Source organism: Castanea sativa, chromosome 1 (genome assembly GCF_040712315.1).
Source record: "Castanea sativa cultivar Marrone di Chiusa Pesio chromosome 1, ASM4071231v1".
Taxonomy (NCBI): Eukaryota; Viridiplantae; Streptophyta; class Magnoliopsida; order Fagales; family Fagaceae; genus Castanea; species Castanea sativa.
In genome coordinates, this window is record NC_134013.1 from 29528756 (window position 1) to 29600844 (window position 72089).

The following is a 72089-nucleotide window of genomic DNA, read 5'->3' on the forward strand; positions in this document are numbered from 1 at the left end:
GAATAATCCAAAGACCATGGCTGGCATGCTATATCGAGCGACGAAGTACATGAACACCGAGGATGCCATGATTGCCAGAAGGGGTGGGCTGTAGAAGCGAGAAAAGCATGACGGCCCCTATTCGGACAGGGGGAGGAAGGCAGCCTGAACGAACGATAAGAAGGATGAACGAAGGTTAAGGCCCCCATTAGGACGAATCGCCAACTTCACTTTTCTTGATCAGGTCCTAATGCAGATTAGGGACGATCCCGCCTTGACGTGGCCTAATAAGTTAAAGGGCGACCCAAACTAAAGGCCGAGGAATAAGTACTATCACTTCCACCGCGACCATAGGCATAACACCTCCAATTGCTATGACTTAAAGCAACAAATAGAAGCCTTCATTAAACATGAAAAATTGCAATGGTTTATAGGGCAAGAAAGGGCAGGAGAAAACCCACCTAATGACCAAGAGCCAAATTGACGAGTCAAGGGACGACCCAGGGCCCCGCTTGGAGAAATAAGAGTGATCGTCGGGGGAAGCACAATGGCGCAAAATGTCCAGCTCATTAGTCGTCTGCCCAAATTTATTCAGATGAATGACCTAGTGATCAGCTTCACCAAGAAGGATTCTTGACGACTCCATCATCCCCATGAAGATGCTTTGGTGATCAATCTGACCATAGGAAACTTCAATACCCAATGGGTCCTAGTGAACAATGGATGCTCAGCCGACATCCTCTACTATCTAGCCTTTCAGAAGATGAGGATCTATAAAGAACGACTCATACCGTCAGACGTCCCTTGGTGGGCTTCTGTGGAATGAAGGTCATGCCTATTGGATCCATCACATTGTTGGTCACCATTAGCACCTATCCCTAACAAATCACCAAGGATGTCACTTTCTTCATAGTGGGTTGCTCATCGGCTTACAATGCCATCATCGGGCAACCGGCGCTCAACGCATGGAGGGCAGCCACATCCATATACCACCTACCACTAAAGCTCCCTACGGAGTGTGGAATATGAGAGGCCCGAAAAGATTAAATGGCAGCCCGAGAATGTTACGTAGCCATGTTGGAGATGGATGAATAGATGACTACCATGAACATTGAAGAATGGCGAGTGGATGTTGAATTGACGAAAGGATTAGAAATCGTCTCCCTGGACGAAGAGCACCCAGATAGGATCACTCGCATCGGATCTAGATAGGATCCTTTTCCTAAAGGACAACCTGGACATCTTTGCTTAGAGCCATAAGGATATGCCTGGGATCGATCCAAAGATCATGGTCCATCAGCTTAATGTCTCCCCATCCTTTCCACCCATTAGACAAAGATAGAGGGTCTTCGCACAAGAAAAGGGACAAGACCATAGCCAAAGACGTTCATAAACTGCTGGCTTCATTAGAAAGGTCTACTACCTCGAATGGTTGGCCAATGTGGTAATGGTTAAGAAAGCAAATGGGAAGTGAAGGATGTGTGTGGACTTCGCCGACCTAAACAAAACATGTCAAAAGAATAGCTACCCCCTCCCACGGATCGACCTCCTTGTTGACTCGACGACTGGACACCAAATGTTGAGCTTCATGGATGCTTTCTCTGGTTACAACTGGATTAAGCGTGAGAACTCCGACCAAGAAAAGATGTTGTTTGTCACAAGTCAAGGCCTTTTCTTGCTACAAAGTCATGCAATTCAGATTGAAGAATGCAGGGGTGATGTACCAAAGGCTCGTAAACAAGATGTTTGTCTGTTAGATCAGACGGAATGTCAAGGTATACATGGATGACATGTTAGTTAAAAGAAAGGAAAAGGAACACCACCTAAATGATCTTAGGGAGACGTTCGAAACTCTTTGCCTCTACGGTATAAAGCTCAATCCTAGCAAATGTGTGTTCGGGGTATCATTGGGAAAGTTCCTAGGCTTCATGGTATCCCAATGGGGTGTCGAAGCTAACCCTAATAAGATCCGAGCAACCCTAGAGATGAGCCCTCCAAAGAACGTCAAAGAGGTATAGAGCCTAAACGGAAGAGTCGGGGCACCCAACAGATTCGTCTCACGGGCAACGAAAAAATGCTTGCCATTCTTTAAAGTCTTGAAGAAAGCTTTTGAATGGACCGACGAATGTCAAAGGGCATTCGAAGAATTGACGGCCTACTTGGTGTCTCCACCGCTCTTAAGTCCATCCAAACCCGATGAAGAGCTTTTCCTGTACTTGGTCATATCCCCACAGCCGTAAGTTCAGCTCTGATCCGAGAAGAAGATCATGTGCAATGCCTGTATACTACACTAGCCGAGCACTAAGGGGGGGGGTAGAAGAGAGATATCTCCCCATAGAAAAGTTAGCCTTCGCTTTGGTCATTGTAGCCCGCAAGCATAGGCTATACTTCCAAGAACACACTATAGTGGTTTAGATAGACAAACCCCTTCGAAAAATAATGGATAATCTGGAGGCCGTCGGACCATTGGTTTTATGGGCAATAAAGCTGAGTAAGTTTGACATACAGTACTGCTCAAGGACCGCGATCAAGGCCCAAGCCTTAGTTGACTTCATCGCAAAATTTATGGCGGGCGAAATCAACAACTAGGGGGCAACCCCTTAGAACGTTTAAATAGACAGGTTGTCCAATAAACATGCTAGAGGGATCGGGGTGGTCCTTCAATCCTCCAAAGGGGACGTCATCGAAAGTGTCATCCGACTCCAATTCTCGACGACCAACAATGAAGCTGATTTCGAGGTCATTCTCACAGGGCTTGATTTGGCCAAAGCAGCTAGGGCCTCATCTATCGTCCTTCATAGCGATTCCCAGGTTGTCGTCAGGCACATCAACGGGGGTTACGAAGCCAAGAGGGATTGGATGAAAAAGTATCTCGACCTTATTAAGAAACAGATGAGTAAAGCCTTTGCGGTAGAATTCATACAAGTCCTCTGGGAAGAGAATGAGCATGCCGATCGATTAGCCAAAGCCGCATCTGCGAAACACATGATGGTTAGTCGACATGTCCTATCCTTCATTCAACAATCCCTTGCCATTGAGGAATTGGAGATATATATGATACCAAAGGGCGTTGACTGGACAACTCCAATCATCTCCTACCTCAGGAATGGAACACTTCCTGAAGACTGCGACGAATCTCAACGATTGAAGGTCCGAGCAGCACGCTTTATGCTAATAGTAGATGTGTTATACAAGAGAGGCTTTTCCCGACCATACCTAAGATGTTTGATCCCTGACGAAGCGGACTACGTCATGAGGGAAGTCCATGAAGGGGTGTGCCATAACCACTCAAGGATGCGATCATTGGTCCATAAGCTTATACGAGCAAGGTACTATTGGCCTACAATGTAGAAGGATGTCCAATCCTACGTGAAGGCATGTGATAAGTGTCAATACTTCATCAATGTCATAAGGAAATCGTTAGAACTACTCACCCTAATGAACAACCCCTAGCCTTTTGCTCAATAGGGACTGGACATCATGAGACCCTTTCCAATGGCAATGCGACAACTCAAATTCCTTGCTATGGGGATTGACTACTTCACCAAATGAGTAGAAGTAGAACCATTAGCAACTATCATGGAGAAAAATGTCTGTGGATTTGTCTGGAAGAACAGTATTTGTCGATTCGGGATTCCTAAGGTCCTCGTCTTTGATAATGGAAAACAATTCGACAACGATGCATTAAAAGACTTTTGCAAGCAATTGGGGATTAAGAACCATTACTCTTCACCCACCCACCCACAAGCCAGTTGAGGTTACAAACTGATCCTTGCTCATACTAATCAAAACTCATCTTTAGAGGGAAAAGGAGATATGGCCAGACGAGTTACCAAGCATCTTATGGGCGTATAGGACAACCGCTTGGACACCCACAAAAGAAACACCGTTTCGTCTAGAATTCGGGAGTAAGGCTATCATCCTTACGAAAGTGGGAGTAGCAAGCTAGAGGATAGCTCACCATGGCGAAGGGAAGAACGAAGAAGGGATCCGTTTGCACTTACATCTACTGGATGAAGTAAGAGCAGCTACTGAACTACAAATGACCTGGTACTAAGACCTCATGGTCAAGCACTATAACGCCAAGGTGAAGTCTCGATATTTCAGCATCGGAGACCTTGTCTTGAGGAAGGTAACCACAACCACCAAAAATCCACACAAGGGAAGATAGGACCCAACTAGAAAGGTCCATATAAAATTGTTGATTGCAACAATAAGGGTACCTACTACTTGGAAACGCTCAACGGGCAAAGATTGCGCCATCCTTGGAATATCGAGCATCTCAGAAGATAATATCAATAATGCATCAACAATAGCTTATGTTATCGCTTTTTCTTTAAGTTTTTGTTTAAGTAGTTGGCAAACAGGTTTTTCGGCTAATCAAACAACAAGTTATCAACATTTTTATCAGTTTATTTTCACATGGAATTATTATTATCATCTACAATGAAGAGAAGTTTATAAAAGAAAAGCCCTACTTAAAGGGCAAATCGATGATCAAGGATGCCCTCGAGTGCCTGATCTTTATCAAATCCTAAGTCCTACTTACGGGATGGACTAATGATTAAGGATGCCCCCGAGCACCGGATTTTCTTCAAGAGTTAAGTCCTACCTACGGGATGGACTAACGATCAAGGATGCCCTCGAGCACATAATCCTTATTAAATCCTAAGTCCTACCTACGGGATGGACCAACAATCAAGGATGCCCTCGAGCACTTGATTCTCATCAAGAGTTAAGTCCTACCTATAGGATGGACCAACGATCAAGGATGCCCTCAAGCACTTAATCCTTATCAAATCCTAAGCCCTACCTATGGGATGGACCAACGATCAAGGATGCCCTCGAGCACCTGATCCTCATCAAGAGTTAAGTCCTACCTACGGGATGGACCGACAATCAAGGATGCCCTCAAGTGCCTGATCTTTATCAAATCTTAAGTCCTACCTATATGATGGACTGACAATAAAGGATGCCCTTAAGCACCTGATCCTTATCAAGAGTTAAGTCCTACATACGAGATGGACCGACGATCAAGGATGTCCTCGAGCACCTGATCCTTATCAATCCTAAGTCCTACCTATAGGATGGACCAACGATCAAAGATGCCCTCGAGCACCTGATCCTCATCAAGAATTAAGTCCTACCTACTAGATGGACCGTTGATCAAGGATGCCCTCGAAGCACCTGATTTTACCAAATCCTAAGTCCTATCTAAGGGGTACAACTGACGATCCTAGAAAATTCCCATCCATGGAAAAGACCGACGATTCAAAAAGAAAAAAGAAGGGAGTTGGGATAAGGGAAACCGACGAATCATAACTCTTTAAAAGGGCCAATAAGTGCCTAAAGTTCTGAGACACTACCTCCAGAGCGACGACTAAATAAATATTGGTTTGATATAAGGAAAATCAATGAGCGTGAACACTTGCATACAAAACGCAAAAGGAAAATTACTACAAGGTAAATAGAAAGTGTTATAAAATTACTGAAAAGTTTAGGCATCAACCCAAATGAAGGGCAAAGAGTAACTTATGCCCAAAACCTGGCACTACCATTGTTCTTAAATTACAAACCAAAGAACTAGAGAAAAAGAAAGAACTACAAAAAATAATAACAATTTCTTTCAAGGATCAGCAGGGGTGTCAATTGGCTACTTGTTAGGATCTTTGGGGTCGTTGGGCACACCAGTAGGTCCATCAGTCACCAACACCTCATCGTCTGTCTCCCCATCGTTAGGAATAGGCTTAGAAGCAGGAGTCATCGGTGCACTAAGCTTGATCTGGATCTGGGAGAAGTCCAAGTCTGGGAACAAAAGGACAGCTTGCTTGCGGAAGTCCTCGAAGTCGTCCCTATAGTAATTCCCTATCTTATTGAAATATGGTTGGGACACTTGGAATTTCTCGATGGCCTCCTCCTTCACCTTATCCATGTGCTCGTGAAGCATAACTACCTTAGACTTCAAGTTGGCATTCTCCTTCATTAGCTCGTTGGCTTAGTGAGTCACCCTACTGAGTTTGGCTTTCAACTCGATTACCTCCTAACCAAGGGTGCGAGAAGATTCCTTGAATTTCTTCAAAGAATCTAGTTCAGACTCCAGAAGATCCTTCAAGTGCTTGATTGACGCCTCACGTGAAGCACAACGGATTTGTAAAGCCTGCATCCTCACCAAACACTAATAGAAAAGGGAAGAATCAAAGTCAAAAAGGGACAAAAGTACTTGAAAATGGGATGAATGGAATGGAGATACAACATACCTCATCATGTCATGGAGACCAGAGTCACCCAAAAGGGTCAGTCTCATGCTCCGAGCACTTGTCCAGATTAGCATCCTGAATGATAAACAGGCAGTGTTTACTGCATACTCATCCTTCACTAGCAAAGGAAGAGGAGGAGGGGCGACAGGTCCTTGGGAAGTCATAAGACCCTTCCCAACCCCATGGCGAGGAGCATCAGCAACAACCTCGCATGTTTCCGGACGAGTGGAGGAATTTCTAGCACCTTTTCCCAAAGATTGAAGGTCGGAAGAGTACTTCCTCTTTCTAGATGCATGATGGGGCAAGGCCAACAATCCCCTACCTTGAGCCCTCAACACAGCAACCTTTTTGATCTCCTCCTGCCTATTCTTTGTAGCTTGTTTGTTCTTCAAGGAATCCATCTTTGAAACCGAAGAATAGGTTAGAGAGTGGGAGGTTCAGACTAAAACAAAGTAAAAGTGACGAGAAAAAAGTACTTACGAATTCTCGAGACTTGATCAGGTCCACCACAAAATGCGTGAAGAGTGTCTAAGTTGACAAGCTTCTTCTAAGACCTCTCCTCAAAAGGTATCTTAAAAACCCTTTCCAAGAAGGCCTCTTGCTTAGGAAGGATTGTTGGACAAACTATAGCTGAAACAAACAAAAGAACTACATTAGTTAAATAAAAAGTACAAACCGACGACCCAAACTATACCAACGACTCAACTGACTTATTCAAAAACCTCCCAAGAATGGTCGTAAAAAGACCCTATGCTATCCCACTTGTCCGGATGACACACCCAGTTGACTTCTTGCCCGAAAAAGAATCTAGCCTGCACGAAGAAGAACCTACCTTCCACTGACGATTGGAGTTGGACATATCAGATATCAACCTTAAGGCAGCTCGACAACACACGAAATTATAGAAACCTTTAGACCGAAGGATCTCCTAGGCTTTGTAACAATGGAAGAACTCCTTTAAAGTTAGGGACCGGTGACCTCTACTAAGCTGTCCCCACAACACCTCAGCCTGAATGAATATCCTTCAAGCATTGGGGGCAATCTGACTAACAGACACACCTATGTAAGCCGTTAACCAACGATGCAGGGAGGACGAAGGCAGATGAAGCCCGGCTATGAAAGCAGTCTCGTAAAAGTCCACATCCAACAAATTCCCAGTATAACATTTCTCTCCTATATCGCCCTTCCTAATGGGGACATCGTTAAGAATTTGGAAGCAAGGCCTCAACTTGCTAAAAACTTTGTTCCTCATATCGACTGGGAAATCATGAATTAACTAGTCTTCAGGAAGGATAATCTCCATAGAACTTCACCCAGAGGGACTAGCTTCCTCAAAAGGAGGATCAAATGCTAACTCCCTATTAGAAACCGACGAGTCCTTTGACATAGAATCAAGCCTAGAATGACTGGACTAGTCATCATCTGAACCCATACAGATTGACGGTGTATAATCACTTTTCACTTCACTATCTCCAGAAATCTCTCACCTATAAGCGACGAATGCAAACTAAGATTCTACTCTACCTCCTAAGTATGTAACTAACAATGGAGAAAGATAATATATATTATGTAACTAACAATGGAGAAAGATAATATATATATATATATATATATATATATATATATATATATATATATATAGTACGGGGTATTATTCTCCCACAAGCCTATTGTTCATAAAAACCCATCGTAATGGTACCACGTGTAAGACCTTGCACTTGTTGGGCCCACGAACTCAGCCCAGGCAAGCTTTGACTCCCATCAAAAGCCTGAAACTACGAGATAAAGACATTTATAACATGAACAGCGAAGGTGAGATCCTACCTGGTCGGGGAATGCATTTTCCCGGGAAGATGAGTCTCAGGATGCTTGGCATCACCTAGGGAGACTCGCTGTCGAGCAGTCCCTCTAACGGTGGAACCAGTTCCAATGCCAATCTCACCACTTCCCACTTCCAACTAAACACCCACTTATGGGTAACAACATTGGACCTTTCTTCCCACTCACCACGAAAATAATCATAACTCTTCCACTAGCCTTGGGCTATAAATAAGAGATGAGAATTTGAGAGAGGGGGTTGGCAAATTAGGAGTAAATACTGAGAAAAGAAGGTGTCCGTTCTGAGAGAAAAAGGGAGAGCAATTCTGAATGTAGAGAAAATAAGGGTACTTGAGTTGCCGTGCATAGAATTACCCATAGTAGGAAATCCAAAGCCCACAATACAAATAGATTGTGAGCCCAAATAAAGGTTGGGCCCAACAACCATTTTTTGGGTACGCGCGCGCGCGCGCGCACACACACACACACATATATAAAAGATAAGATCAACGAGGCATACCTAGAATGGATGAATGTGAAGAAAATTGACGAAGGAGGAGAACTGGTGAATGAGCCTTGGGATCATAAATGGAAAATATTCAAATGGTGAGGACAATAACGGCATTGGAATATTTATAGGATGGTCTGGCGCGGAAAACAAAGTGTTGCTACGCTTGGCACCCCAAACCAGAAAGTGACACGTGTCCCTAGCCCTGTCAAAAGGACATAAATACCCCTATTTATGCCGCATGACACTTAGGCAAGGTATATGGCAACATACTCCATGACTCATTGGCTACCCCGACAACTCACGGAGTAGGAGGTAGCTGATGAGGATAATTTTTGATTGATTGACATAAGGTGCTGAACTTTCCTCATCTAATCATCAGCCTTACACCTAAACTGATCCTAAGGGGATGACCGATCCCATGGGCCGTCGGATCAAGGTGACGATCCCACCCTCAATCTTAATGACCCATGACCTTAGGGTTTCCATGGAACTTTCACGGGGTCCACTCATACATTTTTACATGGAAATGACTTATACATCACGACCAAAGATCCTATCGCACAATCAGATCTCTTATATATGGGAAGGTGATCCCTAATATCTTGGGATCCTTCTCTCTATAAGGAAATTCCCCCCATATCAAGGGATTTGGGTTAGCTCTCCACTACTATATAAACCACAAACCCTAACCTTCTTAAGGTATGTGAATTCTCCCTAGCTCTTATACTCTTGAGTTCTTGGAGATTCTTCTATCATTGACTTAACTTTTGAAGGGTCTTTGGCCGGCACCACACTGGTGCTCTCTGTTTGGTTCTTCTCTTTTGTTCTTCAGGCACATCCATTGACATGTGCGTGGACAATCAACCCACTAACAATTTTTGTGCATCATCAATTATCTTTAATTGATACTCTTTGGAAAGAAATTTCATTGAATAGTGATTTTGTTTATGTACTAAAAAGGACTCATTTTCATGTGTTGATTTGGAGGAATTAACCTCCATAGAAAAACATATCAACGCTAGAATTAAAAATGCTCAATATATAGTGCTTATCTTTACCCATGATAAACCAAATTTGAGTTATTTAGAATACGTTTGGATGCAGCGTTTTCCAGCTGCGTCCACGTTTTTTTTTTCCACGCGCATATGTTACTGTTCATTGGCCATGAACAGTGATTTTAGGCCAATGAACAGTACTTTTTGGGATGAACAGTAATTTTTACACATTAAAAAATTATTTTTGTACAGTGCTTTCAGTTTTCAGTTTTCAGTTTTCAGCAATAAGTTCTATCCAAACGGACTCTTAGTATCATAATTCGCAATCCAACTTACTATGATTTTTTTTTAATTTAAAAAAAAGGTGAATTCATATAAAAATTTGTATAATGGCTAACTCATAAAGTTTGGTAATAGGTAGTTTACTTGCAGGCGTTTAGCCCAGTTTATCTGTTTTTTGCTATTTGCTTTTTCTCTTATTTATTTTACAAATAATTTGACTTTTAACTAGTTGTCAATAAGTTAATTTTTAGCTTTTTTTTTTTTTTTTTTTTTTCATACAAAAGTTATCAAAAACTATATTTTTTAAAGGACGGCTACAACTCCCACTAAAAAGTTTAACATTGATATATATTTTGAAAATATAACAGTTGGATTATATGTTTTTTATGTTCTTAAGACAAGTAAAATTTTGTGCCAATCAAATGTTATTTACTATTCAATTTATAAATTTTTATTTTTTATGCATAATTTTAAACTACAAAATAGAATCTAAATATTTGATTAATGACATAGTTATTGATCTTTAATTTCTTTAAATTTTGTAAGTATGGAAGATATAGGAAAAAGAATAATCCGTTAATGGAAAATTCAAAATTCACATCCAATAAAAATATTGTAAGGTTCTAAATGATTTGTTTGTTGGCAAACCGTGTACATAAACTTGTCTAGAAATAGATCTTAGAGTCTGTGAGTCATATTAGACATTGCTCAAAGTGCTGCAAGTCAAAATTCAAGAACATACAAGTTGCAAGTTCAGGAATTCAAAATCAAACTGGCTCGCTTGATTGTGGATCAACAAAAACCAGTAAATGTAAAAAGCTCATAACTTGTCTATTTCAAGCCTAAATCGTAATATGTTTGTTTCAGTATTTAAAGGACATTATAAGCTAACTCTATAAAGGGTTTTAGAGAAAGAAGAGTGCTTCTTGTGCCTCCTATTTTAGATCTAGGGTTTCTATAACCAAAGCTCTTTAAAATCTTCTATTGGAAATATTCTTTGAAGAAACTCAAGATCCGGTATTGTAGAAATTGTTGTTCATTCTAGTCATCAAAGGTGTTAGAGATCTAAACCTTCAAGGGTGCTCTTGGAGTCATAGACTGGAGGTCTATGTGGTTTAAAGTTTTAGATATCAAGTGTACTAAAGATCAAAGGCATGAACTTGAGGTTTATGCTGAGCAGATACACATCAAAGAAGTCTGAGGGTTTTTTAAGCTAGGTTTGATAATCATAGTTAAGTTTACAACAAATTAAATATTCTTGACTATAAAATTCTATTTGACACAGTGGATTGTTCTCTTGGGATCATTCCCCCCATGTTTTTTACCTTGAAATTTGTTTGTTTCATTATTTTTCCTGAGTCATCATATCTTGTTTTATTTACTTTTCTGTTGCATGATATGTATGATGAATGTTTAGCCTAAGATTTGCTGCATAGTTGACTTAAGTGACAACTTGGAAATAAAATTAGGTTAAACATTGTGTGTTAAGGAGTCTAAAAACTAACTAAAATATTGAATAGAATTATAACCATTAATTATAATCAAGCTTGTAGCCGAACTTTATCTTTTTAAAAAACATTATACAAATAACCTACCACAAATAAATGATTCCAAATGCTATATACTAACTTATTTTATTTATTTAGTTAGATGTGTGTGTGTGTGTGTGTGTGTGTGTATAAAGTATGTTGTTTATTTAAAAACAAAAACAAAAAGTGCCTACGGTAAATAATGTAGTTCTCTATAGTCTGTGTAGAAATAGACCTAAAAGGTAGGCCAAAGATGTGGCATGCATGTTTTATATCAGATACTGTTGGAAATAAAGGAGAAATATTACCTGACTTTTCCTTAGAAATTACACAATATGATTTTACCAATAGAGGTGGCGGAGATAAAGTGTGGACCAAGTCACTGTCTTGAGACAAATCGTGCCGTCTACGGTATATCCAATGTAGTTAGACAAAATATTTCCACATGTTGTCCCTATGATACAATAGCCCAGTCACCTTTGCTGATTATCCTTGTGAGCCTACATTGCTCGTACGATATAAGCTCTTTATAGTACTTTCTTTTCCCGGAAAATTTAGTAAAAGATAAAATATTTTGTGAATAGTAAGAAGCAATAGATGGTAAGTGTTTAAAAAAATAATAAAAATTGTTTTTGAAAGTCTATAGCTTTGTAATTAAAAAATAATGTGATTTTGAAACTTTTATTTCTTCCCATATATATAGAGCCGGACATGTAACTTGTCCTTAGCTAAAGAATCAAAAGGATTTGATATCAATTAAATGGTCATAAAGTTATTGAAATCAATATAAATTATCAATAGCTTTTGTAGAGTTTGTTTAGACCCCTTAAACCACAATTGGATTAACCTAGTTAACAAGTCAAGTTATTACTTAGTCCAAATTTCAGATCTAGGTTATCACAATCATATCAATGTAAAGTGCGGAATATAAAAACACAAAGATATGATGACCCAGGAAAATCAAACGGTAAAAAACCTGGGGAGGATTTAACCTAGCTATCTTTAAGGTAAACCTGAATCCACTATGAAAGAATTGAAGTTGTACAATAGCGACTTAGACCACTAACACCTATTGCTACCCACTAGTAGAACTTACTGACACGACCACGGGCAAGCTCCGAGACCACGGACTACTTCTTTCATGGATTCTTCAGCAAGTATAAGCACTCCCGCTTGTGTATCTTTAAGCTCTTATGGCAGCAACTGAATAATCATCAAGTTCTTGAAGTAATCTCCTTCTTGATAATCCAAAGCTTGTGTGAAGGCAAGCACCTCTCCGATCTCACAAGAAATTCACACAAACAGCAATATGAGCAACCAAAGACTCTAGAGAGATTTTGGGTACAAACCCTAGATACAAAAAGAGGCACACTCTTTTCCCTCTTCGAAGTCTTTAAAAACGTTCTTAGGGTTTCCTTTATATAGTAGGAGAAGTAGATCTGAAACCCTAATCCTAAATGGGCTTGAACTGTGTTTAGGCTGACTTAAAATTCTGCAGAAAATTCATGATGCACGATTCTCGATCGGTCGAGTTTATTCTTTGATTGATCGAGCCGTGTAGAAATAGAACAGTAATTTCCTGCAACTACTCGATTCCAAACTTACGTTAAATCAAATTTTGAGCAAGTCTAACCCTAGACTAAATGTTTTGATCATGGTTTGCCAACATAATACATATTGAAGTTCTAATACATTAGTCCCTAAGGTCTTAGAACCTAACAGCTTTCTTTCTAATGTCAACAAAAACTAGAAACTAGATTCTTTCTAGAAACTAGAAACTAGATTCTTTCTAATGTCAGGAACATTAAAGACATCTTTGAGAGTGACTTCTCTCCCAAAAGTAAATTTGAGACGCACCTCTCCAATACCCACAACTTCAATGGTATGAGAATCAGCAAGCATAATTTTCTTATTCTCATCCAAGATGGTGTAGGTCTTGAACCAAGTTTTATCATAGCAAACATGTCTAGTTGCCCAAGAATCAATCCACCACCCTCCTAAGCCTTCAAGAACATTAATCTCGGTAACCATAGCCACAAGAGGCTCTTCAATAACATTGGCTTGAGTCATAGGCCCATGTTTTCAAGAATGACAATTTCTAGCCGCATGTCTAGGCTTTCCACATACAAAACATGCATAATTGCTATTATTAGTGTGGCTGCCATTATTTGGAGCATGCTTAGGATGGTGTGCTTGGTTCTTTCTTTAATTAGAGTCAGTCTTATGTTGAGGTTGATTTCCATTTGGCCTACATTTGAAATTTCTTTTCTTAAGCCTTACATAGTCATTATTTTTTGCATGGGCTTTTGGCATGTTTTCATTTGAAGAAATGAAATTTACCTTCGGACCACTTGCTCCATGGAGTTACACAACTTTGTCTTGGTTCCTTGCCTCTTCCTCCACTCTCAAACGGGTGATAAGGGACTCAATGGAGAGTTCCTTTTGCTTGTGTCTCAAGACTTTGGCAAACTCCTTCCTAGACTCAGGCAGCTTGTCAATGATGGCTGAAACTTGCATTTGTTCATCTACTGGAATGCCTTCAGATCGAACATCTTGTGAAATTATTTGGAATTCATAGGACTTTTCCACCATTGACTTGCCTTCAACCATCTAAAACCTAAAAAATCGGCTACATGCATATTTCTTGGATCCAGCTTCCTCTGTATCATATTTTTTATTCAGTGTTTTCCATATCTTTTTGACTGATTTGTAAACTTGATCATAATAATCATACAAATCATCAGAAAGACAATTAAGTAAATAATTTCTACAGTAAAGATGGTCCTTGTCCCATTTCTTAACATCTTTTTCATGTTGAGAAAGTTCTTCTTCAATCAATTGTTTAGATTTCTTTTTATTTGGTTTTTTTCTCAGTTAACACATAAGCCACATTCAAAAGAGTAAGATAAAATAAAGTCTTTTGTCTCCACCTCTTAAAGTTAACACCACGAAAGCGGAATGACTTATTAAGATCACCCGCTCTAGAGGAATTAGACATAACATTACCATTTTTCAAGGATGATTTTGTGTTCTCCATATCGATTTGTCTCAAATTGTTGGAAATAAAGGAGAGATATTACCTGACTTTTCCTTGAAAATTACATAATATGATTTTACCAATAGAGGTGGTGGAGATGAAGCGTGGACCAAGTCATTGTCTTGAAACAAATCATGCCGTCTACGATATATTCGATGTAGTTAGACAAAATATTTCTGCATGTTGTCCCCAGGATACAATAGTCCAGCCACCTTTGCTGATTATCCTTGCAAGCCTACACTGTTCGTAGGATATAAGCACTCTATAGTACTTTCTTTTCCCAGAAAATTTAGTAAAAGATAAAATATTTTTGTGAATAGTAAGAAGCAGTAGATGGTAAGTGTTTAGAACAATAATAAAAATTGTTTTTGAAAGTCTGTAGTTTTGTAATTAAAAAATAATGTGATTTTGAAACTTTTATATCTTTCCATATATATAGAGCCGGAGATGTAACTTGTCCTTAGCCAAAGAATCAAAAGGGTTTGATATCAATCAAATGATCATAAAGTTATTGAAATCAATATATATTATCAATAACTTTCTTTCTTTCTTTCTTTCTTTCTTTCTATATATATATATAAACCGGACATCAAATATTGTCTTTGCCAAAATCTCAATTTTTACGTTGGGAACAAAGAAAAGTGTCATAATGCTATGAAATTAATGGCCCATAAGGTGGCTAAAAATAGAATGCCAATCCGTTTAATACAATTTCAAAATATACATAAATATAGCCATCTGTTTTGACTTCCATTAAACCAAATGGTAAACACTTGTGTATATATGGTAACTTATTATAATATAAAATAATTCGGCAATAGTTGTATATTTAACCTCACACCCTTGGTGCAGTGATCACTTCATAAGTGCAAATGCTTGTGGGGTGTGTGAGAGACCGCGCTCCCGGCCCATTTTTAATGGAGTGTTGGGCCAAACCCACGTGAATGGGTGGAGTTGTGTTATTGCCTCTCAAAATGGAGGTTCGACTAGTTATATTTTCCCCTTTAGATTAAGGGCTTTACAATGGAGTTGCTACTTATTTAATTATTGGAAAAATAAGAAAACCAAAATTGAAAAATTCCTCATTTTATTAATTTTCAAATGAATTTACATTGATCATAGGAAAATTACATGGCTTTAGTCCTAGATACAATCTAAGATAAAGTACATGGCTTTGTTTCCTAGTTACAATCTAAAAATTGAAAATTACATGGATAAGAATTTGATCTACTAACCCTTGATCTAAGTTCGGAGGCTATGTTACAAGGTGGGAAGGTGTTAGACACCCACCTTGCCCGGTGAAACCGGTCTTCTAGATTATAGTGGCCAACATTCATATCACATCATCCAATATGTTATTAATCAATTTGCATGTTGAATTTAAAGTATGTGCATGTGATAAACCCTAATTCAATTTATTAAGCATTGCATTTTGATTTGAAAAATAAATTCTAGTGAATGTGTGTGGATAGTGATATCCTAGATTCAAGGATTTGAAAGAATTATTAAACAAACATGTTTTTCATATTTTTTTATGTGAATTTAAGATTAAAACTAGTGTTATGCATGAACATGTGATGAACAACCAATAACATGTGATGAACAACCAAGAACATGTGAAGAACAATTAAGAACATTCAAACATATTCAAGGGAATTTAAATGATTGCTATCACGATTTAATCTTAAACTCTCATCATGGCAACACACAAAAACAATAAGGCAAAAAGGATTTTACCTTCATGCAAGATCCATATGGTGGATGAGGAGACTCTTGAGAGAGGTTTTAAGAGTGGAGGAAAAGAAGAGTTAGGAGAGGAAGAGTGAGTCTCACTTAATACCTTGAGCCTCAAGAAGATCAAGATATGACAAGACTACTCAACTTCCTAGAACTCAAGAGAGGAGAAGAGAGGGGGGTTTTTGTTTTTGTCTTGGAATGAAGGAGAGGGGGGTTTATATAGTATTGGTGGAGGAAATATGAATGGAAGGCCATTAATGAGGGTTGATAAAAAATCATGAACCTAGACCTCATTTTAGCCTTTGGGGAAATCTGGTGCATTAAGGGTCCATTTGGATGCAGCTGAAACTGAAAACTGAAAAATACTGTAGCAAAATAATTTTTAATGTGTAAAAAACACTGTAGCAAAATAATTTTTTAATGTGTAAAAAAAACTGTTTACGTCTAAAATCACTGTTCATTGGCCTAAAATCACTGTTCATGGCCAATGAATAGTGAACAAAGCGCGTCCCAGAGAAGAAGAAAAAAAAAGGAAGGGGCTGAAACGCAAACGCTGGGCGTTTCAGCCCTTCCCAAACGCATTCTAAATGTAAAGATTGATGGGAGTGAGGAGCAAGCCAAAATTTGGTTTTCCCGTAGCTGCTGTAACAACCTGTAGAGCCAATTTCGAAAAATCATATTTGACTCAATTCTGATCGGAATTGTCTCGTTCTTATCTCAAATTGAAGCCCCAGATGTCTAGTTTCTGGAAAAATTAACCTCATTCAAAGATTCAAAATATTCTAAGAGATATAAATGAAATGGTGAGCTGAGGTCACTTGTTAGAAAATGGTTTCAGCACAATTAACATTAATAGGTCCCAGATTAGCTCCCAATTAACATTAAATAGCTCCAATCACTCTCATTTCAGACAAAATTGATTCCAAATTGATTCCAATTAAAAGATAATTGCACAAATTACGCATTGAATAATTAATGTTTAACTATCTAATTAATTAGGTGTGTGCAACCTTACCATAAAATGTAGTCCTAACCAATCAAATTATAACACATCATTAATCTCAAATTGATTATAATTATAACCAATTGGAATCAATTGTTGATAATCACATATAGTCGGACTCAATTTGTGATAGTGCACCTCGGCCATTAAAACTTGATTGGATGATAAGTTTCAATCTGATGGTCCGATTAAGGTTTATGGCCAGTCGATTTGATCGTAACAACATCAAAATCATTTTGGTAAAATGAGATTAAGGATCTTATGACCAGAATCAAGATGCATATTTCCAAGGAAAAATTACTCTTTTACCCTCCAGGTGAGGTTAAATGTGGGTTGCAAAATGAGGTGTCAACAGGGTGTAGGGGACAAAGGCCGGGGTTCAAGTCTCTAGGAGGGAGCTACACACACATATATACTTAGAATAGGCTAGAGTAGAAATTCTATCTTGTATATAAAAAAAAAAAAGTGTTGAAAACCTTCCATATATGACATTACCATATCATATTTAAATAAGAACGTTTGAATACAAACCGTTTAGAATGGAAAGTTTATATTTGTAATAAAACCAAATATGCTGGTAATGATGGTATTAATATCACGTTAATGATTAGAAAATTTCTAATTAAAAACCATTGATAATAGCTATTCAAATTTTGAATTATATTTGAATTTCAAAATTTAGCAATCAATGTATTTGACATTAAGGAATAATTGATTTCCTCAATGTTAAAAATCAAGCATCACCTCTCTCTCATTTTCTAGAAAATTCTCTTGCATTCCGAATTTCTCTATTAGATGCCTTTCTTTAATTCTCTAGAGACTTCTATGCAGAAGTGAAACTCAGCCATAAATTTTTGTAATAGTCTAGAAGGGGCTAGAAATTAAAATAAAAAATAAAACTAAGATGACAAAAAGTAGATGAAGCTAGAAGCTTCAATGTTGGTTACTTAACCGACCTCATGCTTGTATAAATAGGAACCTTTGGTTCCAATTTGTGACATGATGTGTGAAAGACGTGCAAGGTGAAGTGTGCGAGGTGAAGTGTGCGAGGTGAAGAGAAGCAGGTGAAGTGAAGAAAGCAAAGTCAACAAAGGAGGGCTATAGTGTCAGTAGGTGTGCATGTGTATTTGGTGAGTGAGTGTATGCTCTTTTCCAGCATCTTTCCAATGCCAAAGTGTTGTTGGGGCTATAAGAGGCTGAGATGGGAGGACATATCCATTTCTACAAGGAAATTGCAACAATAGTGCTTGTAAAGTGTTGTAATTTAAAGAGTCAAGTTTTAATTCAACAATCTAATGTCAGAATTTTCGCTAACTCAACAATCTGGTATCAGAGCTTGGCGGTTAGGGACCATGTTTGTGGTGTCTAGGACAATATTTTTGGAGGTGCTCATTTTGCTCGTGTACAGTTTGGGATTGTGAAGCTCGTGGTCTGAGACCAAGCTTATTTGGTAGAGCAAGAGAATTCACCAAGTTATGATGGTGGACCTCCAAGCTGTCGCAGCATTAGAAGGCTCAATAACCAGAATTACAACACATGGTCAACTTGTATGGATTCATACTTGCAAACGCAAGACTTGTGGACGATCGTGGCTGGTGGCGAAACCATACCTCCTGAGAATGCAGAAGCTTTGTGAAAGTGGAAGATTAAAACTGGGAAGGCTTTGTTTGCAATCAAGACAAGCATCGAGGAAGAGATGCTGGAGCACATCAAACATGTAAACACACCAAAGGAAGCGTGGGACACCTTTTCAACACTATTTTCAAAGAAGAATAATGTAAGGCTACAATTGCTTGAGAACGAGCTAATGTTGGTGGCACAATGAGATATGACGATCACGCAATACTTCACCAAGGTAAAGTCTTTCTATCGCGAAATCTCTGAATTAGATCTTGCATCAAATATTTCTGATTCAAGAATGAGAAGGATAATTATTCATAGGTTGAGACTTGAATATAGAAGTTTTGTAGCTGCCATTCAAGGTTGGCATGTCCAACCATCATTAGTAGAATTTGAAAATTTGCTAATTGACTATGAAGCATTGGTCAAGCAAATGGCTAGGGTCTCACTAAAGGAGGAGGCACTCTTTAGCAGTCACTATAAAGACCGACCCAAGAGAAGATTTAATGCAGGTTCTAAGAATAGAAATAATGAAGATAGAGAAGATAAAGAGAGCTCTTAAGATGGAGGAGCTCAAGGAAGTCGCGACAATAATGATCGACGATCCACTAGTCCCAAAAAGCCGTAATGTCAAGTGTTTCAAGTGTGGAAAAATAGGCCACTTTGCACGAGACTGTCGATTCAAGTGGAGAACAGCTCAAGGAAATACAACGACATTCAGCAACCTAGAAGATGATAGCGAAGAAGAATGAGCTGTTGAATTATGTCTGGCTGTGATAGAGCCAGTTGAAGATGTAGTAGAAAAGGAAGCAATGCTAACAATCTCAAAGGAAATTGAAGAGAAAATGCCTGAGATCATGGGGGAGCAATCTAGGAAAGATCAATTCACAGTAACTGATGAGTTACAATCTTTTGAGAATGAAGGTGAGCCAGAGCAGAAACTCAATCCCGAGTATGCAAATTCAGCAGTCACAGAAGATGGAAACATACAAGAGTCAACATATGAAGAAGCATCTCAAAGAGAAGAATGGAGAAAAGCAATGGAAGAAGAAATTCAAGCTTTAAAGCAGAATCAAACCTGGGATCTTGTGCCAAGGCCCAAGGATGTGAAACCCATTTCTTCTAAATGGGTGTATAAAGTCAAGACTCGCGCAGATGGATCGGTAGAAAGATACAAGGCTCACTTGGTAGCTCGAGGATTCTCCCAAGAATATGGGCTAGACTATGATGAAACATTTAGTCCAGTGACAAAGATCACCACCGTATGTGTCCTAATAGCACTTGCAGCAAGTAAATCTTGGAAATTATAGCAGATGGATGTAAAGAATGATTTCCTACATGGAGAATTGGATCTGGAAATTTACATGGAGCAGCTAAAGGGATTTGAGAGCAAAGCCCAACCAGATTATATATGTAAGTTACTAATAGCACTTTACGGGTTAAAACAAGCACCAAGGGCATGGTACGGAAAGATTGCAGAATTCTTAATTCAAAGTGGTTATTCAATAGCTCCAGCAGATTCAAGTTTGTTTGTTAAATTACAAGGAAGCAAATTAGCGGTTGTCCTTGTATATGTTGATAATTTGATCATCACTGGAGATGATGAAGATGAAATTCGTCGAACAAGAGAAAATTTAGTAGTCCGCTTCCAAATGAAGGAGGTTGGAGAGCTTAAGCACTTTCTTGGACTTGAAGTCGAGTTAAGGATGACTTATTCTTGTGTCAGCACAAGTATGCAAAAGACTTACTCCAAAAGTTCGAGATGCTCAATTGCAAACCAATCTCTACGCCTATGGAGGTCAATGCTAAGCTCTGTGCACAAGAAGGCAAAGAACTAGAAGACCCAACCATGTATCAACAATTAGTAGGTAGTTTAATCTACCTAACATTGACGCGGCCAGATATTTCATATGTAGTTGGAGTGGCGAGTTGATACATGCAAAATCGAAGGAAGCCTCACTTGGAAGCAGTTCACCGCATATTAAGGTATGTAAAAGGGACGAATAACTATGGTCTCCTATATAGGAAAGGTGAAGCTTGCAAGCTTGTTGGTTATCGTGATGCTGACTACGCTGGAGATCATGACACACGTCATTCAACTACTGGATATATGTTTAGCTTGGGCACAACTGTAGTATCTTGGAGTAGCAAGAGACAGTCGATAGTGTCCCTATCAACCACTAAAGCAAAGTATAGAGCAGCAGCTCAAGAAAGTACGTGGTTGATGCAACTTATAAGAAATTTACATTAAACAATTGATTATGCAGTGTCACTACACTGTGATAATCAATCAGCTGTACGCTTGGCTGAGAATCCAGAGTTCCATGCAAGGACCAAGCATGTGGAGGTACACTATCACTTTGTGAGAGAAAAGGTACTACAAGAAGAGATAGAAATGTGCCAGACTAAGACAAATGACCAAGTTGCAAACATATTCACTAAAGGACTTAATGCAACAAAGTTTGCAGACTTTAGAAAGCAACTTGGTATGACGACTGATGATGCCTAAAAGATCAACAGTAAGCTGCTAGTACTCTCCCGATTTGAAGCAACACCTGCGAAGGAAAAAGGTAGGTGATCGACAGAGAGCACCGGTGTGGTGCCGGCCAAAGACCCTCCGACGATCAAGTTAGAATCTTTTAAACAACCCTAGAGTGCCAGAGTTGAGGTAATTGTGCGTACCTTTGGGTCATGAGGGTCTTGGGGTATATATAGTGGTGTGTGGCCGAAATTTGCGCCCAGGTGAAGATGTACTTTCCTTTTTAAAAGAGTAATTCGCGGATCTTTGCCTATTGTATTGAGCCCTTTCCTTATAGGAATCTCCTTAACTAAGTCGACTGCGTAGCGCAAGGACTTTCCTTATATTCACATTAGCAGAGGTCAAGATAGGCTAAAAATGAAAGTTGGATTATTCCTTCAGCCTTCACCTGCCAAGGTCGTCAGCCCACGCGTAACTCCTATACTGTCGTCAGCTTACGTACGCCAACGTGGTCCGTCAGCCAAGGACATCAGCCAGACCTTACAGTCAAGGTCGTCACCCCTGACTCGTCCACGTGATCCGTCACCCTAACGTTGCTGCGTAAGGGGCATGGCTATGAATGCTAAAGAGGTGTTAATGACAGTAGTTGACGGACAGCGTATTGTCGTCAGCTTCTTGACGTGCATTCAATATGTAAGTGAACTTCCGTCACCTTCTTCATGTGTCGTCACTTTGTAATAACGTCACTATCAGCGACCATGGAGAAATTGAGAGAGAGTCCGTCTTGAGGGGGAGTGTTAAAAATCAAGCACTGCCTCTCTCTCATTTTTCTAGAAAATTTTCTTTCATTCCAAATTTCTCTATGAGATGCATTTCTTTAATTCGCTAGAGACTTACATGTAGAAGTGAAACTCAGCCATAAATTTTTGTAATGGTCTAAAAAGGGCTAAAAATTAAAATAAAAAATAAAACTAAGATGACAGAAAGTAGATGAAGCTAGAAGCTTCAATGTTGGTTACTTAACCGACCTCATGCTTGTATAAATAGGAACCTTTGGTTCCAACTTGTGACATGAGGGGTGATAGACGTGAAAGGTGAAGTGTGTGAGGTGAAGAGAAGCAGGTGAAGTGAAGAAAGCAAAGTCAACAAAGGAGGGCTATAGTGTCAGTAGGTGTGCATGTGTATATGGTGATTGAGTGTATGTATTAGTGCCGGCTGCGTGTTTGTAAAGTGTTGTAATTCAAAGAGTTAAGTTTTAAATAAAAATTTCTTATTCAATCTTTTGAAGCAATTTAGTGTCAAGCTTTAGCTAACTTTACACTCAATTCACATAAATGAGTATTAAAATAAATATGATATATATATATATATATTTTTTAAATATCCAACAGATATTATATATATTTGCTGTTCATCAAAAATGATATGATATTTGATATCTACTCCATGCCAAGGGACCTTTTCTAAGGATTATAGCCAAGAGAACTTTCATCAGATTTGGTTCTACCAAGACAGCTTTATATCGTATATGCATATCACGTTGGTTCTTTACTAATGTAGTGAAAAAATGATTTTCCAGTGCTAGAGATTGACTGATTTTCAATTCAATGAGACATCTAAAATCAACCATATATAGCTGATAGTACCCGAAGCCATTAGTGATTACTCTGTACCTTCTGTGGCTTCTGTGGTTTATAAGCACAAAAGATCATCCATTGTTGTTTGCTGGCAGTGGTCCTTATGCCTTTAGACAGGGCAAAACAGGTCGATATTCGACGGGCCGATCCAAATCCAAATTCAATTAATGGATTAAAAAAGTTCACTAAAATTGTCTTTTATATTTTAGTTAAAAATAAATATAGTTGTAACAAATGCAAAAACTGTTAGAATATAGTATCAAAGTGTGAGATACATACATAAATTTAGTTTTTTTTTTTTTTTTTTGGGAAAGAAAATGATTAGAGGGGGGGGGGGTGATTAGTGTAACTTTCCTATATGGACATAATCATAATAGCATCATAATCGCTCTCGAGCTAAGACCCTACACTATAGCTGTTGATGAATAACATCCAGGTGGGAGTATAAGAAGCCATAACACGCTGCTAATTGGAGAACTCGAATCTATGCCATAAGGCATGTTGGCCCAAATCATTACCACTAGGCCAACCAACGAGTTGGTGTAAATTTAGTCGATTGTGTTTTTTCGTCTTTTATAGTCTTGTATTTTAAATTTGATTTGTGTGTGGTGATGACCAGTGCTATTGTTAATATGGTTTTGTCATTTAATCCGCATTTCTTTAGGTTGATCTAATTGGTTTGGACTTGAATCTATTATAATTCAAAGTACGAAGAGATATAGCATTTGAAAAAAGAAAAGAAAAGAATTATTTCTATTTTTAATGAATTTAGAAATTTATTTAAAGAAGATAATAAATCACTAGCTATGATATAAAAGAAATCCAAAGAAAAAGAGAACAAAAATCAAATTATAAACACTTTAAGCTCCCTCTTTCCTTTTTCGGGCCAGGCCCAATTAACTCCCAAGACCAATCAAGGATTCTATTGAAAAATATGTTTCCCCAAACCAATTACATTGTATTGTGAGGCTTAAGTTTACTGCATCTAGTACGTTGATCCGTTGAGATAGTGACATGTGTTTAAAAGTAAACACGTGTCATTATTTCAACAGATCCGGTACAACTACACATTAAACTCAAACCTCACCTCATTCTATTATGCCATGTGGCTGCCATTACTTATTGGTCAAAATAACAGCACAAAAGTTGACCAAAATATGACAGTTTACTGAGATTTATAATGAAGTCTTATTTTTTAAATTAAGATTATTGTTTGTTTATAGAGAAAACTAGTGGATAAGTGTGTGATTGTCGGTTGTTTAATAATTCAAACTAAATGAGAGATGGTTAGTCCATTGCTAATGATATAGAGACCCGTGGGACCATACCAATTTTTGTATTAGTGGTTGAAGTGGCCTAGGACATCACAAATGAAGAAGTGACAAAAGAAGTGAAGGAAAGGAGATAATTGATGAAGATAGAGTGGAATATCCTACAAAAGCTCCTATGTGGTCAGGATTAAAAGTGAAGGCTTAAGTACTTCTTCCCTTTGATAGACCTGCCACAGTAGATACATGGCTTCTTTCATCATTCTCCCAAGCACAACTGGCTCTCCTCTGAAATCCCATTTCCTTGGGAGAAACCACCTGTCCCAGCATCTTCAAAAACAGTCTTTTCTAATTCATAACAAGCCACCAACCCAACACTCTATAACATGTGCAAAATTTGACCTATCTCAAATCATGGGAGGCAGAGGACTCTGCAATGGGGAAGAAGGTCTACAGAAGGAGCTAAACAGAAACATTGAAGAACAAGAATCAGCAGCGGCTGATACAAAGCAAGAAAAATCAGATAGTTTGGCGCTATCAACAATTGACAATGTTTCAGAAAATGCTTTTGAAAAGGAGCTGATGGGACTAACCGGTGGATTTCCTGGTGGTGAAAAGGGTTTGCAAACATTCATTGAGAAGAACCCACCTCCAAAGAAAACAACAGTTACAGATTCAGGAAACTTAGGAGAAATTATTGGATCAAGGAAGCCTAAACCGCCAGAATTGCCACTATTGATGCCTGGTATGATTGCCATTGTTAAGAACCCAAATAACCCATATCATATGTACTGTGGCATTGTTCAGAGAATCACCGATGGAAAGGCTGGGGTTCTTTTTGAGGGAGGAAACTGGGACAGACTGATTACCTTTCAATTGGATGAGCTGGAACGCAGGGAAAAGGGCCCTCCAATGAAGAACCCAAAGTCTTGCATCCTTGAACCTCTGCTTGAGAAAGAGGATTCCAAATGACTCTTCATTATCTGTTGAATGCATGTTAACTTATATGCCATATGTTTAGTTTCTATGACAACTTAGGCAGCAGAACTTCATGTGTAAACACTTTCTTTCAATATCAATGTCAATAAAAGAAAACTAAAGAGAGTATCTCAAGTATGTCTTTCATATTCATAGCCGCTTATGTATTCTCTGCTTTGTAATTGTCGTTAAGAAATTGTTCCATTCAAAACCATTACAATACAAAAATGTTTGTAGAAAGTGAACTTTGAGTATTTCAAAAACTAAAGAATGGTTAAGAAAATGTCCGATGTGGTGATGCCTTGCCACCCCTTCTCAGAAGCTCCAGCATGAGATCAAAAGCAGCCACCCAGCTGCCAAAATATTGTCAAAATAAACTAGTATGTGTAACAACTGAATAAAAGAGACAAAAACTTATAAGTAGTAAGAAAAAAAAGACAAAAGATAAGAAACTTAAATCTCAATAGTTTGTATCATCATGATCATGGTTTAATGATTTTGTGCAGAAAAGGTTGATCTGTCCAGTAGACTCCAAATTTAGGTACACACACTAATATAGATTACCAACAAAATTCCCAGCACGCAATCCAAAACATCAAATAATGGATTATTGATTCACTCCTTTTTTTTTTTTTTTTTTTAAAAGCTTAAACAATCACACATCTCTAAGAACTTAGTTAACCAGATGATGAGTAGAACACACCATTGCCCCACATGTAGTAAAGATGTAAAAGTGAGGGTTTTTTTTTTTTGGTTTTGGGGGGGGGGGGGGGGGGGGGAGGAGTTGAAATCATTAACTTCAAGTTAACATGACTAGCTGTCTCATTAAATTCTAATGAAAATTTTGTTCCAGCTCAATCACTGCCTACACTTTAGTCACCAGACAGTTAGACTGGACTAACGTAGCATAGTTCAATGCATAAGAAGAGTGAGAAACAAATCAGTAAACATAAAATCCCTGCAACAACCTAATGTGGAGGTTTATACATACCATTATAGCCTCCATCTCCTCATTGGTCATTGGTGTTCGTTTTGGCTGAAGAGAAGCTTTCCCTCCCATAGTTGTTGAGGCCTTTGAAGTAAAGAAGAAAGTTAGGTCAGCAGCACCAGCTGTAGAAGTTGCTTGAACCTGTGATGCAGAATCTGCAAGTAATTTCCTTATTATTTAGTAGTAGCAAAAATAAAAACTCATGGAGAATGTTACATGACGGGAATTTCACAAACTTCAATTCATACTATTAACTAAATTATTCGTAATATATACATAATGGTGTCTGGTAAGGTTATCAGGTAAATGACACTTGTTGGGGCACCCTTTTGTATGGAAAGATAGCTACAGAATAGTGTTGAAAGATAGCGATAGAATGCTATTAACTAAATTATGTGTAATATATACAGAATGGTATCGGGTAAGGCTATCAGGTAAATAACACTTCTTGAAGCACCCTTTTGTATCAAAAGATAGCTATATAATTCTCATTTAGCATCAAAGGAAAGAAGCATAATTTACATCAAAATAAAAGTTCATACATTATTACAAGATGGCAAAAGTACTGAATGATGGATCAAATGGAGAAGGGGAATTGAGATAATTGAGCAAAATGGCTAATGGGTATACAAACCTTACACATAAACACACACACACACACACACACACACACACACACACACACACACACACACACACACACACACAAAGAAACAAATCGAATCTAAAGCTTGCTTGTAAAATCTCCAAATGCATATCTAAACACCAGATGAGCTGGGGAAGAAGAATGGAAATTCCCCACCAATTCATTGTAGCTGATAAAACACGGACACTCACACATGGATCTAATCCGTTCAATTTCACTAAACTGTCCATTCAGTTTTGTACAACTTGAATTTCAGGACTTATTTGGCTCACTTTTAAAGTGAGGTTTTAATAACAAATAACTTGTACCAAGAAAAAATTGATGCTTTTAAAAGCGGGGGTACTGACCAACATCCCGTAATAAAAAAACAAACACTTATTAGTGCTACATTGTGGAGTGGCAAACAAATCATTCCTATTTCTCATTAGAAACTGCCAAGACTAATTAAACCCAACTGCAACGAGTATTTGTGTTTCGATCTGGCTAATCATGCTCCGATACTAATATATTTAGGTCAGCACAAACTGGCAATGGCCCCAACTTAACATATAAGCATCACATTTTACAAAAAGAATATATATGTGAAAAAAAAAGGTGCTTCACTCTCTTCCACGAATTACAAAGATGAATACCCATAAATTGACATTACATTAATCCATAATACCCAATAACCTCCAAAAGACGTAAAATAAACTTAATAGTGGTTTAATTATGAATAAACAGATAATAATTTCATAAATATAGACATCAATGAATGCTCAAAAAGTTAAATTTAGAGTGTTGCTGCACAGGATGGAACTAAAGTCTCTCACAGAAGATCTGAGTCAACAATCTCAGTACTCTTAACAAAAAAAATTATCAAAAATAAAAAAATCAACAAGACCCATCAATCAAACAAAGACAATAGTTCAATAACATAAAACAATAACACAAGTATTTATCAAAGGATTAGCAAAGTTCAAAACTTTCCACATATATATCTTTCAAACGAGAAAGAGAGAGAGAGAGAAAAACAGACCTCCAGAGGGTTTGGGATGCCTTTGAGGAAACTTGATACGTGGGATTCTCTTCAAAGCTTGAGTTGCACCCATCTCTTTCTCTCTCTGTTGCTGTCTTTGACTGTGTCTGTCTCTCTGTGCAAAACGAATAGAGACTTGTCCAGAAGTTGAAGTTGACGGCGAGTTTTGAGGGTCTTAACTTTGGAATATTAAAGTGTGCTTTTGCGTACTGTTACATTTTTTCTCTCTGAAAGATCTCTACCGTAGATCATGCTGAAACTTTTGAGAACAGTGTTTTAGGGTCCAGTCAAGATTGTCGCAAGAAATTCTTTCCATAACAAAGCCGTTGTAATAAATGCTTTTGGTACATGAAAGTCAGCAACCAGAATTACTTGTAAAGACGATGCTGTCGTCTTAAAAACCTAAACAGCTGCCTTAATAATGGCCCTGATTATAGGTGTAATATGCAAGAAGGAGAGAATATAATGTATATCAGATTGGATCGGGCTCTTGCTACCTCGGACTAGATTGAGCATTTCAAGGAAGCCGTGTATGCCACATTGTAGATTCTACTTCAGACCATTGTGCTCTTTTGGTGTCTGATTCTTATTATCCTCAACCCCCAAGAAAGCGTTGCTTTCACTTTGAAACGATGTGGACCAAAAGGGAGGACTGTAGGAAAATCATTGAGGCGACATGGAGCAAAAATATGAGTTTAAACTCCCTAAGTAATATGGCCTTAAGTCTCAAGCAATGTGCTATGAAGTTATCCAGGTGGAATTTGTCAGTCTTTAGAAAGGTCCCAAAGAAGATCCAAGAAAAAAGGAGGTCCTTGAGTAATTTGGTTCAAAGAGATAGGAATGGGAGCTTGGGCAGAGAAATCAATGTACTTCGGAAAGAGATAAATGACTTACTAAATAGTGAGGCGATTATGTGCCAGCAAAGATCAAAAGTTCAGTGGTTGGGCTTGGGAGACCGGAATACAAAATATTTTCACTCCAAAGCATCCGAGAGGAGAAAGAAAAACACAATTACTGGGTTAATGGATGAGAATGGGAATTGGTGCGGCAGTGCTAAAAGCATAGTAGCTGTTGTAGTATCTTATTTCGAGAAGTTGTATACTACATCCTTCCCAAGTCGCATATCAGAGGTTACAAATACAATTCCCGCCAGATTTACTGATGAGATGAACCAAAGCCTGATTAAGGAGTTCACAAGGGAGGAAGTGGTGACAGCTTTACAACAAATGCACCCCACAAAAGCTCCAAGCCTGGACGATATGGCTGCAATTTTCTTTCAGAAGTTTTGGGATATAGTAGGGAATGATGTCACATGTATGGTTCTTAATGTCTTAAATTCAAATATGTCAATGGTCGAAATAAATAGAACCAACATAGCCCTAGTTCCAAAAACAAATAGCCCTACAAAAATGACAAAATTTAGGCCTATAAGCTTGAGTAATGTCATTTACATGCTAATCTCAAAAGTTCTAGCTAATCGCCTCAAAGCTATTCTTCCCCAAGTCATCTCTGAAAACCAAAGCACCTTCCTTTCAGAGCTCCTTATTACAGACAGTGTACTAGTTGCTTTTGAACTTATGCATTACCTTGATCATAAAAGGGATGGGAAGGATTGTTTCATGGCTATTAAGCTTGACATGAGCAAAACCTATGATAGGGTCCAATGGGGCTTTATCGAAAAAAATTATGGAACGTATGGGCTTTCATGAAAAATGGATCAATATCATTATGCAATTCATTACTACTTTATCCTATACTGTGCTAGTGAATGGAGTGGCCTATAAAAGCATAATTCCCTCAAGGGGTTGCGTTAAGCTGACCCTTTATCACCTTATCTATTTCTCCTTTATGTAGATGGTTTCTCATCTCTTATAAGTGAAGCAGCCATAAATAAAATGCTCAGTGGAATATCTATATGTAAAGGATGCCCCATGATTACCCACTTATTTTTTGCCGATGACAGCCTGCTATTCTGGCAAGAATGTCAAAAACTCATTGAAATTCTTGAGCTCTATGAGGCGACATCGGGGCAAAAGATCAATGCAGACAAATCCTCAGTTTTCTTTAGTCACAATGCTCCCAGTGATTTAAAGATTGAAGTACTGGAAATTTTGGGGCCTTTGCAAGACCAGAGACAGCAAGTACCTCAGCCTTTCATCAATTATTGGCAAGTCAAAAAAGGAAATTTTTGCAAAAGTAAAAGCGAAGGTGGGGGAAAAATTGTCTGGCTAGAAAGAGAAGCTCCTTTCAAGTGGGGAAAGGGAAATCCTAATCAAAGCTGTGGCCCAGGCCATACCGACATACACCATGAGCTGCTTCCAGCTCCTAAAGGGACTATGTGAGGAGATTGAAGGTATGATGGAAGATTTTGGTGGGGGCATAGGCAAAAGGAGTCAAAAATAGCTTGGGTTAATTGGAAGACTGTGCAAATCCAAGCTAAGAGGAGGAATGGGGTTTAGAAACTTGCAAGCCTTTAACTTAGCTATGCTAGCTAAACAAGGATGGAGGTTGTTGTCCAATCCTCATTCTCTGGTGGTACACATATACAAGGCAAAATACTACCCCCACGGCGATGTTCTCAATTCATAGCTAGGAAGTAACCCTTCGTATGTTTGGAGAAGTATCTTCAACAGTTTGGAGGTTATTAGAAGAGGGACCAGGTGGAGGGTAGGTAATGGAAAAATAATCCACATATACGAAGACAAGTGGCTGCCTACTCCCTCAACCTACAAGGTAATCTCCCCACCACGCATCTTTGATGATTTCCCAATGGTCTCAACTTTTATAAACACTGAGAGCAAAAGGCGGAAAGTTGATTTAGTCAAGTCTCTTTTTCTCCCATTTGAACTTAATACAATTCTGAATATTCCTTTGAGTTACAACCTATTTGAAGACAAAATTATTTGGATAGGCAATAAAAGGGGTGAATTTATTGTGAAGAGTGCGTATTACATTGCTATCAAGGTGGTTTGATGTTGGAAAATCTGGTTTTGCATCTCATACAAAACACACAGCAGAAGCAATAATCATGGATCTACTTCATTCATGAGAGATAACATGTAACCTTGAATTATAGAACACATAATAAAAAGCGTACCTTGATGCAGTGAAATTCAAAACCAAGACTTGAGAATACCTTTAATCTTCATCTCAATTCCACATGGTGCCCAAGAAGTATGGTCTCTCAATCAGTCTTTATGTACGTTGATTCTCAAAGAAAAATCCTTCTTCTCCTCCTTGTAGAGAAAAAACTGTTTTCTTTCTTTTCATCATATGTACATTCTAACTACCTTGGTAGTTACTTTATTTAATAACTCTTATTAAATAAAATCTGATTATCTAATCAGGTTAGCCTTTTGGGCCTACCCAATTGGGTTTTAGTTTGTGGCTTGAGATGAGACCAAAAGGAACAAATAAGACTCTAACTCCAATGGGCCTTGGGCTTTTCTGTCAACTCTTGACAAGTCTAAAGTTACCATTAATTATATTTAATACCACTATATAAATATAATTGCACTTTAGGCCTTATTAATAAATTATATCTCGAGACTCTAATGATATCATTTGACCCCTCCATGAAATATCTATAGTGAACAAAGTCATAATAAACTGTCACTTTGTAAATAACTATTTTATCCTTGAGTACCCAGTTTAATCTTTTAATTATTCACATTTATTGAAATCCAATTTCAATAAATATAAGTTTTAGTAACTCCTTACTAAAGTGGGCGCCCTGAATAACCAATTTCCATTAAACTTATTTCAAGGGGATATTTTTTGTCTCTACTAAAAGAGATTATGGATTCCATCTTGAGAATATGTGTTCCCTCAACACTACGTGTGGTTACCCAACATATTGAAGTTTTGACCTTGAATATTAGATCTTACTCCTGATATATCAAAGTAACCTACATTTCATGATCAGGTTCACTACCCTCTCAAGATTAAGAGTCTATGAAATTAGAAATCGTAAGATTGATTATTCAGGTGATAGTTGTTGATTGAATAATTAATTTCACAGCGGTCCAGTTCAATATGTCTTAACTCTTAAGACACATCAACACATCAAATAAAAGTCTTTACTTCCATGATCAAGATAAATTATCTTAGTTGATGCGTTATAGTCTTCGTAGATGAAACGCCCAATTTCATCACCGACTACGAACTACATTTTGAGTTTACAAGGAACTTGTGATTTACATCTTCTGTGACTAAATCACATACAATGCATCTCATGGACTGTGATAATGTCCCATTAGTTCATTTATAAATAATCTCATATAATTAAACAATTTAATTAATTATGACATGCCAATAAATTGGATTTAGGGCACAAATCTTAACAGTTGAATCAGAGATGAGGTTGCTGAAAGCTCTAATGGGGACCCCAGAACCCCATTGTGGAGAAAATTGTGGCACTTAAAAGTACCAGCAAAGATTCGAATATTTGTGAAAAGCTTGTATGAATGCTCTCCCAAGAAAGCTGAATCTGTACAAGAGAGGTATTAATACAAGTGTTTTTTGTCCTCTCTGTGATCGGGGGTTGAAACCATAATACACTCTCTAGTCTTCTGTGATCCGACTAGATAGGTCTGGGACAAGCGAAAAGAGTGTCCAGTGAACCTAAAATCCAATTATTTGGATATTATAGATATAGCATTGAGAATTATGGCAGATGGCACCTCTCAGGATCTTAAGATTTTCTTTCTGACTGCTAGGTCCCTTTGGTATAGCAGGAACCAAAAAGTGTTTGAAGCAAATTTTCAAACCCTTGACCAAGTTTGGAGTTTTGCTAGAAGACTTATTTAGGACTATACGGAGGCATCCAATTTATGCAATTGTGGCATAACTAGTGCATAATCAAAATGGAAAGCTCCACTCGTGGGGATGTATAAAGTTAATGTAGATGGTGCTACATCAGAGGATGGCAGTCCCTTAAATATAGGCGTGATCATTAGGGACAGCAGAAGTGAGACCATTGCAACTATGTGTATGCCCCTTCCTGGTCAATACACGAGTTTAGAGACTAAAACTATTGCCATTGAGAAAGGAGTATTATTAGCCAAAGAGATGGGGCTGCAACAGATCATGCTAGAGACCGACACACTCACAGTGGCTCAAAGCTTGGCAACAAGTGACAAGGATGGATGCCTTGGCCATCTTATACAAGAGATTAGTGAAAACTTGAGGTCTTTTATTGTTTGGTAGATTAACCACCTAAAAATGGACTACAACAAGGTTGCTCATAAGCTAGCATAGTTTGCAAAATGCAGCGGCACTAACCAGGTCTGGAAAAGAGTTTCACCCCCTATGGTGCAGCACCTTATTCAATTGGATAAGACTTAATGTTTTATTGTATCAGTTGTAGCTGATTTATGTGTTTTTGCTCTGTTATAGCTCTGTATTTGGACTTTTTTAGTCTTCCTTTTTCAATTGAATGAATGTAAATTGTTCCAATAAAAAAAAAACTATCTTTTTGACAAAATAAAGGGGTTTCTTAGAAGCTTTTTGGAGTGACTATGAATGATAAATTTTAGGAAAGTGCTATGTTCAAAATATTTTCATAATAAATATTTTTTTTTAGAAGAAACTGAAATGTCATTCAACTGCAAGAAAATAGATACAAAGGCCATTAGGAAAACGACAAAAACAACAAACACAAGAACAAGGAACCAGCAACAACTTAGACCAAAAAAACTACTCCGCCTAATTAGCTCCCTCAAATCTAGCTATCTCAGACAAAAAATCTGGGATCTCCATTCTCCACATGACAGTTTCTCTGATTCTTCTAGCATGCCGAGCTAGTTCATAGGCTATTTTGTTGCTAGTCCTATTAATGTGTCCGATTTTTGACTCCTGAAAACTGTATAAACTTTGCACAATGCCCTTCACAATGTGGCCAACAGCTCCTCTAACATCATTAGCTTCAACAGCTTGGACAGTTAGGAGAGAGTCGCTCTCTATGATAACTCTCTCTAAGCCAAGCTTTTTTGCTAGCACACATCCCTGCTCCACTACAATTGCCTCAGTTTCTTCGATAGAATATCTTCCTTGGAAGGGCAAAGACATGGCTGCTACAAATCTGTTGTCACTATCTCGAACTATAACTTCAATCCCTGAATGTCCATTGGCCAAAGGGATAGCACCATCCACATTAATGGTGTAGAAGCCTACAGGAGGAGGTTCCCAATGATCCTTCTTATCCATCATATGATTAAATTTCAAACCATTTGCTTCTTTGAAGTCTTCAATCATATGGATAGCAGCCCCTTAGATGTGAGCTTTCGAGGTTCCATTTGCCTCATAAAGCACCTGGTTTCTATTGTACCAAATCCTCCAAGCCACCCTAAAAAATCTCTCTAGGTCCCTTTGGGCTCCTTGGTGCAAGATCTCAATAGCCAAATCTGGAATATCCATGTTGTTTCCCAATAGAATAATAGGACAATCATCCCACATCCTCTAAACATTACTAGCTATGTTGCATCTTAAGATAACATGATCAACAGATTCTACTCCATCATTACACAGCGGGCATATAGGATTTACATGGATTCTTCTTTTATTTATATTTAGCATAGTGGGGATTGCATCCATACATAACCTCCACGCAAAAATCCTTACCTTTGTTGGAAAATTTATGTGCCACATCTTCTTCCACAATGGAGCTTGAGCATCATCGGTAGATGATTCTCCTCTATCACATCCTTCCAAAATTTTCCTAGCAATGTAGTATGCACTTTTCACTGTAAAGACTCCACTTTTATTACCCATCCAAATTAATTGGTCCTCTTGTACATGGTAGCTGATAGGGATGTTTAAGATTGTCTCTACTTCAAAAGGTAGGAAGATTCTTTCTAATCTATCTCTTCTCCATCTCTTCGTATCTTGGTCAATCAAAGTCGAGACCATTGGGAAGTCACCAAAATCTTTTTGTGGGGAAATAAGCTTGTAAGTGGTTGGGGTTGGTAACCATTCATCATCCCATATATGAATTGTTTTCCCGCTTCTCACTCTCCACCCGGTGCCTTGCTTTAAAACTTTCAAGCTCTTGTGGATGCTTTTCCATGCATAAGATGGCCGATTGCCTAGGCTGGCATTTAGAATATCCCCATTTGAAAAGTATTTCGCTTTGTACATGTGAGTCATTAGTGATGAGGGGTTGAATAACATTCACCATCCTTGCTTTGCTAGCATGGCAAGGTTAAACGCTTGAAGATCTTGGAAGCCCATACCTCCTTCAAGCTTAGATTTACACATTTTAGACCATCCTACCCATGCCATTTTTGACTCATTATTTCGCTACCCCCACTAGAAATTCCTCATCATCCCTTCAATTTCTTCACAGAGGCCCTTTGGAAGAAAAAACACTCCATTAAGTAGGTCGGCACCGCTTGAACTACAGCCTTGATCAAAATTTCCCTTCCTCCAATAGAGAGTAGCTTTTCTTTCCAGCCTGACATTTTCTTCCCCACTCTCTCCTTTGTCTCGGTGAATACTTGTTTCTTTGATCTTCCAATTAGAGATGGGAGGCCTAAATATTTCTTTGGTTGGGTCTCTTGCATTGCCCCCAGAATCTCCTTGACTTATTTCTTGGTGTCTTCATCAGTGTTTTGGCTAAAGAAAATTGAGGACTTCTCTGTATTTATTCTCTTGCTCCCTGCATCTTCATACTTTTGGAGGATGGTCTGGAGTTCTTTGCTTTCTTGCCTAGATGCTTTACAATATATCATGCTATCATCCGCGAAGAGTAGATGGGTTATGGATGGGCTTCCTCTACATATGGATATCCTCGAGAGCCTCTTATTTCTTGCTGCCTCCGCAATCAAGCCTGTAAGACCTTTTGCACACAGAAGGAAGAGATATGGGAATAGAGGGTTGGGATTATACAGCCATGGATCACTCCATTGATTAGAACAGAGTAAGATACATAAGAAATGGAATTCATCATTACTAAGCGGTAAGTTGCTACTAGTTCTAATTTGAACACATTACTAAAAATAAGAGTATGCATGGGTTGGGTTGGGTCAAGTTGACGGGTTTTTTCGACCAAACCTACCATGATGGATTAAAAAATATTCAACTCAACCCACATGGATCAGGTTGGATAATTTTTTTTAATTACTATTATTATTATTATTATTATTATTATTATTATTATTATTAAATTGAACATTGATAGAACACCAATGCAAACTATTTTAAATTTTAATAGTGCTTCAAAGTTCAAGCTAACACGTGAGATAAGAAGGAGATTGAAATGATGAAAACTTAGAGTTTGTGTTTTATTTCGGAAGAGGGGTGAAAAAGCAAATAAAAAAGTTGTATAATATATATTATATATATTTTTTAAAATATAAATATATATTAATATAGGTGAATCAAGTCGGGTTAGGTGAATTTGTGAATCTTATCATTTGAACCCAACCCAATTCACTGTAAAAAAAAAAATTTCACAACCTAACCCACCAATTCCTAAAAACCGACCAAACCTGACGTGTTGGGTTAGATCAGGTCCATTTTGGCAAGTTGACGGGTTAGCTGCACATCCCTCACTAAACCACCAAAAATAACCAACATGCCACTTGTGAAAGTTTTGTAAACTATCTTATATCTTCTCAAATTAATCCATTACAGCTTTCAGGATTTCATAAATTCTTTCTAGGAATATTTGTTTTAAAAGCAAATTACATAAATCCCCTCAAATTCGCATTCCTTATATATATATATATGGGCTTTAAACCAATAGTATACATAACCATCCCAGCCCATATCAATTTTATGACCAAAACCGGATAGGAAGTCACGAGTCTCTAGTTTATAATCAAAACAAGTTGCAAGATGCTAAAAAAGTTGGCAATTGTTTAACTAAACCTTATAGTAAGTTGCTGACTCAATTATGCAACTACTAATTTCATTGTTCTTTTTTTTTTTTTTGGATGGGAATTTCATTTTTCCTATAATCTTATCACAAGGCAAGTCAATTAGGCCTAAAAAATTGATGTGGATCCGTTAACCCGCTCAAACACAAATGAAAAATAGGATAAGCGTAATAGAAATCACACCCATTTTAGTCCGATTTGTTTATAACCCACTCCTAATTTTGGCCCAACCCAACCAGGTTAAACCCATAATTGACCCAACCTATTCATCAAGCCTTTACTATAAAATTTTAAAATTAATTTTAATTTTCAATGTATGTTTGTAATTTTGTATACTAAAGTTATATTAATTTTTTTTTATATTGTAGATAAAAATTCTAACAACATTACTTGTTAACTTGACTAATGATTCCGTAATTTCATTATAGTTTTTCTTCCTAATCATGCACCTTTTTTTATATTTAATTAATATGTTATATTTTATTCTTAAAGATGTAGATAATTATATATTGTATGATTTTGGAAGTTTTCTCAAAAAAAAAAAAAGATTTTGGCATTGGATTATTATTATTATTATTATTTCCTTTTAACTTTTCATCATATGTATAGCTTTCTAAAAGCCTCAATTGTTTTTAGTGCAACTATAATTTAACCAAATTTTAGCAATTCAGCAAAAATTTAATCCAAAAGCGCACTTTAGTTTATAGGTGATTAAACTTTATTTCATATTTCATGTATAATATGTATACGTGTTTTATTTTATTATTTTGTGCCATTATTAGATTGGTAGACTAATAAAATTGAACCATCGGACTATTCGACATTTATTTATTTTTTTGCCTTTTTATTTGTATCAAAAGAATTAAGAAAAAGAAAGCAGTTAGAAATTATGTCAAAGGTTTTTTTTTTGGTATGTGGAAAAAATATTGGTTACTCTAAATTGACCTAACCCATCAAAGATAAATAAAAAGGGTCATAGGCAAGGGAGTTAATTTCGTATCGAAAGCTGTTTCGGTTTGATTAAGATGAAATATTTCGGTATCGGTTGATACCGGTGTACCATTTTGGGTTTATCGCTATTTATATATTTCTATACATAAATATATATATATATATATATATTTCTAATATTTATGTAAGTATGAATTTATTAATTTTTATATTTATCAATATAAAATATAAAATATAAAATCCATATATTTTATAAGCCTACATATTGGCTTAAGTACATTAGTCAAAAATAAAATATTTTTTAATAATTTTTTTTCAAATTTTTTTTTTTTTAATTGTATATGCTTAAACATTAATAGCAGCTGATACAGGCTGAAATAGGTAGGTACAGCCGAAATAGGCCAGCACAACCCGATATTTTTTCTGGTATGCTTTGGAGGAGTACCGGTACTGGTTTAATGGCTGATATGGTATATTTCCTTAGTACGACCAGTTCTGGTATGGTATTGAATTCTTTAGTCATAGGAATGCAATCCATCTTATTTCAATAAATTTATGACTTAAACCCAGCCAAAGTGGAACCCTGAACCTCATTGACTCGACTCGTTCCCTAAGATTCAAAGTTATTGTAGTGCAATCTTACTAAGAATGATTTTCCAATCTGTTTATAAGCTTATAAGTTTTTAATTGTTCGCCAAATAATGTATATCATTACAATTGTATCAGATGTCATTGAAGTGGCATTTTCCAAACAATTTGATCCCTCCTCCTTTTTCTTCTTCTTCTTCTTCTCCCCACCCCATATTTCTATTTAGTTCATAACAAATTTTTTTTAAGCATAAAATAATTTTATACCATACAACTATCTAAATGAAGGTTGTTCTTTTTATTTAAAAAATCAATGATCCATGACACCAATGGTAGAGCCAGGATTTCAGTCTAGGAAGGACAAGATTAAAAGTCAATATTAAAAACAAAAGAAATCTAAAAAATATTAATTGATAATAAAAAAAGTAATAAAACAAATGTGTTTATGTTTCATATCATTAAAATAAAGAAACAAAAACAACTAATTCAAAGTTACTAACAATCAAAGTAAGAGATTATTTAAATATACAAAATTTAAAAATCTAATTTGATTTGTTAAACTAAATTGAGAAATCAAATTAATCTAAAAATGTTAAGGGGATACCTGCAAAGTTTATATATATATATTCTTCAAAGTATTTAAAATTTGGGTTTATAATAAAAACACAGTGTTTAAAACATTGAAGAAGTCAAAATGTAGAATAGAAATTAAAAAAAAAAAACTAGTGGATGCTTTAGGTTTTTAGCACCGTACGTACAAGAACATTAATTTTTTTAAATAAAAAAAATTTATTATTTTATGTTAATTATGGGACCCAATACTGAATTTTCATGAGAAAAAAATTAGAAATTTTTTTAAAAGTTACAATAAATTTTACTACAAAAGCTAATAAATTGATGCAGTGAGAACGTAATTAGAAGTGCCATTAGTCAAAATAATAAATAATTATATAAATTAATTTTTTGAGAAGGCGGGTGATACATTAGACCAGTGTAGTAAAATTTGTAACATTTGGTGCCATCACTCAACAAGAAAAAATTATATGAACAGTGAAAAAAGGAAGTAAAACAAAACACTGAAATAGGTGAAAGTGCGAGACAAGGCATAAAGACCACATTAAAAGAATTGTAAAGTGGGTGAAAAGTAATAAGCTTTGATACGTGAAGAAGGTTTTTATTTTATTTTATTTTTTTTGTTATGTTGGCGTCGGGGTGTGGAGTGAGAATTTTGTTTTGTTCTTTTTCACCGGTAGCATATTACTTATAAAAGGCGAGATTTAGGTTCAGTGTATCTAGTATACTGAATTTGTTATGATAGTGGATATATATCATTATCTTAATGGATCTAGTGTCTTGAGTCTAGTGCCAATTACATTGGACCCAAACCTCACTACTCATAAAAATAGAAGTAAAGATTTTTTTCAATAAGACATCTTAAAAAGTTATAAAAAATTACAAAATATTTTGCGTCCCTTTAACATTGCTTCTTACTACATTTTTTTTTGTTGCTAATTACTACAAATTCGTTTGACTAAATAGTAAATATAGTAAATACATCTCTCAACCATTATTTTTCTTTGCTTTTTTTTTCCCCCCTTATTTTATTTACAGGGGGAGGAAGTAAGGAACACAGTAGAGTGGTTTGGGAGGCAGCAAGACACTGAGGACTGCTTTGGAAGTTGGCAAGTAAAAATTTGCTAGCAATATTTAAATAAATAAAGTGGATGCTCGAATCTGTTTTTGATCCAAAATGTGATTGTTTTTTTAGTGTGTTTAGGGACAGAGTTTACACTCTTCTTAGCGTGAATTATTTACTCCTGCCGGAAAAGTTGTCCTTCCTTTCATAAGACGTGTGAGCCCACCATAGACCCCTTACAAAGACGGAAAATTATTAAGTACTACGAGAGTATTATAAATGCGTACTCCTTATTCTCACATTAATAATAGGTCCCATCATGAATTTAATTGGTAGATACCATTTATATGAGAGGAGAGAATATACATTTATTGTATTCTGAGAGTACATAATAATTTCCCTACAAAGACTCGCACTTGTGAGATAAAATAGAATTCCTCATATAGAAGTAAATAAGTTCTCATTGATAGCATCATAGCTCACTTTCTAAAAGCTAGATCCAGATATCGTATTGATTGACTATAATTATCCTCCCGTAGCTCACTCTCTAAATGCTACAGCAACATGAAACACCCTTAACAACCATATGTAAGCTTATGTGAAACCAATAAATCAACGGTCTAATTAACGAATGATTTTAGGACATTTGCTACTGATTAATTTTAAGAAAATTTTAATATCATTTATATTAAAAATATAAAGAGTTGTAAAAAATATTAATTACTTTTTTTTTTCCTTTTTCCCGCTTTCATTAACTTTTTCCTATAAATAAAACCCTTCAACAGGGTCATGGTAGTTAGGATTTTTTTTTTTTTTTGAGGAACCATGGACATGGTAGTTAGGATCTGAACGTAAATTAGTATTAAATTAAGTTCCGCAAACCTTGAAAAGGCTTTTGGAGTCTACCCAGGTGAAAGTTGATTAGATTAAAGTTAAAGTTCATAACTTAACAATTGGTCCTTTCACAGTTCCAAATTAAGAAGCTTCTCTTTGAAATTATATCAGTTCAAGACTTCAAGTCATAGCATGAAGTTTTGGGTAATTTCTCAGGCCTTGAGAGGAAAGTCTTGCCGTGCATTCTAGGCTAGTTTGTTCCTTCATAGGCCAGAAATTAGTTGTTGCTTTTTATTTTTTATTGTGCAACGTGTTTCTTCTTGTATGTTCAAAGTCCAAACAAAAGAACCCCACAGAAAGATTCTCGAAAAACATCTTTTGATCATTTTCATGTCTTTGGCAATATGGGTTGAAGTGCTTCAAACGGTAAAAATTTCCTGTTCAAATGGTGGCAATGTTCAAAATGATAAAATTGACAGTAGGGTCTCACTCACGATCGAATTCAAGTCAAAACGCGTAATTAGATTTGTTTAGCGTCTTATTTCAGTCGTTTCATTATCTGCGTACGTGTGTTTTTTGTAAGGCCAATGTTTGGTAGTTTATTTACTTAAAAGTGAGCTTGAAAGTGGTTTTAACCAAATAAACCAGTTTATTTGTGTGGTTTGGTGTTGAATATTTTGAAATTTTATTATCATTGAGTGAAGTTTCACTCTTTTGGTTTCCTCCATTATGGTGAGGGGGTAAAAAATTTAGGATGATAAGTGATAACATATTAACATGGAAGATATTTTTTACCATTTTAGCATAGAATTTAAAGGCTCTTAGGAGAGCATATATATTTGCTTAACTAGGGGTTGATGCTAAGAATTTTTAATTCAGTGACATTACTTGACTCTCCAAACGAGGATAAATTGGTTTCAAATACCACTTGTGCTTAGTGGGAGGGTTCATAAATGTGTTGGTAAATCCTAGTGCCAAAATATGTCAAGATTGAGTTGTATCAATAAATTTGTGTTAGGGTTAAATACTTAAATCTGGGTCAAAAACTGTTCAAAGAAGACAAGGTTTCAATCTCCTCAAAAATGATGAGTTGATGACATGTTGCACGTATCTTTTGCCAATTTTGAGTGAAACTTATTTAATTGGAAAGTAGGCTTTTGAGATTTCAAAACGTACACAAATTTGACCAATTGGTATTTAAAATGAGTGTGATATAGTCATTTAAAGTTGTCATAATTGTGTGAACTTTGAGAGCTTCGCTCAACGGCTCAAGTGAAATCACCGAGATTTACAATCCAAATTCTACTATAAGAAAGGTTTTTGCCAGATTTTAACTGTACTTTGTGAACCTATATAAACCACTTGTTCAGGGCAGAGGTACATATAATCTTGGGGTGGCCATGACCCCCACAAAACTTTTGAAATCCTCTTATAGTGCTGTATAAAAATAAATTGGGCTCCTACAAATTATAATGATTGGCCCCTCCATAAAATTTTACAAAACCTTCTTGCTGTCACTGGAAGAAAATTGGTCTAGCATAGTTGGATAGGCCATCTAATACACTAGTCTAGACTACTTTTAATTCAATTTAAATTATAATAAAGGAGAAAGTAAACAAGTGGCCCACCTACTTGCAAAACATGCCAAGAACTTGGAGTTTCCAAACTATTGAATAGAAGATAGTCTCTGGTTTTAGAATTCCAATTAGCTATGAATATTCATTATCTTCACAGTTCATGCTTTTTTTTTTTTTTTTTTTTACTGTTGTTTTGTATAGTTTTCTCTTTACTCTGATTTTGGATAATGACTTTCCTTTAAAACAAATCTCATAGAGATCTATTCATTGTTAGTTTTTATGTTATTTCCCTTTAAAATATAACAATGACTGCATTTAGCCATTTACAATTCCAATATTTAGTTAGTTTCTTAAGTGGACTCCACCCAAACAATAGATACACTTTTATCAAAATCTTATAAATCCCTAATCTCTAGTGGTCTTTCTTTTTATTTTTTCTAAGAATAGAAAAAGGGCGTTGTTCCTAATGTTTTCATATTTTTAAATGCAATGCGCATTGCTCGAATTGGTGTGTTTTCTTTTCATTCTTAGTCTTCAAATTCATTTATTCTAGTCCCATCATCATCATTTTTTTCACAAAATTTGATCATTTTCTCATATTTCCAATTTTTTTCCTCATATGTTTTTCTCTCATTATCATCATCTCATTTTTATATATTTTTAGTTGATTTTTTGTTTTCCTTTTGAATCCAGGTGCCTTATAAGTTGTACCAACATTGATATGTTTCTACAACATAATTTAGGTTGTGCTAGAGATAAGAAATATTCTTAAGTCTTAACCCCCTCCTAATTTGGAAAGGGGAAAAATTGTTCAGAATTTCACTATGAAAAATGGTAATGAATGAAATTTATTTTATGAATGGTCATCATCTAGCACAATTCTAATAAGAGATGCTAAGTAGGGGTGTGCAATTAACCCACCAACCCGCCCAAACCGACCCAACCCAACCCAACTCGCCGGGTTGGGTCGGTTTTTAGGCATTGGTGGGTTGGGTTGGATTACAAATTTTTTTTTGATAGCAGGTTAGGTTGGTTTAGGTCATAAAATTTCAAACCCGCCAAACTCAACCCGACCCATCCATATATTTAATATATATATATATGTAAAATATATTATATAATTAATAAATTTTTTAAAATAACCAGCTCTTCCTATCTTATATAAAAACTAATTAGTTCACACAAACCTTAGTAAATTACTATTGTTGTTTAGTTATTAGTGTTGTTGGCATTTAAGGAGTTACATTGATACTAATCTTTGGGCTTTTTAAATATATTTATATTTATATTTTTTTCTACTCAATTTAATAAAAATAAAAATAAAAATAAAAATAAAAATAATAATAAAACAAAAAAATTTGTCCAACTCATGAATTCAACCCGACCCAACCTGACCCATGTGGATTGTGTTGAATTTTTTTTTACCCACCATGGTGGATTGGGTCAAAAAATCCCTTCAACCCGCCCCATGCACACCTCTAATGCTAAGGCTTTAAAAAAAAAAAAAAAAATCTTTTATATGTTTATAGCAAATTGAACAATTTTTTAATCTTATTTGAGTTTTAAAATATTATAAAATGTTAAATTTGACTATTATATATAAAATATAATAATTATGAATTATGACTAGCATATAAATATATAATTCGGCCCTGTGGAAAATCCTGGCTATGCCCCTATTTGGTATTATAATTATGGTTGAAGTAAATTTCTTGTAATATTTGTGTGGAATTGATAATAAACTTGTTCAATAAATCCATTAATTCCATTACATAAGTTGTTTAGGGGGTCTAAACTAGATTTATTAAGTTGTATCAGTCTTTAGAGCTTATAGGGGTTATAGTAGCTTTTTTAAGAGACAGAAGATTTCTATTTTATACAGTAATTTGATTTTTTTTTTATAATTTTTTTTTAAAGTTTTCGAGTTTTATTTAGCCGGTACATTTTGTAAGGAATTATATTCCTAAATGTGATAGTTAACCCAACTCATCATAAGAATATTCTGATGATAAGGAAAGTGGACTTCAACAAGCATAAAATAAGCTTTTTAAGTTACGTATTAAATTGAAGAAAGTTTTTAAGAATTCTTTAAAAATTAAATGACATTGAACATGACAGTATAGTCAGGGTCCATATCGAGGGGAAGTTCTTCTGATTTTTCATGAAATTCTTAGAAAAATTGAATAACATTGAACATGACAGTATGGTCTGAGTCCACATTGATGTTTGATGTATTTTGAATACAGTCTTATGTAAATAAAATATAATGTAAACTGATTTTTTTTTTTTTAAACTATACTTATGCTCTATGCCTTTTTTCAAGTCTCATGTAATAGAAAGTAGATCTAGTTATTATTTGGTTTATGAGATTTGCTTTGTATTACATCGAGTCATTTGTAATGTGATGTTTCATTATGGGATTGCTAAAGGAGGTTATTAGGGTTCATAGATGTGTTAGAATATTCCAGTGCCATAACATATCAAATTTACGTTGTATTAATAAAATTGTGTTTGAGTTGAATTTGGTTCAAAAGTTGCTAGCACACAATGAGGTTTTGATCTACTCCAAGATCATAATTTGATGATCTTCTACTCATATCTTATATATCATAAATAATTTTTGACCAAGACTTGTTTCATTAGAAATTTGACATTTAGGGGTTCAAAATGAATAAAAAATTTGTTTCAATTTGAATTTTAAAGAAGTGAGATATGATCCTTTAAAGACTTGACCATACGACTTAAAATAATGATTCTACCCGATTTCATACCAATAAATCAAAAACCCTTCTACGTATTCGTGGTAGCTGAGGATCAGGATCTGAATGTAAAATATTAGTTGAATTCCAAGCCCACAAAAAGGCTTTTGGATTCTATGCAAGTGAGAATTAATTAGATTAAATGTAAGACTTAACAAGATCTTCCTCAATCAGTTCCAAATGATGTTAATTCAAGTCTTAGCATCATGATTTTTGGGTAAGTTTCTCAGGCATTAAGTAAAGTCTTGCCGTGCATTCTTGTCTAGTTTGTTCCCTCATAGGCCAGCAATTTGGTTTTGCCTTTTGTTTTTTTATTGTGCAATGTGTTTTTCCTTGTATGATCAAATATACAAAAGAAACCAACTCAGAGAGTACTTGCCATATGCATTAATTGGAATTAGGGGTGGCAAATGGGTGGGTTTGGGGTGGACATAATTGGATTGGGTTTATGAAACTCATTTACCCATTAAAATTCATTCAACTAATTGCTTTTAACCCAAATCCAACCCAACCCAACCCAATTATTATGGGTAAACCCCAACCCACCCAATTACCCAATTATCAAAATTACCAAAATACCACTAAAGTAAAAATGACCAAAGTCCTCTATTATTCCCAATTCACTTTTTTTCTTTTTTTCCAGTTTTTGCTAAGTGACATAAAGCAATCAAATTTCTATTAAAAACGAAATAATTACTAATTGCTAAACCAATTAAGCAATAAATCGAAACAATTTGTCAATTCTCATTCACCATTACCATTAATTAAATACACTTCATAACACCCTATAATACCTAATTAGCTGTTTTTTTTTTTCCTAGTTTTAGCTAAGTAATCAATAATCACTAAACCAAATTAAGCATTAAATCAAAGAAAAATTAAAAGAGAGAGAAAGAGTTAATGACCGGAGGAGAACACGGAGGGAACTCCGAAGAGAATCCGACGCCTGTTTCAACGTAGGAATCACTGACCTCCGCCGGATTCAACACCGATCAGATCCCTCACACTTCTGAGAACTTCACAGACGATGACGACATCGACATCAACAACGAGGCCGCCGTGGATCCTGAAATCATCCGAGACGAGTCGGAAGAGGAAGACGGAGAGGATATTTTCCACGACACTTTCTTGGAGTAAGTACTCTTTCGGAGTGTTTTACATCGATCTTATACTTAAAGGTGACTTCGAAGATGTTACTAAAGATATTGTACTGAATAAACCTCCCTTCGTGACTCAACGTCACCGATATGTTCTTCGTCGTCGTCGCCGTCGTCGACATCGACATAATCGAGTTCTGAGAAAATGACAAAAAATGAAATCCCTCGTGAAAGTCTTAAGGGCTCGTTTGGTATATGTGTTTAAAAACTGAAAGTTGTTGTTTGCAAATATTTATGAAAATACGTGTGAGTGAAAAAGTGCATAAAAATACGTGAAATGTTGTTTAAAAAGTAAAAATGGTTGTTTGAAAACTAAAACCAAACACCCCCTTAAACGTCTGAGGGCTGAGTTTTTTTTTTTTTTTAAAAGGGCTGGGTTGAATTTGGGTATATTGTTTTTGGGTTAAATGGGGTTCAATGGGTTTCTAGTTAAAACCCAGTAATTACTGGGTCTAATTGGGTTGATGCCCATTTAACCCAACTAATAATTGGGTGAGTTTGGGTTTGATTAGAGCGGGTGAGTTTGGGTGGGCAAATGGGTTTGAGCTTACTTTGCCACCCCTAATTGGAATATTCTCGAGTGATAATTGATAAAAGCAAATTTTGGGTGATTCTCAGCTCAATGACAAGATGGGTTGAAGTAGTTCAAACGGTATGAATTTCTGGATGGAAAATTAGGGAAAATTTTCAAAAATGATAACTGACATTATTGGAACTCAAATACATTGACTAAAGGGTCTCATTCACGAATTCAAGTCCAAACGCGCGGTTATATTTGAAACTCTTCATTCAGTCATTTCATTTTCTGAGTAGGAGTAACGTATGGTTTATATTTTGGAAGCTTATTTGCTTAAGTTGAGGTAGAAAACGATATGATTTGCCGTTGGATCATATAATTTTCTAAAAGTTTGATTGAAAAGTCAGGAACTCAAAAAAATAATGGAACATTTTACATAGGAGTAGACCTTTTCACGAATCAGCGAAATGTTAAGTGTTTGATTAAGTATTACTTGGAAAATTTGAAGCATTAGAGTATTGAATTTTTCGTTTACTGTCATAGTTGTACCGTAGTCAAGGTCTTACCAAGTAATGGTATTCCTCAATCCCTCCAAAATGTAGAAAACAACCAAATTAGAACTGTAAACTCTGTGAGCAAGTTCTATAATTTGGATGCCTATGAAATTCTGTATAATACAAAACTAGAGCGCACGTGCGTGATGAAATGGGTATAATACATCATCCATGGGCCTCCACGCCACTTGTTAACCCCACACGTCTTCTATCCTCCATGGAACCTCACACTTCACAGTTGTCTAGCACCATGATAATAATACTCCTCCTTTGTTGGGTTTTTTTCTAAGATTGTTTGTGTGAGTTTTATGGACTTATTTGGTGTAATATACTGTTACTTTTGCCCCACAGACAGGGACGGCTTGATGCATTTGGGGGCCTAAGGAAAAAATTAATTATATTGTATTAGATGCAAAATTACTACTAATTAATATGAACTACGTAGAATTTTTTCTTTTTTTTCAGAAATTTTATGAATAGAAAAAGTTTGACAAAATTTTTCATACTTGTTGACGTAGCAAATTGATAGTAGTAAGTAAAAAAGCCGTGTAAGTGGTAGACTTAAATGAGAACTAGTAAAAGTTTGCTAACTTAACTCTTATTATTATTATTTTTTTAGAAGTGCAATATTCACAATATTTTTTATAACAAATTCTAGGTTTTAAGTTGTCTTTTGTTTTCTATTTGAAAATATCAATATAATTATTTTTTTTGCTATCAATAACAACCTACTACTTAACATTAGTTGTAAAAGTGTTATGAAAAATATTGTGGACGTTGCATTTTTCTCTCTTTTTTATTTGTTTTTCATCTAGTAAAAAAATATTATTTTATTTATTTATTATAAATAACCTTATTGGTTAAAATTTGGGGGCCTTTCTTTTTTTGCTTGGGGCCTTAGGCGACCGCATTTTTTGCTCTAGCATTCAGCCGGCTTTGCCCACAGACTACCATGGGCACTAATACCACTTGTTAGGGAAATAAATACTTTGAGGAGACAATTTGAATAATTAATATAACATATAAAAATACAATTTAACCCAAAAAGCATAAGTCCAATGAGTATGTGCTCAATTATATTATATTAACCACTCATTGAGACTCTACTCATCTGTATATACTCAACATTATTTTTTCTCAACAAAATATATATATATATATACACTGCCATAGTTGTTCAGTGGTCAAGGTCTTACCGAGTAATGGTATTCCTCAATCCCTCCAAAATGTAGAAAGCAACCAAATTAGAGCTGTAAACACTGTGAGCAAGTCGTATAATTGGATGCCTACGAAATTCTGTATAATACAAAAGTAGAGCGCACGTGAATGATGAAATGAAATCTGTATGTATTAGAGTTTAATGAGTCAACTGCCTTGCATTTTAATTCGGAAGTAAAATTGGTAAAAGTCTTTATAATATAGAAAATATTGCCCAGGGAGCTCCAACATAAAAGTTGTCACAGTTTGGGAGTCATCCCTACTAAACAGCCCATGGCCTAATCCCTAATTTATCTGTACCATTTTTATTTTTGAAGTAATTTTTTTTCCTGTCTGTCAATCACTAAATTTGTAACTTTTGTAATTGTATAATATCAAATTGCCGAATCTTTAGCAAATTACAAAGATAGTCAGTTCAAAAAACATGTAAAAATTTGACATAAGGCTTTGCAAATTGCAATATAAAGTTTTTATGATGATGACATGGAAGAGTATTTTGATCATTTAAGCAAAGAATTTAAAGGCTATTAAGAGGGTGCATCGATTTGATCAACCAGGCTGAGATGATGGTGATCCATGAGCAATAAACATCCAATAAGATGATTGTTACTGTTAGTCTGTTGGTATAGAAACTCTACAAAATTGACCTAGTCGAGGGATTAGGCACCAATTCAAGCTTAAAAGCGCGTAACTAGCTAGGTTGAATGGTTGATTAACCACTTAATTCAATCATATCATTGTCTAAGACCAGGTCAGAGCATCAACTTCAAAAAGACCTGGTCGTAACTAAGTTGATTTATTTTTTTGATATTTACTAATTACAAGCCTTCACTTTTTTGGGTGGCAAACTATACTATGGAAGAAAATGATTCATCATGATGTCGAAATCACAGAAATGATCCACTGTTTATGTACCAAACTTTAGTCGAGAATTGCTTGTTTCTTTAATAACTATAGTCGATTATGTCATTTGCTAATAAAATTCTGCTTATATAATAAGACTGAACGTTATGTAATTATTTTGTAGGTTCTAGAGTTAGGTAAGTTTTGCTTTTTTTATTTTTATCTTTTTATTTACAGAAGTAAATTCCAGTTAATTTAATTAGTAAAATCTATTGTCATCAAAAAAGATATCTAATATTGAATTCTACCAAAAATATATTTATTTATATTTTGGCTTAATAGTAAAGAACAAATATTATGAGGTGGACATTATATTTGTAGTAATAATAATAATAATAATAATTTGAGATATTACTATTATGTACCAAACTTATAGGAGGGAAGATGGTTGTTTATATAACAACCTTCATGAATTAGCAGTGGTAAAGCACTAAACTATTGAGTTGAATTCTGTTTTAAAAGGTCTACAATACAGCATTAGCTATGATGATCATCATCTTACATAGTACTGGCATACCTCAAGCCCCCAACATAAAGAAAATGAGCAATTTACATATGTAGCCTCTGCTATGATGATGATCATCATTTGTATACCACTAGGGGGCCTCTATGTCTTTGGCTCTAATATTCTAACTCATACACCGCTCCCTTTTAGAGATACACTCAAATTATACAATTTGTTAATTTATGAGACTTTGAATGGTGAAGACTTTTTACCCATTATGGATAATATGGACTCATAACTTTTTGTCAATCACTCACAATTACAAAAGTTAGTAAATTATAAATTTAGTGTCTTTCTACCCATTATGGATTTATATGGACTCATAATTTTTTGTCCATCACTTCAAATCATACCAGCTAACAAATTGTAAATTTAGTGTAAAAATGGGTGTGTAGATAATAGTGTTGCTCCCTCTCTGTTGGCCTATATAAGGTTGCCTACTCTCAATGACAAAAGACCAATAGAAACCTCATACAGAAAAGAGCACTGACTTGTTCAAAAGTTGAATATCAGTCTTTGTCTAACTCTCCTACGTCAGGTTAGGCACTAAAGGCATGCAACTATAGGTTCCACTCTTACAATTTTCCTCCACAATTAAAGTAGTTATTCTCAGGCAATTTCCCTAAACAAAATTAATAACCAAATCAATAATTAAACATTAAAAGTTCCACTTTGACAGTCAAAGGGTCCACCAGAACTTGTCTGATGAATATTGATAGAAGTATTGGAGACTTTTCAATATCGTACACTCTACGCCCAAGTTCACCAATGTTGTTTGCTCCTTGTATAGTGTCCCAGATAACACTCCCATGCTCTTGTCACTATCTCCCCCATCTCTCACAACTTCCTATAAATTCACAATTCATTCTTCATTCTCCATATCACTACCTCTACCTCCATTCCTCTTAATACACTTGTATACACACCCAACACCTCTTTCTCACACTCTCTAAGTATGTGGAACTCCTTTGCCTTAGAGAGAATTTCATTTCATAAACTACTAGTACCTAGAAAACCCAATACTTATTCAAAAACCATATACAGAGATGAGTTAGACAAGAAGGCACCAAGAAAGAAGTGCGCAGAGAAGAGTAGCAAAGATCATTTTGCATATTCAAAAGTACCATTGATTCCAAAAGAAGAAGATGGTAAGGATTTTATGAAAGGAGCTAACTGTGGCAGTACTACTGTTGAGAAAAAGGAGATGATTAGAGTAAAGATCAGGATGACAAAGCAAGAGGCAGCTCGAATGTTGTCTAAGTGCAAGGATGGAGGGGTCCTTGATTTCAAGGATGTAGCACTTGAGCTTGTGCAAATACGAACAAATCAAATTTGTGTTATGTCAACTAATACTGCTCCAGTGCTTGAGAGCATCCCAGAAGAGTAATAGATTTTTTGTTTATGTTTTTGTTTCTTAGAACAAGCCCAGGTGGATTGGAACCAGATTTGAAGAAAATCATACAATACCACAAAGCCATGTGGCTCTAGATGTATTATCTTTATTATTGTTTTCATAGAGGAAGAACTGTTTGGAAAATTTGAATTTGGTTATTAGTTTAATTGACTCTTATATTTAGAAAACATGTAGAAATTGGGTTTGTAGAACACTTGGGACTGAGGCTTCGACAACATGGACCACTGTACATATTCTCAGCTTGGATTTTGATTTTAGATAATCCCTGTCCTCATTTTAGGAGGTAGCGCATTCTATGGTAGTAGTGAACCACTCAAATGTGTTTCATACTCACGAGTCATGAATAACATGACGTTCAAAAATACTACTCTGATACTAAAGTCCCAGCCTCAATTGGAATTTGTAGAAACCCAGTATATGTTTTTTGATGAGCAAGTGAACAACTTTCACTAAATGAAACAAATACAACAAGATAATAACTTACAACAAACTCTGCAGAGCAACACAACTGGCCGACTAAGTAAACACCACAGGTGCAAATATAAAAACTGCAATACACAAGACCTGCACCTAAATTCCCAGAATATCTTAGCATTTATTGTTATTACGTATCTGTTAAACTAAGTTAGCATATCATTTCGGATCATTCAATTCATTTTAGTTCATTTGGTCTATTTGGTCCCATTCAGTCCAATTCAATCAATTCAGTTCATTCAGTCCATTTTGGACTAATTGGGCTAAAAAATTCATTTTTTTTCCTTAATTTTATTCTTCAAGTCCAACAAATTAGTGAGTCTCTTGTGGTAGCATGGCCACACTGGTGGAACAAACATAGTGCTCAGAAGGGTAGAAAGAGAAAGAAAATGATCATACTCCTCCAAGGTGGGCACTAGATCAACATCCCCAATGGTGACACATCTCAAGATGCGATCCCAACAAGAAGTAATGACCTCCAACAAATGCCAATCTAGTGTGGTGTGGAGAAGAGCAGTAGCATCTCCAAGAAGTCGCTGGATAAATGTCTGGTCACTGCAAGAAAAGGAGCTCAACCACCTCCTAAGCTTCTTCTCATAATAAGACTCCCTCTCAAGCTCGACCAAAGTGTCATAGGAGTGAGCACTAAGAGCATCTATGAACGGATCCGACTTAATATGATGATTTGATGCGAATCTATGGAAAAAATGATGAAAAACAATGTTTTCTACACGTTTTGGATGAAGAAAAGGGTAGAAGAAGACCCTAGATAAACACAGACTAGAATGAGCTAAAACCCAACTTTTATGCACGAAATTTGAGGCGGCGCACCTTGTAGGGTTGCCAATGCACCTACAAGGACTGTTGACCCTCGGGAAGCATGCCAAGGTTTTTCAACCCCCCAGGCATAAACCCTTATGTGTTTTGACCACTACCCCTCTGTTTGGGATGTTTTTAACCACCTTGGAGCAAATATTCCTTTGTTTAAGCACCCGTCGTAGTGTGCGATCAGCCCAGCAATGAACCAGAGTGTTAGAAATTCTCTCTCATGCAATTGAGACTGCACAAATCCTACATTAGGGCAGTTTGTCTTTGTGCATCTCGTTCAGCACTTCTAGACATCATGAACCTCCTTTTTCTAAGCCCGATTCACCCGGTTCAGGGGTCGGTTCAGCCCCGGTAATTAGAGCTCACAATAGAAAGACACTAGAGCCCGTTCTCAGCCATCCGACAGCTTTTTTAGCTTATTTAGAGGACAAAGGGAGTCATTACTTATGATGTTTCCCCAAGAAGCTTGTCTTTGAATTATTAGCCCCCTCGAGCAATAACAGGAGTGATCAGTGCATGTCGCCTCGTGGCGTGTTTAAAAAGATCTTGTTCAAAATGTCCGCATTCATTATTAGCATTCGATATGGCCTATGAAGTCAAGGCCATTTTCAGGTAGCCCGCAGGCTTGGAACCTCGCAAAACCCTAAACTGGGGCAATTTATTTTGCAAAGTTCCTTCCACCTTGTCCAATATACAAGAATGGGTCCATCCCACTGAGGATGTTTCCCTCATGTCAAGAATCACATGAAACCCTAAACTGGGGCAGTTTTTCTCACGTGGTCTCTTCATTCTCTCTCCCCCCAGCGGGACGATCATTGTCAAAATCCACTAATAAACCTGTGAAATTGCGGTGCAATACAAATAAGTGTGACACCAGCTGGTTCAAGACCACCATCTATGATGAAAATGCGATAGTGCATACATACAGCAACCCTCTCAAAGGCGATTTCCTAGAATTGTACATGTAAGTACTAACCAGAGGCGTTGTCTTTCGTATACATCACCAGCCCTCTTAAAGGAGATTTCCTAGAACTATGCATGTAAGTCTTAACTAGAGGCATTGTCTTTCACATACATTAGCAGCCCTCTCAAAGGCGATTTCCTAGAACTATGCATGTAAGTCCTAACCAAAGGCATTGTCTTTCACATACATTAGCAGCCCTCTCAAAGGTGATTTCCTAGAACTATACATGTAAGTCCTAATCAGAGGCATTGTTTTTCACATACATCAGTAGCCCTCTCAAAGACACTTTTCCTAAAGTCATACATCCGCCCTCTCAAAGGCATTTCCCAGAATCATGCATATAAGCCCTACCCAAAAGGCACTACTCCTCACATATGTTTACAGCCCTCTCAAAGGCAATTTCCAGAGTTGTACATGTAAGTCCTAATTAGAGACGTTGTTTCTCCTACATTGACTGCTCTCTCAAAGGTGATGTTTCTATCTCTACAGCCCTCTCAAAGGCAATTTATCTAGAGCTATGCATGTAAATCCTAATCAAAGGCATTGCTTTGCATGTATATTAGCAGCCCTCTCAAAGACACTTTTTCTAAAGTCATACATCAGCCCTCTAAAATGCAGTTTCCAGAATCATGCATTTAAGCCCTACCCAAAAGGCATTGCTCCTCACATATGTTTACGACCCTTTCAAAGGCGATTCATCTAGAGTTGTTCATGTAAGTCCTAATCAGAGGCATTGCTTCTCCTACATCAGCAGCCCTCTTAAAGGCGATGTTTCTATGTCTACGACCCTCTCAAAGACAATTTTTTTATTATTATAGAGTTATGCATGTAAGTCCTAATCAGAGGCATTGTTTTTCCACTCATTGGGACTGCTATTCAGATATCCTCTATTTCCACCCGGCCTAAGTCCAAGACTGCTATTCAGATATCCTCTGTTTCTACTTGGAAAAAATCAGGACTGCTGTTTAGATATCCTCTATTCCTACCTGACACTCATCGAGACTGCTATTCAGATATCCTCTGTTTCTACTTGGCAAAAATCAGGACTGTTGTTCAGATATCATCTGTTCCTACTTGACATTCATCGGGACTACTATTCAGATATTCTCTGTTCCTACTTGACACCCATCGGGAATGTTATTCAAATATCCTCTATTTCTACCCGGCCAAATTCCAAGAATGCTATTTAGATATCCTCTGTTTCTACTTTGCAAAAATCAAGACTACTATCTTGATATCCTTCGTTCTTGCCTAACACCAATCAGGAATGCTATTTAGATATCCTCAGTTTCTACCTGGCCTAAGGTCAAAACTGTATGCCTCACCATTTTCACTATTCCCGACCACCAGGTACGTCCCCTTGCCTATGTCTCGTATTTTATTTTCATCATTTAAATTTCTGCATCTTTGCATACCCATATAACACAGACAAAAAACAAAAAATATGTGCCTTTTCCTAAGATAGCATGGCATAGATCATGGAATATATATATATGCTTATGAAAATTCCAAAAAAATAAAATAAGCACTATCATGCATCCCTAGTAGTATCGCTACTAACGTTTTGCAGAAAAAAGAAGAGAAGAGGAAAAAATAGACACTAACCTCAAGTGCAAAAAAGGTTGCAACAGCAAACTGAAGCTAAAAGGCCAAACCCGCTAAGTTTGTAGTCGCTTCAGAGAACTTTTTAAAAGTGAGAAGTCAGGGGCAATTGTTGATACCGTATTTTGTCTGCCTTAGATTTATGTGTTGGACCTCGAAAAATCCAAAAATGTTATTTTCTTTTCATGGGGCAGTGAGAACATCTAGAACGACGTGGCGCAACTTGTTTGGACACTAGAGCACCTAAAGTACCTTTTCCAGCCAAAATGAGCAAAACACCCATGGTGGGCCCAGAAACCCTAATTTTGATCCGGCTGTCAAAACAGGTTGAAACTAATGCCATTGCGAAGATAAACAAATTCTCATTCTAACAACTATTCACGGGTCAAAATAGAAGTTAGAACGGCCCAAATATCATAAAAATCGAGATAACGCACCTATTGATGTACACTAACTTCCCAGAGCCATAACTTTTGATCCGATTATTGGATTTTCAAGTTCTATACCTTTTCAGAATCAAGAAGCTAAGATCTTTCCAAGGGTGTGAAGATCAACCCAATCAGAAGAAGTTGAGGCTGGCGGCCTTTAAAGGGTAGCCACCTTGAAAAGCATGCCGAGGCTATAAATAGCCCCAGGCACCTCCCAGACCAAAAAGAAAAAGAAGAAGAAGAAGGACTCCCTAGGTTCTACTCTTTGCCTGGACGTCTACCACACCTTTTTTTTTCTCTCTTCCAAACACAAAAACACACCAAAAACACATCAAAACCTCTTGATTCTTCCCTCTTTACCAAAAATACAAGGTATTATTCTTATACCCAATCTTCTTTTCTTTTGTTCTACATCTTGGATTTGGGGTTTAGGGTTGTGGATGTAGCTTTTTAGCTATCATCCACACCCCTAACATTCTCAATCTATTTCTAGCATTTATCTTGCTCTCTTTGCCTTAATAACATGATTTATTGTTTTATCATGTTTCTTGCTTTATCTTGTCCCTAGCATGTTCTTAGCTTAGATACATGTTTCTATGCTTGTTTACATGTCTTTTTGTCTCCATCAATATGCTTTATGCCATATTTTCCTATGCCATGTTCCTCATTTGGTTCTATGTTGATGTTAGGGTTACATGCTCGCATGGTTGTATGACGTTGTTGGCTATGCCTTGCTTGGATCTATGTGTTTATGTGTGTATTTTCATGCTATATGGTTAGATCCTTGTCTTCACAAGCTTATATGCTTGGATTCATGTTCTTCCATGATTATGTGCTAGATCTACATGTTTACATGCATGTTTCTATGACTATATGTCTAGATCTATGTTTTCACATGCCTACATGCTTAGATCTATGTTCTCTACTTGCTTTATGCTATCTTCCATGTGCTTGTGCGCTCCATGCCATGTTTGTGTGCCTCGACCTAGGCTATATTTGTCATGACATGTGCTATTGTAGCCCTTTTGTCGCTTTTGTCCCTTTTTCTCGAGTTTTGGCCTAACGATTAGGACCCAATCTAGACCCTATGGTCTTTGTCATCCCCAAACCCCAAGGCCCACATCAAAGGGTTTGGATCATCCTTATTTGCATGTCTGTGCTTGCTTGCTTCTATGCTTTATGCTTGTGTTAGCCTTTTTGTTCTAGGATTTGCCACGCTTGACGCCCTTAGCAGGTTTGTGGTTGTGTGATTACATCTGACGCCCATGAGGCCTTGTTTGGATATAACCACTTGGGACGCATCTTCAGATACTGGTTGCTTCGTGCATACCATTCCTCTTTTTCACTCCGTGCGATGCTATGCTTACCATGCTTGTTTGCGCCACCCATTGGCTTTTTATGCATCTTTACACGCTTTCTTACATGTCCATGCATGAGTCTTGCTTGCTAGTGTGTCATCCATGCTTCAACACAATGAAGTTATGGACATTCAATCCAAACCTACATTTGTCCCTCACAGACACCACCTTTGTTTGCTTTCTTGTTTGTTTGCTTTTTTGTTGTCTGCCTATCTCTGCTTTTTGCCTTTTTCATATGCTTTTTGCATCTTTTCCTTCCATTGCTTGTCTACTAGTTTCTTGTCTTTGCCTTTGCATGTACACACATAGAGCAAAGACACTTGGAGCTAGGGCACGGTCTCCTAAGCGCAAGCAAAAAGGGTATGGATGCAAGCATGTGGATACGAGCCAAGTGACTATGTTTAGTAGGTTTAGGAGTCTAGCTTATCCCATTTGGTTTTGTACTCTTTTAAACCCCCTTCATTCCTCCTTCTTTTCTCTCTTAAATGAGTTGTATTAGGCATATCATGCAATGTACCATTTGTCCTCATCTCTAGAGTATGGTGACCCCTGTTTACTTTCTTGCACTTATATTTTGAGCCATTCTCTAGGGATGTAGGCATTTATTTTCCTGCTCTGTGTGCTCGCATTGTGCATGATGTATGTATATATATACCTACTCACCCCCTTCCGGTGTGATTGTCACAGTCCATGTCACCTAAGGCAAAGCAATGCCTAATTTCCACTGTGAAAGTAAGGTGACATGTAGCCGGATTTTCGCCGTGAAAATTTGATACTTTGCCCAAATGCCATAGGAAAGCATAGATTGGGACCACACCCATTCAAAAGCCAAACCTCAAAGCCCCTATGCATGCACAACCCCGAAAGCCAATGCCAAAATCATGTTTTTTATTGCAAATTTCCAAAAATTAAAGTTTTATCAAAACAAAAGCCTGTCCTTGGACAAGCGTTGTGGGGTGCCTAACACCTTCCCCCACGTAACCAAACTTCCAGACTCAAGAATTAAGATTTTTTGCCATCCATATTAGATTAGGAAAAATGTCATTTTTTTTAGTCTAGGATTGGTAATAAAATCAACTAGAAATAGGTGATCAATCACACCTTAGAAAAACCCAATGATTGGTGGCAACTTTACTTACCTTTGGTAATTACTTAAAATTGGGCCAAAATTCCAGCCACACTTCCAAAGGTATACAAACACCTTTCCTCCACCGAGAGAGAGAGAGAGAGAGAGAGAGAGAGAGAGAGAGAGAGAGAGAGAAAGCACCGAAGCTCCACAAGAACCACACGACTATTGAGAGGGGCCTCTAATGGGTCCCGCGCGCATGGGAGCGTTGCCACGGCGGGTGGTCAAACGAAGGTCCGACGGCAGTTATCCGTCTTGAGGTTGAGCGTTGATAGTCCCAATAGTTCCCAAACCTCCAACTCCAATTCCTTCTGCCCCTATACAAATCAAACCAGCTGATAAAAAACGATAAAGAGACAAGAAGGGAGGTAAAGACCCTATCGAAGAGGGTGAAGTCCAGGAGGAGACTCCTCTTGGGACCACCAACATGGCAAAGACAACCCGAGCCCAACAAAGAAGGGGAGGAGAAATCTCGGAAGCTGTTCCTGAGTGTCGATCTCAATTTCTGAACTAGAATCCTGTCTTTGAATTGGACGGCTTGCCTCTCTACAAAGATTTCTTCAATCTGTAACTTTGACAGCGGAAGAGAGGGCTATGTGGCCAAAGCAGTGGAACAAGCGCTCCTTCTTCCTAGAGATATGGATGAACTTCAAAACTTGAAGAAGTATGAGCTCTTTCTACGCGTACTTTCCTAATAATTTCTACCTCAACTATTCATTCACAGGCCACTCAAGCAGCACATGTAGCAGAAGAATGGGTTGATCAGGCATTCCGTGACTTGAAGGAAGAGGAGTCCAAACACTATGCCACGTAGAAGTCTCGTACCCTAACAGACAAGAAGTTGAAGGAGATTCTCCTCAAGTTAACAGAATGCAACAAGGCTAGGAAGAGTGTTGAAGCTTCAATATAGAGCTCAAAGAGACAAGCCCAGGAATAGCTCTTACACTTAAGGGAGGCAGAGAGCCAGCTAGTAATTGCTCGGACGACCATTTTCGAGCTGAAGAAAGAGCTAAGCCAGAAGGATGAGGAAATGAACAAGGTTGAGCAAAATGCATATGACCAAGGGTAGAAGGAAACCGAGGCTCACCTCCAATCTTAACTCCATGTTGTATGTCGTAGCTTTTGCTTTAAAACCTAGATTGAGGCCCTTAATGCTACTGGGGTAGACCCTACTTCTGAACTAAGGAATCCAGAGAAAGCCTTCTACCCTCTAGCAATTAGGGCGTGTCCAGTCACTTGGCCTCCTGTTAATACTCCTGGTCCAACTCATCCGAGCTCCACTGAGAACCCCCCACCAAAGTACAGTACTACTGCTCCTGCCCAATCCATACCAGCTGAACAATGGCCAAGCACCACTGTCCCTGCCAAATCCAAACAAACCGAGCCACCTGTCTCCAAGCCCAGTGCAGCTGCTCCACAAAGCACGTAGGTGGTAGCCAAGGTGCCTCAAACAAAAGAAGACTCCTCCACCATTGTCTCCATACCTAAAGTGGTTCCCCCTGCTCCAACTCCAACTGCCAAAGCGCAGCCCACCACAGGAACAGGGACACAGAAGACTCCCAAGGCCTAGGGCATCTGCTACTTTTGTTCAGTAGTCAAGGTCTTACTGAGTAATGGTATTGCTCAATCCCTCCAAAATGTAGAGAACAACCAAATTAGAGCTGTAAACACTGTGAGCAAGTTGTACAATTGGATGCCTACGAATTCTGTATTATACAAAAGTAGAGTGCACGTGAATGATGAAATGAAATATGTATGAATTAGAGTTTTATGAATCAACTGCCTTGCATTATAATTCGGAAGTAAAATTGTTAAAAGTCTTTATAATATAGAAAATATTGCCCAGGAAGCTCCAACATAAAAGTTGTCACAGTTTGGGAGTCATCCCTACAAAACAGCTCATGGCCTAACCCCTAATATATCTGTACCATATTAATTTTTAAAGTAATTTTTTTTCCTGTCTGGCAATCACTAAATTTGTAACTTTTGTAATTGTATAATATCAAATTGCCAAATCTTTAGCAAATTACAAAGATAGTCAGTTCAAAAAACATGTAAAAATTTGACATAAGGCTTTGCAAATTGCAATATAAAGTTTTTATGATGATGACATGGAAGAGTATTTTGATCATTTAAGCAAAGAATTTAAAGGCTATTAAGAAGGTGCATCGATTTGATCAACCAGGCTGAGATGATGATGATCCATGAGCAATAAACATCCAATATGATGATTGTTACTGTTAGTCTGTTAGTATAGAAAGTAGAAACTCTACAAAATTGACCTAGTCGAGGGGTTAGGACCAATTCAAGCTTAAAAGCGCGTAACTTGCTAGGTTGAATAGTTGATTAGCCACTTAATTCAATCATATCATTGTCTAAGACCAGGTCAGAGCATCAACTTCAAAAAGACCTGGTCGTAACTAAGTTGATTTATTTTTTTGAAAACTTTACTAATTACAAGCCTTCACTTTTTTGGGTGGCAAACTATTCTATGGAAGAAAATGATTCATCATGATGTCGAAATCACAGAAATGATCCACTGTTTATGTACCAAACTTTAGTCGAGAAGGGCTTGTTTCTTTAATAACTATAGTCGATGATGTCATTTGCTAATAAAATTCTGCTTATATAGCAAGATTGAACGTTATGTAATTACTTTGTAGGTTCTAGAGTTAGGTAAGTTTTGTTTTTTGTTTTTGTTTTTTTTTTTTTTACAGGATTAAATTCCAGTTAACTTAATTAGTAAAATCTATTGTCCTCAAAAAAGATATCTAATATTGAATTCCACCAAAAATATATTTATTTGTATTTTGGCTTAATAGTAAAGAACAATTATTATGAGGTAGACAAATTATAGATTTTATTCTTGTCATATAATAATAATAATAATAATAATATGTTAATAAAGTTCAGATATTAGATTCTCAAAAAAAAAAATCTGAGATATTAATATTATGTACCAAACTTATAGGGGGGAAGATGGTTGTTTATATAATAACCTTCATGAATTAGCAGTGGTAAAGCACTAGACTTTTGAGTTGTGATCTGTTTTCAAAGGTCTACATTATAGCAGCATTAGCTATGATGATCATCAATCTTACATAGTACTGGCATACCTCAAGCCCCCAACATAAAGAAAATGAGCAATTTACATATGTAGCCTCTGCTATGATGATGATCATCATTTGTATACCACTAGGGGGCCTCTAGTCTTTGGCTCTAATATTCTGACTCATACACCACTCCCTTTTAGAGATACACTCAAATTATACCATTTGTTAATTTATGAGACTTTGAATGGTGAAGACTTTTTACCCATTATGGATTATATGGACTCATAACTTTTTGTCAATCACTCACAATCATAAAAGTTAATAAATTGTAAATTTAGTGTCTTTCTACCCATTATGGATTTATATGGACTCATAATTTTTTGTCCATCACTTCAAATCATACCAGTTAAAAAATTGTAAATTGAGTGTAAAAATGGGTGTGTAGATAATAGTGTTGCTCCCTCTCTGTTGGCCTATATAAGGTTGCCTACTCTCAATGACAAAAGACCAATAGAAACCTCATACAGAAAAGAGCACTGACTTGTTCAAAAGTTGAATATCAGTCTTTGTCTAACTCTCCTACGTCAGGTTAGGCACTGAAGGCATGCAACTATAGGTTCCACTCTTACAATTTTCCTCCACAATAAAAGTAGTTATTCTCAGGCAATCTCCCTAAACAAAATTAATGACCAAATCAATAATTAAACATTAAAAAGTTCTACTTTGACAGTCAAAGGGTCCACCAGAACTTGTCTGATGAATATTGATAGAAGTATTGGAGACTTTTCAATATCGTACACTCTACGCCCAAGTTCACCAATGTTGTTTGCTCCTTGTATAGTGTCCCAGATAACACTCCCATGCTCTTGTCACTATCTCCCCCATCTTTCACAACTTCCTATAAATTCACAATTCATTCTTCATTCTCCATATCACTACCTCTACCTCCATTCCTCTTAGTACACTTGTATACACACCCAAGACCTCTTTCTCACACACTCTCTAAGTATGTGGAACTCCTTTGCCTTAGAGAGAATTTCATTTCATAAACTACTAGTACCTAGAAAACCCAATACTTATTCAAAAACCATATACAGAGATGAGTTAGACAAGAAGGCACCAAGAAAGAAGTGTGCAGAGAAGAGTAGCAAAGATCATTTTGCATATTCAAAAGTACCATTGATTCCAAAAGAAGAAGATTGTAAGGATTTTATGAAAGGAGCTAACTGTGGCAGTACTACTGTTGAGAAAAAGGAGATGATTAGAGTAAAGGTCAGGATGACAAAGCAAGAGGCAGCTCGAATGTTGTCTAAGTGCAAGGATGGAGGGGTCCTTGATTTCAAGGATGTAGCACTTGAGCTTGTGCAAATACGAACAAATCAAATTTGTGTTATGTCAACTAATACTGCTCCAGTGCTTGAGAGCATCCCAGAAGAGTTATAGATTTTTTTTTTTTTTGTTTCTTAGAACAAGCCCAGGTGGATTGGAACCAGATTTGAAGAAAATCATACAATACCACAAAGCCATGTGGCTCTAGATGTATTATCTTTATTATTGTTTTCATAGAGGAAGAACTGTTTGGAAAACTTGAATTTGGTTATTAGTTTAATTGACTCTTATATTTGGAAAACATGTAGAAATTGGGTTTGTAGAACACTTGGGACTGAGGCTTCGACAACATGGACCACTGTACATATTCTCAGCTTGGATTTTGATTTTAGATAATCCCTGTCCTCATTTTAGGAGGTAGCGCATTCTATGGTAGTAGTGAACCACTCAAATGTGTTTCATACTCACGAGTCATGAATAACATGACGTTCAAAAATACTACTCTGATTCTAAAGTCCCAGCCTCAATTGGAATTTGTAGAAACCCAGTATATGTTTTTTGATGAGCAAGTAAACAACTTTCACTAAATGAAACAAATACAACAAGATAATAACTTACAACAAACTCTGCAGAGCAACACAATTGGCCGACTAAGTAAACACTACAGGTGCAAATATAAAAACTGCAATGCACAAGACCTGCACCTAAATTCCCAGAATATCTTAGCATTTATTGTTATTTTAAACTAAGTTAGCATATCATTTCGGGTCATTCAATTCATTTTAGTTCATTTGGTCTATTTGGTCCCATTTAGTCCAATTCAACAATTCAGTTCATTCAGTCCATTTTGGACTAATTGGGCTCAAAATTTCATTTTTTTCCTTAATTTTATTCTTCAAGTCCAACAAATCAGTGAGTCTCTTGTGGTAGCGTGGCCGCACTGGTGGAACAAACATAGTGCTCAGAAGGGTAGAAAGAGAAAGAAAATGATCATACTCCTCCAAGGTGGGCACTAGATCAATATCCCCAATGGTGACACATCTCAAGATGGGATCCCAACAAGAAGTAATGACCTCCAACAAATGCCAATCTAGTGTGGTGTGGAGAAGAGCAGTAGCATCTCCAAGAAGTCACTGGATAAATGTCTGGTCACTACAAGAAAAGGAGCTCAACCACCTCCTAAGCTTCTTCTCATAATAAGACTCCCTCTCAAGCTCGACCAAAGTGTCATAGGAGTGAGCACCAAGAGCATCTATGAACGGGTCCGACTTAATATGATGATTTGATGCGAATCTATGGCAAAAATGATGAAAAACAGTGTTTTCTACACGTTTTGGGTGAAGAAAAGGGTAGAAGAAGACCCCAGATAAACACAAACTAGAATGAGCTGAAACTGGGCTGAAACCCAGCTTTTATGCACGAAATTTGAGGCGGCGCGCCTTGTAGGGTTGCCGACACACCTACAAGGACCGTTGACCCTCAGGAAGCATGCCAGGGTTTTTCAACCCCCCAGGCATAAACCCTTATGTGTTCTGACCAGTACCCCTCTGTTTGGGATGTTTTTAACCACCTCGGAGCAAAGATTCCTTTGTTTTAGCACCCGTCGTAGTGTGCGATCAGCCAGCAATGAACCGGAGTGTCAAAAATTCTCTCTCATGCAGTTGAGAATGCATAAATCCTACACTAGGGCAGTTTGTCTTTGTGCATCTCGTTCAGCACTTCCAGACATCTTGAACCTCATTTTTCTAAACCCAATTCACCCAGTTCAGGGGTCGGTTCCCTAGGTTCTACTCTTTGCCTGGATGTCTTCCACACCTTTTTTCTCTCTTCCAAACACAAAAACACACAAAAAACACATCAAAGCCTCTTGATTCTTCCCTCTTTACCAAAAATACAAGGTATTGTTCTTATACCCAATCTTCTTTTCTTTTGTTCTACATCTTGGATTTGGGGTTTAGGGTTGTGGATGTAGCTTTTTAGCTATCATCCACACCCCTAACATTCTCAATATTTTTCTAGCATTTATCTTGCTCTCTTTGCCTTAATAACATGATTTATTGTTTTATCTAGCATGTTTCTTGCTTTATCTTGTCCCTAGCATGTTCTTAGCTTAGATACATGTTTCTATGCTTGTTTACATGTCTTTTTGTCTCCATCAATATGCTTTATGCCATATTTTCCTATGCCATGTTCCTCATTTGGTTCTATGTTGATGTTAGGGTTACATGCTCGCATGGTTGTATGACGTTGTTGGCTATGCCTTGCTTGGATCTATGTGTTTATGTGTGTATTTCCATGCTATATGGTTAGATCCTTGTCTTCACAAGCTTATATGCTTGGATTCATGTTCTTCCATGATTATGTGCTAGATCTACATGTTTACATGCATGTTTCTATGACTATAAGTCTAGATCTATGTTTTCACATGCCTACATGCTTAGATCTATGTTCTCTACTTGCTTTATGCTATCTTCCATGTGCTTGTGTGCTCCATGCCATGTTTGTGTGCCTCGACCTAGGCTATATTTGTCATGACATGTGCTATTGTAGCCCTTTTGTCGCTTTTGTCCCTTTTTCTCGAGTTTTCGCCTAACGATTAGGACCTGATCTAGACCCTATGGTCTTTGTCATCCCCAAACCCCAAGGCCCACATCAAAGGGTTTGGATCATCCTTATTTGCATGTCTATGCTTGCTTGCTTCTATGCTTTATGCTTGTGTTAGCCTTTTTGTTCTAGGATTTGCCACGCTTGACTCCCTTAGCAAGTTTGTGGTTATGTGGTTACATCTGACGCCCATGAGGTAGCACATTCTCAGCTTGGATTTTGATTTTAGATAATCCCTTTCCTCATTTTAGGAGGTAGCGCATTCTATGGTAGTAGTGAAGCTGTTGTGTCCCAAGGCGAAATGGCAGATAATTCTGAAGTAGTTGAAGTAGTTTGAATTTGAATAGAATTCTAATAAAATTATGCAGTAGATTAGGATGAGGATTAAGATTTAATTTCAATTTGTATTTAAATTTAAGTAGGAGTTGGATCCTATGTTTTAGGACTTGGTTGTGATAAAGCTTATCTACTCACTAGTATTTATGTACGTAGGAATTATGAATGAAGCAAGCAGAAAATTAATAAAAAAATGTCTATTTCCTCTCTCAAGTTCAGGAGATTAGTCATCTCGAATTAACTACACTATCTTTAATTTCTCAATTCACAACATTTGGTATCAGAGCATTTTGATCCATTTGAAATATCACCGCATCTCAACAAGCAACCAAACTCACCCTTCTCAACACAAAAATCCACATCCAGCCAACACCAATATCAACGCACAAAATATTATTTTCAAACCCACTACACATCAACCTATAGCCATCCACTAAATACCATCAACCAAAAAAAAAAAAATCCTCGTGCCCACCATAATCCAAAACTCAACTCATAGAGTACCCATCAAGCCATTCAAACAAGTTTCCACGTGCAGCACACAAAAACAAAAAAAATTAAAAAAATAAAAAATAAAAAACCCTTATCCAGCCATCATGTTTGACTCAAAGGAAATTGATGGAGATACCAAAATTCAAAGGTGGAGACCCTTTTCCATGGCTTTGTAAGGTCTACAAATTCTTCGCTTTTAACAACACACCATCAAATGATATGGTTTCCATTGCCTCATATTACATGGAAGGAGAGGCACATGATTGGTTTCAAACCTTAGAGGCAACAAGATTATGTACAGATTGGGTGGAGTTCATATGCACCTTCAAGATCGATTTCAAATACCAATCAATGAAGTATCAATGGAGGTTCCTATGGAAAAATCATTTGAAAATCTTGTCCAACCCGTTCAAGAATCAAATATTCAAGAACCAACAATTCAAGTGTTGGTGATCAAAGAACCACCAACAATTCAAGAAAGTAATATGTTGGAGGGTGCACTTTCTACAAAAATTGAGTTTGAAGATCAAAGGTTCAATGAAGTGGAAAAGATTGTTCAAAGGGATCTTTTCATGAATTCAAATGAGCCAATCTCAATCCCACGCATTGAATTTGTCATTCCCGATAAGTTCAAGGGTATGAAAAGCAAGATATGCTTGTTTCTAGTGCTCACAAAAATGGTTAAAGAATTGGTGTAAGTCTCCATGGTCATAATTTTCCTTCAACACTTCAAAATCCAAGGCCGAGTATTCTCCAATCAATGTGAGCCAGCGTTAATTTATATGTTGCAGAATCTTGAGGACAAGATTCATCTGAAGGGGAAAGGAATGTTGTGTCCCAAGGCCAAATGGCAAATAATTTTGAAATGTGTTTCATACTCACGAGTCATGAATAACATGACGTTCAAAAATACTACTCTGATACTAAAGTCCCAGCCTCAATTGGAATTTGTAGAAATCCAGTATATGTTTTTTGATGTTCAAGTGAACAACTTTCATTAAATGAAACAAATACAACAAGATAATAACTTACAACAAACTCTGCAGAGAAACACAATTGGCGACTAAGTAAACACCACAGGTGCAAATATAAAAACTGCAATACACAAGACCTGCACCTAAATTCCCAGTATATCTTAGCATTTATTGTTATTAGATATCTGTTAAACTACGTTAGCATAGCATTTCAGGTCATCAATTCATTTTAGTTCATTTGGTCTATTTGATCCCCTTCAGTCCAATTCAATCAATTTAGTTCATTCAATCAATTTAGTTCATTCAATCCATTTTGGACTAATTGAGCTCAAAAATTCATTTTTTTCCTTAATTTATTCTTCAAGTCCAACAAATCAGTGAGTCTCTTGCGGTAGTGTGGCCGCACTGGTGGAACAAACATAGTGCTCACAAGGGTAGAAAGATAAAGAAAATGATCATACTCCTCCAAGGTGAGCACCAGATCAACATCCCCAATGGTGACACATCTCAAGACAAGATCCCAACAAGAAGTAATGACCTCCAACAAATGCCAATCTAGTGTGGTGTGGAGAAGAGCAGTAGCATCTCCAAGAAGTCGCTGGATAAATGTCCGGTCACCTCAAGAAAAGGAGCTTAACCACCTCCTAAGCTTCTTCTCATATTAAGACTCCCTCTCAAGCTCGACCAAAGTGTCATAAGAGTGAGCACCAAGAGCATCCATGAACGGATCCTACTAAATCCGATGATCTAATGCAAATCTATAGCAAAAATGATGAAAAAAAGTGTTTTCTACACGTTTTGAAAGGGTAGAAGAAGACCCCAGATAATCATAGACTAGAATGAGCTGAAGAAGAGTGTAACGACTTCTTTAGTGAGAATAGCTTTACAATTTGGTTTCAGCATTAGCTTCTTAAAAGTTGAAGAAGAGTGTAACCTTGTTGAACTTGTTGATCTTTTAAACTTTGAAGAATTTGCTCACTAGAGGTTGCTTGGATCCTTGAAGACATTAATTGGATTAGAGATAGTTTTTATTTTATTTTATTTTATTTTTAATTTTTCCTTTACGATGTAATCGTGCAGTTCTAGTTTTGGTTAGTGCTGCAAAAGAGAAAGAGAATGGCATTCTTCTAAATCTTTTCGATAATAGTGAAAAAAAAAAAAAGTTAATGTATTCTTTTAGATAACAGTAAAAAAATTTTAAAAAAAATTAAAAAAAAAAACTTAATGAAAATAGGTTAAAAATGCTAAATGAAATAGAACACCACATGGTAAAAACTCATCTACTCCTGTATAGAGTCTCAGCTTTTATATATATATTTTGATGATTTGCAAGATTACCTTAAAAGACATTATTCACGATATACTTATATTGAAGGAAAAGAAAAGAAAAAAATGCTACAATTCTAAACTTATATAATGCTATAATATATATCACTATATATTGTTGTTGAACGCAAATGAAATACATTATATATTTCATAACATAAAATTTATAACAATAAAAAAAAACTTTTAAATAACTTATTCACTATTTAACATAAAATGTTACATTATATTATTATAAAATAATTATATTATATTTTGCTACGCATCCTATGGGTTTGCAACCGGTTGTTATAAAAATCCCAATTATTTTTCAGCACAATTTAGAAAGAAGAAGCTGCAACTTCTCTCCATGCTAAACTTTTGGCTTAAAAAAAAAATCAAAAAAAATCAAAAGTACAAACGAAAAATTTTGTTGCAACATCGCCTAGCTAAGAGTGTCATTTTGAATTTGGCTTGGCTGGACCAGGCTACAGTGTATCCTGTCCATGGGTTTCACTCTTTACATTTTTGTCTAATTTCCAATAAGAGCATATCATACAACTTCAGATTGAGTCTTACTACGGGCACTGAAAAAATCACCAACATTTTCACATTTTAATCATATAAATATTAAGATAGTAGTGGATTGGACCTAGCACAACACAAAACACATGGACTGGTATGGAAAAGTCATTGAAACTCTTAGTTTCAACAAAGTTTTCAATTCAAATTTACCAGGTGTCATGTAGAAATGTAATTGGAAATAAAAATACGGGTTAATTATCTAACTCATTTTACATAATGTGAACTTCACTAACAATAGGTAGATTCCACAACTGTGTTGTATGGGACTTACATGTAAGAAATATGAAACTCTCAATTTCAAGAGACTTTTCCACTCAAACTTACTAGATGTCGTGTAAAAATGTAATCGAAAATAACAATACAAGATGTTAATTATCTAATTCATTTAGCATATGCATAATTCTTTCTTAAAATATGGACGTCACTAACAATTTATTGATTCCACAACTCTGTTGTGTGAGGTTAATATGTAAGAAATATAATGCATATAACATATACAAATAAGACTTTCTCAACACTAAGACATGATAAAGTTTAAGGATATATAACTTTCATATCACAAATTTTATCAAAATTTTGAAATGGTGATTGAGAAAAAGTGGTCAATCAATATAACCATGGTTGTCCATATTGAGATCATTGGAGTTGTTAGGACTTAGGAGTTGTTAGGACTTAGGAGACGTGCTACGTTCTGAACGAACTTCTTACCAGCCGCTTCGGCCTTTTGCTAGGAAATAGTTGATAATAAATTATAGTATTACTTTTCCACGGTAGAAGTCAAGATGACAGAGAAAAAAGTCGGTTCATTCAATGTGATTCAATCACTCATGTGAAAAGATGGGGTCGGGGGTCCCTTATTCTAGAGGAAGTGTTCTGTTTTCTTGTGCAAATACCAACCAATTGGGTTGTTGGTGTTAGGGATTTCAGCTAAAAAACAGTTCTATTTTATATCCCTACCAACTTATTTTATCTATTTTACTATTTTATTTTTATAATTTTTTAAATATTTTTATTTTTATTTGGCTAAAATGCAAAAGTGGCCTTCTAAGTTTCACTATTTTTCATTTCAGTCCTCTAAATTTTGATTTTGTTATTTCAGTCCTCTAAGTTTCAATTCTTCTTAATTCAGTCTTCTGTTAATATTCCATCCATGGCTACTGTTAACTTGTCCAAAAACGGTGTAGTTTTGCCCTTTTACTTAATATTTAATTTTTATTTAATTATTTATTTCTTAATTAAAAAATGTTAATTAAAATATAAAAAAAAAAAAAACAGTACATCCTCCATCTGAAGAACCCATATGAAGAATAAGAAATAGAAACCCCCTACTCACTTCTGCGTAACTGCCTAACCCATCTATAATGGAGATCGAGAGGGAGAAAACAAGATCAAGAGGGAGAAAAAGAGATCGAGAGGGAGAGAAGGTATTTCGGCGGCTCTGCTCTTGGTGTACTCGGCATCTCGACTCAGGCCAGTCCTCAGCGACTTCGCTCCAAATGTACTTGACTCCAACCGAAATACCTCCTCTCTCTCTTGGACTCGCAATGCGGCACCTGTGTTCTCGGCCACTGGAGTCACAGACCATGAGGCTGGAGAACCTTGGGTGCTTGAGCATCACTGAGTTGAGTACCTGAGTTTAGTCTAGGTCTCTGGGGTTCTTTAACCCGATTTCACAGTGGATTACTTGGTTTATTTCAGGTCGGAGGAAGAATCTTTCTGCTGGGGTTAAACGTGTGTCAATCTCTCACTTTCTTCCTCATGATCTGCCGGTATTAGAGCCTTACTGGGTTCCTGTAATTTGCTTTCTGTTTCTTAATTATTTATTTCTCCCTCATAATTTGGCTTTCTCCCTTTCAATCTCAATTATTGATGGGTTAGGCAGTTAGGCTGAAGTGGTTAGTGGGGTTTCTATTTCTTATTCTTCAGATGTGTTCTTCAGATGATGTACTGGGTTTTTTTTTTAATTAACGTTTTTTAATTAAGAAATAAATAAGTTTTTGGACAAGTTAACGGAACCATGGACGGAATATTAACGGAAGACTGAATTGGGAAGAATTGAAACTTAGAGGTCTGAAATAACAAAATATAAACTTAGAGGACTAAAATGAAAATTGGTAAAACTTAGAGGGTGACTTTTACATTTTAGCCTTTTTATTTTTACAAACAACTCATTAAAATAATATAAAATATTCCAACAAATAATATTAAAATTTTGATCAAACTATCACCACTAGTCCACTCCCACTGTGACCCAATGCAAAACAATCACATACCCAAACCAAAAACAATCACATACCCAATGCTAATGCTCTTATGTCCCTTTAAGCTAAAAAATAGAACTCGTTCGCATGGTAAAATGTGTTCCTCTGGCTTCTACGTTCCTAAAAAAATTGAATTCACATGTTCGGCAAAATATTCTTCTAAGAAATATATTCACCTGCATAAATTTTATGTTTAAGAACTTTTCTCTCCCCTCTCTCTCATACATTGTATGTATACATTTTTTTTTTTAATAAATAATTTGTTCACCATGTAATCATTTATTGTTCTAAACAACAGGGTTTGGTTTATTTGCCTAGGAATTAAGTTGGCCTTTTAGTTCCTCACTTATCTTGTATCAGATAATAGAATTGGCAGAAGTGAATGAATTGCATTAATTAATTGGTAAAAAATCCTTATACACAGCATCGGGTTGAACCCAGAAGAAGAGGGAAGCAAAAACTAACTTAACTAACTAAAACAGAAATTCTAACAAACTCAGGCACGTGTGGCACGTGTAATCACTTACATCAGAAAACAGAAATAAGTTAAACTACATGTCGTTTTCTACAAACGAACTAACAAAGCAGAAAGGCGAAACTACAGTCGTTTCTGGTCTATTTCTTCTTCTTTATTAAATCTGCTACTGCTACTCTCTGCAATTCCTCCTTGAAGCTGTTTAGTTGGTCTGCAACTACAACCTGCAGTTACTGAAGCTTGTTTACCCTGTTCTGGTTCACCAATATGCTTTGTATTTGAGCTCTGCTGTTGTACATGATCTTGATATCTTGCTCTATGGTGAACATGACTTCTCATTTACCAACAGTTCATAGACTAACCATGAAGTACAAATCTCTATAATAATATATTGAACACGCCTAAATCGCATGTAAATCGGTGCAAAAGTGAAGAAAAAAAGAGTAAGTGGAAGCTCAAATAGAGGAAGTGCTAGACTATTAGCTATCTTCATGTTTAGGCTATTGATGAATCGGATTGTGTCATTGTGCCTTAGTTTTAGAATAATTTGGGCTTGTGAAGAATTACTAAGCCAAAAAAATCCAATTGCTGAGTTAGCTACAAAAGTTGTATGTTTGGCTT

General features: G+C 36.6%; 3 protein-coding genes across 3 annotated transcripts; 1 reads left to right on the forward strand and 2 right to left on the reverse strand.

Annotated features, from left to right (window-relative positions):
• The first annotated feature begins 24273 nt into the window (after nucleotides 1–24273).
• On the forward strand, nucleotides 24274–25277 carry LOC142621850 (NAD(P)H-quinone oxidoreductase subunit S, chloroplastic). The gene has a single exon (XM_075795218.1). The coding sequence runs from the start codon at nucleotides 24399–24401 to the stop codon at nucleotides 25122–25124; it is 726 nt and encodes a 241-aa protein (XP_075651333.1). The 5' UTR covers nucleotides 24274–24398; the 3' UTR covers nucleotides 25125–25277.
• LOC142621851 (uncharacterized) lies at nucleotides 25201–29115 on the reverse strand. Its single transcript, XM_075795219.1, has 3 exons — nucleotides 27783–29115; nucleotides 26122–26273; nucleotides 25201–25483 (listed from the first exon to the last, which is right to left on the reverse strand). Exons 1-3 carry the CDS (start codon nucleotides 27853–27855, stop codon nucleotides 25466–25468), a joined length of 243 nt encoding a protein of 80 aa, XP_075651334.1. The 5' UTR covers nucleotides 27856–29115; the 3' UTR covers nucleotides 25201–25465.
• A 4373-nt stretch (nucleotides 29116–33488) lies between these two features.
• Nucleotides 33489–34037, reverse strand: LOC142624474 (uncharacterized). Its single transcript, XM_075798049.1, has one exon. The coding sequence runs from the start codon at nucleotides 34035–34037 to the stop codon at nucleotides 33489–33491; it is 549 nt and encodes a 182-aa protein (XP_075654164.1).
• Between the last annotated feature and the right edge of the window lie 38052 nt (nucleotides 34038–72089).

Coding starts and splice junctions, on each gene's coding strand:
- LOC142621850 (XM_075795218.1), top strand. CDS start 24,399: ATGGCTTCTTTCATCATTCTCCCAAGCACAACTGGCTCTCCTCTGAAA.
- LOC142621851 (XM_075795219.1), bottom strand. CDS start 27,855: ATGGGTGCAACTCAAGCTTTGAAGAGAATCCCACGTATCAAGTTTCCT. Junction 26,274..27,782: donor GCATCCCAAACCCTCTGGAG/GTCTGTTTTTCT, acceptor AATTACTTGCAG/ATTCTGCATCACAGGTTCAA.
- LOC142624474 (XM_075798049.1), bottom strand. CDS start 34,037: ATGATTGAAGACTTCAAAGAAGCAAATGGTTTGAAATTTAATCATATG.